This window comes from Pinus tabuliformis, chromosome 1_1 (assembly GCF_031772625.1).
Source record: "Pinus tabuliformis cultivar Carrire ecotype Pingquan chromosome 1_1, CPIR1, whole genome shotgun sequence".
NCBI classification, from domain to species: Eukaryota; Viridiplantae; Streptophyta; class Pinopsida; order Pinales; family Pinaceae; genus Pinus; species Pinus tabuliformis.
The window spans coordinates 341,344,435-341,416,523 of NC_142297.1; positions in this window are offsets into that span (position 1 = coordinate 341,344,435).

Genomic DNA, 72,089 nt, shown 5'->3' on the forward strand with positions numbered 1-72,089 from the left:
GAAACAAGAACTTGACAGCTAAGAAATCGATCAATTTCATAGTATCTCATCAAGTGGAAGAACTTATCCGCTGAAGATTCCACATGGGAGGATGAGAATTTATACAGAAGCATCCAGAACTACTCAAGCATTGGGGAAAACACTTTTTTGAAGGCGAGGGGCATGATAGGTCCCTATAATACTAGTGATTACCCCATTACTATTGTAGTTGTATCCCTTATTAATATTGTTGTGCCCCTATTGTCCCCATATTTTTGTTACTGTGCCCCATAGAATCCCTCTATTGTTATTTTTGTGGCTTTATATTATTATTGTTAGGTCGGTTGGGTTATATTGTGACTCCTTAGACTCCTATATATAGAAAGGAGGTTTTGTCATTTGAATCATCCAAGAATTGTTCATTTATGTAATGTAAAGGAGGTTGCTCCCTTAAAGAGGCTAAATTCTAAGGCGTTGATCTATCTCTTCTATCTTTTTCTTGAGCTAGTTCATAACAGTTTTAGACTAGTCTTGAGCGTACAGGTGTTGCATGCAGTCACATGATCAACCTTAGGAATTGTGCAATCCATTTTGGAAAAAACCTAAATAATAGGAGCCTAATTTCTCAAGGAATTGCATAAGGAAATAGGGGCTCAAGTAGAGGTAGAAATTGACAAAGTTTGGGTTTAAGCTTCTTAGTGAGCAGACGGGTAGGTTATTCACTTACGGGTTTTGCACAATTGAGTAAATAAATTGTAATACATCTATATTCATAAGATTGATGCAAGAAAGCATTGGAGTTATTAGAAGATTTCTTTCCCCACGAAAAATATTGTGTGCATGTATTTTATTTCTTATTGCATGTCTGAGTTTTTTGTTCTAAATTGTGAATTAACTTTTGTAGAGTAGTAGAGTAGGTCTGTGTCTTATGATTTTGAAAAAACTTCATGATGAGTTGCAAATCTACACCATAATTTCTACATTGTACATTGTATCATAGCAGAATTCACATTAGAGCATGAATTTCGAATTTGTTTCTCAGGAGGTTCGAATTTGCAGTTCAGTGTAGCAAGATCTCTTAGGAACTAAAAATATGACCTTCAACGGGCTGAGGCTAGAGTATTCCTTGGAAGGCAACTCTAATTTCATTGACTGCAAGGATCGCATGGAGGAGGTATTCGATGACAATGGATTGCTAGAATACATCAAGAGAGATGTTACAAAACTAGAAGAATTTGATGCCCAAAACCTTGCTCAGTCGAAGAAAGTTGTATCCAAGGTGTGGATAATAATATTGGAGGTAGTACGACACCACATTTTTAGCAATATCCATGGGAAAGAAAATCCTTATGGAATTTGGTAGGCACTCAAAAATATGTTCTAGAATAGTAGTGACCACAAAAATTTGGTGCTCAAAGATAAACTTTGAAATATCAAGATGTAGAAGAATGAATTTACCCTGCAATATTTGAGGAGGTTCACACAAGTTCATGATGAGCTTGCAGGAGTCAGTGTTACTCTTTCAAAGGATGACTTGGTAACAATATCCCTTCTGGGCCTTCCCAAGTGTTGGCATACCTATCAAGATTAAGTGAACGGGAGGGAGAAACTATCGAATTGGGAACACTTATGGTACGATTTGGTACAAGAGGAAATAAGGAAGAATACTAGAGATGGGACCTCATCCAAGGGCAAGGATGAAGAAAAATTTGGATTGGTTGGAAAGGGGAAGAAGGGAAAAGGGGAAGAAATCTCAAACCAAACTAGAATCCAACCAAGGGAGAAAGAAGAAATATTTGTCAAAAATTAAATCCTTCCATTGTCACGAATACGAGCACTATGCCACGAAGTGCCCACAGAAAAAGGCCAGTGAGAAGACCTTAGGAGAAGTAGTTGGTGAAGCCTTGGATTCATAGTTCGACCTTGACTATACCCTTATTGCATTCATGTCCGACATAGTGATGGGGAGCGTGTGGTATTCAGACTCAGGTGCATTGTTCCACATGACAGGGTGTAGAGACTTTTCAGTGACTTGGAGGAGAAATATCTCCATATGTACATCAAGCTAGGGGACAAGGGAAGGTACAACATGACCAGTATTGGTAGAGTCAACTTTCAGAGGGAGTCAGGCTCCCCTCTAAGGCTCAAGGATGTCATGTTTGTTGTAGGCCTAAAGAAAAATCTCATCTCTATTTCCATTTTGGAAGACCGTGGTTATGACATGATCTTCAACAAAGGAAAAACATTCCTGAGACACATAGCCACGAGACAAGTGAAGAAGATCGAGGTTTGTGTGAAGAATCTATATAATTTAGATGTGGATGATTGTGTTGCATTAAATACCAAGGAAGAGAAAGTGCAGGGCCATGATGTAGGTGAACTTTAGCACATAAGCCTTGGCCATTTGCATCATGGCACCTCGAATAGCATACAAAAAATATCCACTAGCCTCCCTAAAGGAGCACTTGAGCAGTGGGATGTATGCAAAGGATGTACCTTGGGGAAGTACATAAAATCTGAATTTCATGATCGGGACAACAAAGCACATGCAGTCCAAGAAAGGATCCACTTTGATGTCTGTGGACCTTTCTTTATAGCCTCCACTGCCCGACACAAATATTTTGTCCTTTTTATTGATGAATTCTCACATAAGTGTTGGATCTCTTCATGCAGAAGAAAGATGGGACATTCTCCAAGTTCATAGAAATCAAGGCACTGTTTGAGAAAGAAACCAACAAGAAGGTGAAGGCTCTCTGGAGCAATAATGGAGGTGAGTATGTGTTGACTGAATTTAAAAATTTATGTGTGAAAGAAGGTGTTCAACGAGAGTTGAAAACACCCAACAACCCACATCAGACTGGGGTGGTTGAGAGAAATATCCATAGCATTTTGGGAGCAACAAGGTTGATGTTGCATGACAAGGCCTACATCTACATTTTTGGGTTGAGGCATGCAATACAACAGTTTGTTTGCAGAAATTAAGTTCTCATCGGATTCTTGGCATGATATTACACCGGAGGAGGCTTTCTCGGGAAGAAAGCCGAATGTCTCGCACTTCAAGATTTTTGGATCCTCTGTTTACTGCCATGTCTCCAAAGAATCAAGGAAGAAGCTTTAGTCAACAACAAAATTCGGGGTATTTGTGGGTTACACTAAAACTCCCCACAACTAACATGTGTACCTGCCATCACTCATAATGATAATTATGTGAAGGGATGTAAATTTTGATGAGGAGAAATCTATGTGGTGCTCTCTTGAGAGGGAGCTTTAGATGCCACCAAAAGATGAGATTTTAGCTCAAAAAGAGGAACCTCAAGAAGTTGTAGAGCAACCACAAATTGTGGAGTAGAGAGTGGAGACATTCACTAAAGCAAAACCTCCAGAGAAGGTAGAAAAAGAACTAAGGAAGTTGATAGACTTGTGCAGGATGTGAGGGAGAATGTGGGATATCCTTCAAATTTGTGTAAGCAAAGGAGGTCACCTGAGAGGTACGATGGCGACATGGCTCTTATGACTGAGCTTATAGAGATTGAGTCATCCTATTTTGAGGAAGAAATAGAGAAACCTATATGGGTTGATGCAATAGTGGAGGAATATGAATCGACTGCAAAGAACCATGTTTGGGAAAAGATCCCAAGAACAACATATAAATCAATAGTGGGTTTGAGATGGATCTTCAAGGTGAAGCAGGAAACAAATGGAAGAATAGGGAAGTATAAGGCCAGATTTGTGGCCAAGGGGTACTCTAACGTTGAGGGAATTGACTATGCGGAGACATTTTCTCTTGTAGTAAGGTACTCTTCCATTAGATCAATTCTTTGTCTCGCTACACAGATGGCATGGAATATCCACCACATGAGTGTAAAAACAACATTTCTAAATGGGGTTATTAAGGAGGAGGTGTACATAGAGTAACAAAAAGGTTTTGAGACATTTTATCAAGAGTCTCATGTGTGCAAACTCAATTGGGCATTGTATGATCTCAAGCAAGCACCTCGTGCTTGGTACACCAAGATCAATAGTTATCTCACCGGTTTGGGCTTCACCATAAGTGAACCAGATGTAAACCTCATCATGTATGGATAGAAGGTAAATTTCTTATTATTGTCTTATATGTTGATAATTTTATTTTAACTAGTGATGAGACGTTGATCATATCTTTCAAGGAGGACCTTGCAAGGGAATTTTAAATGAACGACATGGGTCTCATGCACTACTTTCTTGGGTTGGAAGTATGACAAGGTGATGGGCAATTATTTGTCTCTCAAGGCAAGTATGAAAATGAGATACTGTAGAGATTCTGCATGGAGAGTTGTAAACCCATGGAAACACCTCTAACGAACAACTAGAGGAAGGAGGATGCCACTTCAAGTGAAGTGGATGCTACCATTTATTGATAACTAGTGGGTCCATTCATGTATCTTGTGAACACATGCCCAGATGTGTGATGTGCAATCAACGAGCTAAGACATGCTATGGTTAGGTCAACCAAATATTTTGGAAGGAAACTAAGCATGTTTTACGGTACCTCACAAGCACTACCCAGTTTGGGCTATGGTATAGATGAGCAGAGGGAGTGAAGTTGTGCGGGTTCACAGATGCAGGTTGGGCATAAAGTCCATTAGAACGAAAGAGTACATCAAGTGTAATTTTTAGTGTTGGGTTTGTAGTTCTTTCTTGGTATGACAGGAAGCAAAGATCTATGGTGCTCAGCTAGACAAAAGCATAATACATGGCTGCAAGTCAGGAAACATGTGAGGCGATATGGATGAGAAAGATACTTGTTGGACTATTTGGTCAGATGATGGATCCAATTGTGATAATCAGAGTTGCATCAATCTCTCTGAGAATCTTATGTTTCCTGATCAATACAAGAATATAGATATCCAATATCACCATTTACGAGACTGTGTCTATAGGCTGATGATGTTGCTACACTCCATTCTGATAGAGAAGTAAGATGTTGACATTTTGAAAAAATCTTTGTCAAGAGGGAAGTTCAAATTCCTTAGGTGCAGGATAGGGGTGGTTGATAATCCCTTTCTTGTAGAGAGGGAGTCTTAAAAATTGTAGCAAGAAATTCTCAATTTGTTTTTTCCTTGATTAAATTGAGAAAGATTGAATTTCCACATCAACAGACAACTTGGATGCAGTGAACTTGTGTGACATGGCTTGTGTCACCTGGTTTACACAGTAAATTTGAGTTGGAGGAGTTATATTTCAGTTAAGCATGTATGATTGTTAATTTGTAGCAATCAAAGTCAGTTATCTCAAGTTATTTTCAGTTAAACTAGTTCCAACTGCTTGAGGAACTAGTGGAAGGCCAATTGCGTAGTGGGACTTCAGTCAAACTCAGTGATCATCTAGTTAACTAATCAATAAACCCAAAATAGCTAATGCATGGAGAATTCGAGTTCCCCAGCTATGGTGGAGATTGCAAGGTAGTGTAACATCAACTTTAGACTAGCCTTGAGTGTACAGGTGTTGCATACAGTCAGATGATCAACCTTGGGAATTTCGCAATCCATTTTGTAAAAATTCATAAATAATAGGGGCCTAATTTCTCAAGGAATTGCGCAAGGAAATATGGGCTCAAGCAGAGGTAGAAATTTACTAAGTATGGCTTAGAGCTTCTCAGTGAGTAGAGAGACAAGTTATTCACTTGTAGGTTGTGCTCAGTTGAGAAAATAAATTGCAATACATTTTTGTTGATCATATAAGTGCAAACAGACATTGGGGTTTTTAGCATATTGTTTTCCTTAGGAAAAATTTTGTGTGCATGTGTGTTATTTCTTATTGCATGTATGAAATTTTGGTTCTAAATTGTGAATTAACTTTTGGAGAGCAGTAGAGTAGGCTTGTGTCTTATGATTTTGATTAAAACTTCATGAGTAGTTGCAACTCTACACCATAATTTCTACAAGGATGGTGGAGGCAAATTACAGAATATTCGTTAGTAGACATTATGCCTACTTCAAAATATATATGACAACTTTTGCGAGAAGAAGACGTTGAGAATAAAAGACTGGATTTTCGAAGAATTAGTCACAAAATTCACAAGGGCGGTAGTTTTGGTTGCAGGTGTGGAGGTAGATGGATTAAATGTAATTTTGGCTACATGTGTGTAGGTAGACAAGTCACAGTTACTCCTTTGATTTTTGTCGATGACGTGTTACTATTTTGTAGATTGATCTCTTTTGATCGATCTTTGGACTCCTTATGAATAATATTAAATCTCATATGATTTATTCTTACCCAAATGATGGATTGGTACTGGAGATTTATCATATTTTTGGTGTTATCTCCATTGCATTGGATGCACATTTTAAATATCTTAGATTTATGCTCCAACGCAATTGTTATGGAATTAAGGATTGGAGCTGAATTATAGAGAAAATCCACTGTATACTTTTATCATGGGCACACAAGAGGCTCTCCCTAGGAGGCAAGTTGACTCTAGTTTGAGCAGTCCTTTAGAGCATCTCTGTATATTGGCTTCATATTTTCACTCTGCCTAAGAATATCAGTAAATGTATCTTTCCAGCTTCATCTTGGCCTGGGACAATTTGTGTCGTAAAGGATAGAGTGGGCCTGGTAGTTGTTTACTCTGTATGGAGGCGATGGATGACTAGAATCATATATTTCTTTTATTCTCCATAGTAAAATCAATTTGGAATGGTGTATTTAATATGTTCCATTTACAGGAAAATTAGAACTACTCTTTTGTGGTTTATTGTATTTGGCACTAGATTATTGAATATAAAACATTTGGACCACTTCCAATATACATTGGGGGTTCAACCCAAAGAATGCATTACTGTCCCAAGCTCCTTTGTTGTGATACATCCACCTTTGTCCTGGTCAAAAAAGCTAAAGGCCTCCTTGAACTTAGACATAACCTCCATCCCATATTCCTTTAGTATATAAAACCCTTCTCTCATTTTCTGACCATGCCAATCTACCCTCCATCCCATATTCTCTCATCAGCCCTGTGTAAACCACCATTTCATTCAAGGATGGGGATTTTGATGCCTACTCTAACCATATTTTTTAGATACTTTCCCCCTTCTCTTGCTTATGGTTTCTTAAGTTGGCCTCCTCTAAATATTCCCTACTCTCCTTAAATTATTTGAAAGGTATCCTTTGGCTACTAACACCATTTTACCAAAGATCCTTGACATGTCCCTTGAAATTTTTATTCGGCCTCATGAACTATTTTATGCCAGTGAGTCGAAAGATTTAGATTTCTTTTCCACATATTCATTCATGACCAAACACTATCCCACTAGTTCTAAGAATCTTGTGGTTACTATCACCACAATAAATGTATATTGTATGTTATAGGAGATAAGAATAGTATATTGCCCTTTGGGACACTCCAAAAATATTTTGATGCACCCTATTTGTCTAACAATCTAGTATACTTTCTATATAGTGTAACAATGTCAAAGGAGCGATTGTTCATTCTCTACAAATTTATTAGTTATGAAGGTAGGTATGAAACTATTTTTTTCTACCATGTTAGGATTTTGATGCATTTTCTAAAGGGGAAGGAGATAATTTTAGCCTACTAGTTGATCAGTAGCCCTAAAATAATGGCATTTAATATCTAGAAGAATTCTGGGAATCTTGAAAAAGCCTTATATTAGTTTGGGTTAATCAAAATTCTTGTTGAGGAAAAAAAATTAAGAAGTGACAATTGGGAACCTTGTTTAGTAATAAATTATTTTATTGAGGCATTAGAAGAAAAAAAATATTTGTCCAAAGAGAAAAGGAAGAAAAGGTAGGGTTTTTTCAAACCCTTACCCTCAAGAAGAAAATAAGTAAGCCAAAGAAACTCTAGTAGAGAGAGGACACTGAAATCATAGAGACAAAAGAAATTTTAAGACTAGAGTCTATGACGATATTGGAAGACGAATATGGCACTAAAATAGAAGATACCATAAAATTAATGCTACTTCAGAAAGAATAATTGTTGAAAATAAGATATGAAAGGAAGAAGAATAAAAAGGATCATGCTAAAACCAAAAAGAAAGGTGACAAAAGCAATTACGAAGAACCACGGGAAACTACAAAAAAAACCATTGTGATATCTGAACTGAAGTAAAAGAGCATTAAAAGGAAGATTTTGTAAGGAATGAATACATCAGAAGACAAAACAAATGTATAAGCATCACATGAAGCATGAAAAAAGTAGAAAATGTTGTTTCATTTGAGAATTTGAAAGTTGCAGAGCTAAAAGAATCAGAAAGATTAGCAAAAAATCCTGAAAGAAAAGGTTTAAAGGTCTATGAAACTTAGCATCATATCTATTATTATTATTTTGATAGTCTGGATCAAGAAGCACAAAAAGAAGAGGTAAAGGATCCCTCTCCTAAAGTCTAATGGTTATTGGAATTTAGAAACATATCTATTTTTTTTATTGTTTGGATCAAGAAGCAGAAAAAGAAAAAGTGAAGGATCCCTCTGCTACTCTTGAGTGTACTTCAACAGTGATATTCCAACACCTACCATTCACAATCCTATACATAATAACGATTTAACTTTTTCTAGGGATAAAGATAATATTATAAAATTAAAAGAAGAAATAACTCAATTAGAAATCCTAGAGAAACATGTGAAAGGGGAAAATGAGAATCTCAAAGAAAACAATCATAAGATACTAAAGTGAATGTATTATTGGTATCACAAAAACTCTAGGCTAAAGAAGACAAATAAAGTACTCGAACAAAAAAACAAGGGTTTAAAGACAAAGATGTTAATGAAGAATCCAACATAGTCCATTTCCATGATAAAGAAAGGAGCCATAAGTGACTTGGATATTTTGATCCAAGCTGCTAAAAATATCTTCTGAATTGCAGTATTATCCAAAATTTTTAAAACTTTCTAACTTGCATGTGGGCTTGCAACACCCTAAGAACCCGAAAATGTTGGAAAATGTTGATAGAAAAAAAAATGATCTCAGTAACATCAAGGAGTGATCCAGGTGGCTCAAGAGAGACACATAGGACAAAGAGGGCTGATGAACGCTCGAAAATCAAAGTGCTCAGAATGACTTCGACCCACGACCAGAGCGTAGATCTCGTCGTCCTAATCGCGGAGGTGTGAACAGTTCGTCAATCTGAGCTCGTATGAGGGAGAACGGGCCAGTCAAAGTTTTGGTCAAAGTTGGGGTGTGGGCCATGTTTAAGTGTCCTACAATTTGACCGACCTCGAGGCATAAACCTAGCCCCTGGAATTGGTCAAAATTGTGGCCTCGTTAATTTTCTCAGTGACCCTTATTTTCTACAAATTTAAAAACAACTCCCTCATTATAAATATCAAAAAAAAAAAATCATAAATGAGGTGGTAGGCCACCAATACTGCCACCCCAAAGTTTCATAACAAAAATATTTAAAAAATAACATTAAATTATATATTAATTATCTAAATATAGTCTCAACTATCTTATGTACCCAATTAGTGTTTATATTAATAAAATATATTCTAAAACTAAAATAAAAGGATAAAAATTTATATATTAATAATTTATTTTAATATCAATGTTAAATATAAAAGTGCAATAATTATCATTCTATATAAATCTTCAAATTGATGTATATAAATTTCTAATATTAAAAATCTCGTAGTCTAACAAGGCAGAGGAGTTGCTCGGAAAGTTATGGAAATTCCGATTATATTTAGAGAAAATCTGGCAAGGATTTTTGTAAATCCAAATTATAATTGTTAAACTTCAAAATGTTTTTGATGGTGCTGAATCCATTTCCACCATCAGAAACATGATTCAAACCCTCATATATTTTTTTTGCCCTGTTTACTGATGTAACTACTCAGATTTATTCGCACAGTTGGGCAAACGAGTTATTCGTTTTTATCCTAAGAAAGAGAAAAAAAAGAAAAAAACTATGCCAGGATTTCTGCACGCGCAATGTGACAGAGGAGTTCTTCTTCTTGGATTTCTTCACGCGCAAAGGGGCAGAGTTATTTTTCTTGGGAGGAAAAAAAAATTGAAACCTTTGTTATTATTAGAGTGAAAAATGTAAATATTTTTAAAAACAATCTTTGTTTTGATTAAAGTGAAAAATGTAAATATTTTTAGTTTTTAAAAATAAGGTACATTTTTAACTTTTTGTGATTATTGTTTAGAAAATTATGACTCGGATCATCCAGAGTACTATATTCATTTCATGAATAAAGGTAGCCTTGATGATATCATCCACAAATTAAGGCATTGTGTTATGTAAGCTTATCCATGATTTGTAATTATTAGCACAAGACACCATTAAAATCATGTCAATAGTTGGCATCTTCAATATACAAGTCTCAATAAAATCCATTCACATGTTGGAAGTAAATCCAAGGATTATAGAAACACAAATGTGATGGGATTATCAAATTCGTGTATACTTCGCAAAGAAAAGGTTGCAAGATATTTCAAAGATTAACAATGTGTCACAATCATAACATAACCTTGCACTTGTTGAACCGCACAAGGTATGTTGAAGGAGAATGGTAGTTTTAAAAACCATTGGAAAAGCCTCCATGTACCACTCATAAATTGTTATGCTCTTGACTTGCGAGAAATTCCAGAATACCAAATATGCAAAGAAATGCAACCCATAACATAGAACAAAATGAGAAAAACAACAAGTATTTTATTATTAAGAGATGAAAGTAGTGTTCACTTGCCTCTTCGAGGGGGAAACCTCCAACAGTGCAGAGCTTGATTACAAAATAAGACTCGATATATCTCAATGGGGAGCCTTTATCCTTTATATAGGATTCATACTTATTGTGACCTTCCCAAGCTATTGTCCTCGCATTAAAAATAATGTACATAGACTTTTAAAGAGACAACTAGTCACTGTACTATTTAATAGGAGTTATTCTTCTTAGACACCCATGCATTATGGCCATAACTCCTCTTAAACACCCACTTATTGTGGCCTTGCCAAGCTATTGTCCTCGCATTAAAATTAATGTACATAGACTTTTAAAGAGAAAACTACTCACTGTACTATTTCAGAGGAGTTATTCTTCTCAGACACCCACGCATTGTGGCCATAACTCCTCTTAGACACCACTTATTGTGGCCTTGCCAAGCTATTGTCCAAAATACCATTTTTTAGAATTTATTTATTAGTGTGCTAAACTCAAAAATCTTTCTAAGCAAGCTATGATGTCCTTCTCAATAAGCCATGACGTCTCATGATTGTTTCCCAATTATTTTTACTCTAACTACATCTCTATTTTTATTTTCAAGATGTCAATACTTTCTAAAAATACTTAAAAACAATGAAAATCACTCATCACAATATTTAAAACTTTAATAACAATTCAAGTAAAATACCTATTGTCTCATTTCCTCCTAAAAGCGGTCACTCCTCTTGAAATTGTCTTTCCTTTCGAAGTTTCCGTCTTCTCAAAGCCTTCTAGAGAAGCAATTTTGGTTATTTCTTTCGCACTAGGATATTGTAGATGAAGCTATGTTGGGAATGATGGAATATATTTTTTGGCTAATCCCCCATTAAAAACACATTATGAGAAATATAACTACTACGCTTATATGCATGCATGTTAGCCATTTATTTGGTATATGCATATTTGGATCTATATTTTGAACTTATACAAATTATCCTTAATTATGGAAGTAGTGTTCATTGACTATTTCATTTAAAAAGAATAAATTGCAATGGACCTTAACCCCATTTTTGAATGGTGATAATTTTGTCAAAATATTAGAAAAACCATGAAGAAAGTCTACTTGGCTTATAGGGCTCCACTAACATGCAAATATTGCATGATTGAATCCTGCAATATCCCAACATCAAAATTTTAATGAGATATGGTACACTCTAGGTGTTCTAATGAAATTCTTGCACTAAAAACACCTAACACAATAAAGATCTAAGAATGCAGCCTCTTCTTTATGTAAATAAATAGAAACAAAATTACATGCCCACACAAGACCTACTAAAGCCCGTGCCTTGGCATGTATGGCTACCGATCAACAAAGAAATTAAATATATTGAAGCACAATCATAGATACTAAATGGATCCACTACACAAATTACTCCCATGGGTTTTCATACCTACGATCAACTAGAACTAGACTTGCCAAGTTCACAACAAAAGGCAAATATATAAATAATTCTCCTATCCCATTTTATAGGCTTGATTGACTCTTTAGAGACTTTATTTTATTGTTTTCCCTCAAAAAACAAAGGCAAATACAATGGGCCAATGCCATGGGCAACTGCCACATTAAATACCATGGGAAGATTCCACCCACTTTAACCATATCCAAATATATATATATATATATATATATATATATATTACAAATACTCCCACCCAAAGATTGTTTGCCCTCAGGTAATCCACTTCTATCCACAAAAGAAGCGTTTGTATATTGATACCAAGATCCCATACAACCCAATGTGTTATTCCATGTCTCCATTCTAAATGATCATGAATGGATCCTTCGATACCTTAATCCAAAACAATCCTTTGGTCAATCCTACCCCCAATGGATTCTCCTAGATCCCAATTCCACCTAAGTCCTAGGAGATGTTGGTTATGACACCACCTCAGCCCTCCATCATTGCTTGTGCTTGAGGGCCCAAGTTCCAATATACCCTTGGCTAAGAGTATCCCGTCAATATTGTTTCAACTCATAATCTATTTGTATCCATACACATGGAATAAATCTACCATGCTGATGTTGCCTAATGCTCAACTCATGTTGCTCAACCTGATCACCCATCATGATCCATTTGTATAACTCTTCCTTGCTATCCCCAATGTATAATGGCAGGTTGGTAGAGTTGCAAGCCTTATCTATGTACTCTTGTAGAGGGCTACTCTACAACTCCCAAATGTACTCCTCTTTGTTATGAAACCAGCTCAAGAAAAGATAGAAAAGATAAATCCACGCCTTAGAATTCAGCCTCTTCGAGGGGGCAACCTCCTTTACATTACATAAATGAACAATTCTTGGATGATACAAATGAAAATACCTCCTTTCTATATATAGGAGTCTAAGTGGTCCCAATACAATCAAGCCTACATAACAATAATATTGTAGGGCACAACAATAACAATAGTGGGCTTCTATGTGGCACAATAGTAACAATATGGGCACTACATGGGTTCATCAATATAGAATTCAGCCTCTTCGACGGGGCAACCTCCTTTACATTACATAAATGAACAATTCTTCGATGATACAAATGACAATACCTCGTTTCTATATATAGGAGTCTAAGGAGTCACAATATAATCCAGCAGACCTAACAATAATAATATAAAGTCACAAAAATAACAATAGAGGGATTCTATGGGGCACAGAAATAACAATATGGGGGTAATAGGGGCACAACAATATAAATAAGGGGTATAACTACAATAGTAATGGGGTAATCACTAGTATTATAGGGACCCAACATGCCCCTCTCCTTCAAAAAAGTGTTGTCCTCAACGCTTGAGTAGTTCAGGATACTTCTGCATAAAATTCTCATCCTCCCATGTGGAATCTTCAGCGGATAAGTTCTTCCACTTGATAAGGTACTCTGAAATTGATCGATTTCGTAGCTGTCGAGTTCTTGTTTCTATAACTGCTTCCGGTTCCAATATAATTTTTCCTTCTTCATCAAGTTCTGGCAATATTGTTTGAACTGGGAGCTTTTCGCCTATAACCTTCTTTAAGCATGAAACATGGAAAACTGGGTGCAATCGAGAAGGTGCAGCAAGCTCCAATTTGTATGCCATAGTACCAATCTTTTGCAACACCTTGTATGGACCATAATACTTTGGTGATAATTTATTATCCTTCTTAGCTTGCTTGAGGGACATTTTCTTATATGGTTGTAGCCATAGGAATACCCAATCACCTACATCAAAACTTCTTTCACTGCGATGTTGATGTGCCTGTTGTTTCATTCTATTCTGTGCCAGCACAAGGTTATCCTTTAAGAGTTGGAGGACTTGTTGTTGATGTTCGATGTGATGTTCCACTGCCTGAACCTTAGAATTTTCTCTTCAATATGATTTGATGGATGGTGGTTGATACCCATAAAGTGCCATAAATGGGGTCATTTTTGTTGTTGTATGAAAGGAAGTGTTATACCACCATTCAGCCAGAGGCAACCATTTGACCCATTGTGTCTGTTTATCAGATACAAAGCAACGAAGATATCCTTCCAAACATTTGTTTACTATCTGAGTTTGCCCATCAGATTGAGGATGATAAGATGAGCTATGAGCTAACTGAGTACCAAGACAAGAAAATAATTCTGTCCAAAAATTTCCAGTGAAAATGGGATCTCTGTCACTTACAATAATCTTTGGGTTTCCATGTAGCTTTTGAATTGTTTCCATAAATGCAGTAGAAACTGTAGTGGCTTTAAATGGATGTGATAATGCACAAAAGTGTGCATACTTGGTAAGTCTGTCAACTACCACCATGATGACACTCTTTCCCTCAGACTTGGGTAAACCTGTGATAAAATCCATTGATACCTCCTCCCAACGTTGGCTTGGAATGGGTAAAGGTTGTAATAGACCCGGTGTCTTAATTGTTTCAACTTTATTTTGTTGGCAAACCAAACATTCTGCCACAAACTTTTGAATATCTGATTTAAGGCCATCCCAAAAAAATTCCTTCTTAACCCTGTGGTAAGTTTTTAAAAATCCTGAGTGCCCTCCTAAGGGAGAAGTGTGCAATTCCATAAGAATCTTTTGTTTTAGCTAGGAATTCTTACATAGGTATAAGTGATCTTTGTACCATAACGAATCATTTTTCCAGCTAAATGTATCAGACGTACTGGAATATTGTTGTAGCTTTCGAATAAGTGCCCACACTTCTTCGTCATTCTTCCATTCCTCCCTTGCTTCATTTATCCAATCTGGTTGGATGATAGAAATAGCACACAACAATGTTTCCACATCCTCATCCTTCCTTGAGAGTGCATGTGCCACCACATTTTGCTTCCCTTTTTTGTAGATGATTTCAAATTCATAACCCAACATCTTTGTGACCCACTTTTGTTGCTCTTCAGAGGATAATCTTTGTTCTAAAAAGTATTTAAGGCTATCATGATCTGTTTTTACCTTGAAGTGTCTTCCCATTAGGTAGGGTCGCCATTTCTTAAGTGCATGGAGTATTGCCAACATTTCCTTCTCATAAATAGCTTTGCTTAGAAACTTTCCCTTGATTGGACGACTTTCAAAAGCAATGGGTCTTTCATCTTGCATTAGAACAGCACCAATTCCATTTGCTGAAGCATCACATTCCACAGTAAAGGTTTTTGTGAAGTCCGGTGTAGCTAAGACCGGTGCTTGGCACATTGCCTCTTTAAGATGTTCAAAGGCCTTTGTTGCTTCTGGAGTCCATGAAAATGCATCTTTCTTCAATAATGTCGTTAGAGGTGCTACTATTCTCCCATAATTCTTAACAAACTTGCGATAATACCCTGTCAACCCAAGAAATCCGCGCAAATGCTTTATGGATGTGGGGATTTTCCATTCCTTAATGGCTTTAATTTTGGTAGGGTCTACCTTAACTCCTTCATGAGATACAATATGACCCAAATATTCCACCTCCTGGACTCCAAAGAAACATTTGGATCTTTTGGCATATAATTGTTTCTCTTCCAATAGTTGTAGCACCCTGTCGACATGTTGAACATGATCCTTCCAAGACTTGCTGTAGATAAGTATATCATCAAAAAATACTAACACAAATTTTCTAAGGAATGGTTTGAAAATTGAATTCATCAAACCTTGAAATGTTGAAGGTGCATTGGTAAGGCCAAAAGGCATGACCAAAAATTCATAATGACCCTCATGAGTTCTAAATGCCGTTTTCGGAATGTCTTCAATCTTCATTCTGATTTGATGATGTTTCTGAACGAAGATCCAACTTGGTGAAGTAAATTGATCCATGCAATTCATCCAGTAATTCATCAATGACAAGAATGGGGAACTTATCTTTAATAGTGAGCTTGTTGAGCTCCCTATAATCCGGACACATGCGCCATGATCCATCCTTCTTGTGCACCAATACTACTGGAGCAGAGAAAGAACTTTGACTCGGTTGAATTATACCAGCCTCTAGCATTTCTGCAACCATACGTTCAATTTCACTTTTTTGGACATAGGGATACCTGTACGGCCTGATGTTTGGAGGAACACTTCCTGGAATCAGATGAATAGCATGATCATGATCACGCATAGGTGGGAGACCTTTGGGAGTCTCAAATACCTTGGAATGATTGTCCAGGACTTTTTGGAGATCTGGAGAAATAGATGATTCTAATGTGGAAACATCTAGCGAACATAATTGTGCAATTACACCCCTTTGCTCCTTTTTTAGAAGCTTTGTCATACCATTAGAGTTGATTATCTTTCCTGGTTTCCCTGCAATACCCTTTAATTCAACTTCCTTTCCTTCCATAGAAAATTTCATGAAAAGTTCTTGAAAATTAAAAGCTATTGTACCCAAGGATTGTAGCCATTGGACTCCTAGTACAACATCAGCACCTCCCATTGGAATGGAAAGCATTGGGCTAGTCAACACATATTCTCCCATGGATAGCTTGATATTATGGCACTTTCCAGAGAAATTTATTTTTCCTCCATTTGCAATCATCACTTGACACTCTGGTGCTGGATATAGGAAGCAATTCAATTCTTTTTCTACCCTACAATGAATAAAATTGTGGGTGCTTCCTGAATCAATCAACACTATCACCTTTTTCTTCTTGATTTGTCCTTCTATCTTGATGGTTTGAGGAGTGGTAATTCCCGCCAATGCATTACAAGATATGGTTGGATTTATTTGTTCTTCATCTAGGCTTTGTTCCTGGAGTATATCTTCTTCTTTTGACCTTTCTTGCTCCTTTTCTTCTTCCTCTTCACAATCTATGTAGAATAATTTATTCTCACCACACTTATGACCCTTTGTGTATTTTCTATCACAATTGTAAAAAAGCCCTTTTGCTCTTTTTTCTTCCAATTGTTGTGGTGTCAACCTTGTAGGTTGTGGAAGACTATGGGAAACAACACTTCCATCTTTATAGTTGTGAATGGTATGCTTCCTAGTTACCATAATTTTGCTTTCCATTTTTCTTGCTAACCTGAATGCCTTCTCTAATGAATCAGGTTCCCAAAGGCGAACATCATGTTCGATATTATCCTTTAAAGACCCTATGAACACATCAATCCTATGCTGCTCTGGAATATCTTTTACCCTTATGTTCAATTTTTGGAACTCCTCAATGTGCTCCATTATTGAACCCTTTTGTTTGAGACTTATCAATTGGCTAAAAAAAGTGTTGCTTTTTGTATCCTCATAATGTCCTATCAATTCTTCCGTAAAAATTGCCCAAGTGATAAATTGTTTACGAGAGCAAAGCCATTGATACCATACAAATTGATTTGGTTCCAAATATAAAGTTGCCATACGTACCTTTTGTGTGTTTTGCACATTATTGAGATCAAAGAACTGCTCCATCTGTAATATCCATGTGGCGGGATCCTTCCCATCAAACTTCCTCATATCGATTTTTGGAACATGCTGAGTCTTCGATCCAACATTAGAGTCTATGGAATCATGATTAAAATTTCTTTTGTTCTCATCATGAGTTTCCTTTACTACCTTTTCACCATTAGTAAGTATTTCTTGTAGAAAATTTGTCAAATCTGTCTTCAAATCTGCCATGTCTGTCTTCAAATCTGTCTTCAAATCTGCCATGTTTGTCTTCAAATCTGTCTTTAAATCATCCATCTTAGCTTCCATGCCCTTTATCTTAGATTCCACACCATTTATATTAGATTCCACGCCATTTATCTTAGCTTCTGTTAGCTTTTGTGAGCGTGACATATGTTGCACTTGTTCTTGTAATTTTGATATGTCATGTATCATTTCTTCCTCTTCTTCATGAGTCATGATAGATGTTTTAGGTTCTTTACTAGGTGTTTGCATTTTCTTTCCTCGGGGCATCAGTTACCGATAATAATGCTTTACTATGCCCTTTGAATTCCGTTAAACCAAGCTTACACAAAAATTAAAAAAAAACTACACACCTTTTTTCACTTTATAGAAGCCTGATATTGAATCTGATGTATCTCTGTAATTTCAGACCATCCAATGCTGAAGTTGCAACCTGTAGTAGCCTTCTGCGTCCTCTTTCCAATGCCACAAGTCTTAGCCCAATTGGATTCTCCAAGGAAGAGTTATGTGAAATCTCCCACAGTGACTTGCTTTTAGACTAGTTCCGTAGAGCGAACTTGTACGACGTGCCACGAGTCACTGTTTCAACCTTTGAATCTAAAACACATAGACACGAAAATACAATCCGTCCTCTTTCTGTACCATTTTACGAAATTTCAATCCGATCCTCATAGAGAGAGTTATGAAGATTTTCCCCAGGTCACCTGTTTTGAATGTAATTCAGGAGTCTGCAAAAAGGCAAACTTCCTCAGATTATATCGCCGAACATATCACGCGAAAATATCTGAAATTCGGACCCAAGTTTCAGCACCAATTCTTCTCAAATGGGTTTTTTTTTTGACTTCTGAAACGTCACAGAAAAAACGTAATAGCGAAAATGCCACGATGACCTGTTTGGAGTAGCGAAACCCTAGAATCCAAAGCTCTGATACCAAATGTTATGAAATCAGCTCAAGAAAAGATAGAAAAGATAAATCCACGCCTTAGAATTCAGCCTCTTCGAGGGGGCAACCTCCTTTACATTACATAAATGAACAATTCTTGGATGATACAAATGAAAATACCTCCTTTCTATATATAGGAGTCTAAGTGGTCCCAATACAATCAAGCCTACATAACAATAATATTGTAGGGCACAACAATAACAATAGTGGGCTTCTATGTGGCACAATAGTAACAATATGGGCACTACATGGGTTCATCAATATAAATAAGGGGTATAACTACAATAGTAATGGGGTAATCACTAGTATTATAGGGACCCAACACTCTTCCTACCTTGTGAGGGACTTGAGTCGTTCCTCAACATTAGACAACTGGGTCATTGATCCAACACATACCCCTATGAGGTTCTCAAATTTTCTATTCTCTTATAAGACAGTGTCTCAGGCTGCCCCGACTCTCTACTTCAACTTCGTAAGATTTGTCTTGAAATGCATGATCCTTTCCCAAAAGTCCTTTACTAGAAATTCTTGTGCCCTGCAGAATGTCTCTATATTTGACTGCACAGGATGCCCCATGACCACAACTTTAACTTGAACCTTTGTTTGACCCTCTAGAAATGGCTTATCCTTCATACTATATTTGTCATGATACCCTACATGATCATGCTCATCATGTCGGTCTATTATTATTGGCTCCTCATTTGGTTCTCCTATAATGTCTTCTTCCTGGCCTTTTTCGCATGTGGGGATAAGTTGTCCACCCTCTTTGATTGTCAAACATGGATGTATTGGTGGACTGTTATCTATACCTGATTGCCCATACTCTTTATGGATGTTCTCCTGGATATCTATAGACTCAACTACCTCATCATCAGGAGGAATTCCCTCCTTCCTTTCCTGATTTACTTTGTCAAGTTGATTGATTATAATCGACCTGTCCTGTAAGTTTTTTTGAAAAACATGGTGTTGTTTCTCACCATTTGTACTTGACTACTTGGATCCTTCATAGGTTATCTTCTAAAAACTGGTGAAACAAACTATGGATGAATCTTCATGATCTTCCCTTGTTTCCTCTTATCACCTGGACATGAATGGTTAAGGGCCCAAGGTCCCTTGCAGATAAATCATAGTCCTCTCATCCTTAGTTCATTATTGATGCATATTTTGTTCTTGCTTCCTCCATCAATCCTTATCAACTCCTTCGTAGTGAGCACCCTTTTGAGTAATTTTATGTTTCTCCTGACAAACTTCTAGACTAGAACATAGGATCCCTGTGGTCCTTCCTCCAAATGGTTAACAATTTACATCTTAGTATCTTGCATATGTGAGCATGGCCTTCTAATAATAGAGACACAATATTTTGCATGCTTGTTTTTACATGGTCTAAATGAGCCGATGTAATACTAGTGTAAAAGTTATGGAGCAACTAAAAGATCAACTCATCACATTCCAAATTTAGTATGAATGTGCCAAAGTTGAATTTTGCCATGACTGTTTAAATTTATACATTGGTTCTAAAAGGTAGGAAGCATGATGTTATTCAACCCTTTAAGGCCTTCCACTATCAACTACAATATCTCCCTCATAAGATCATTATTGTAAGACAATACTCGGGATGTTAAAGCTATGATCTTGCTGACACAAGAAGCAATTGTGAGCTTGACCTATTCACAAGGATGCTCCGAGAGTTTGGGTTGTATTAATGCAAGCATAGATGGCTTGAGATTCCAACTCAGTTTCCTCCATTCTGGTTGCCCCACTTCTAAGAGCCATGTGTCTAATTCCTCTAATTTCTGAAGGTCTATGGTTGACTTTGTTCGTTGCAATTAAGATCCAAGTGCGAAGAACTTAGCTCCTCTTCCTTGTCCTTCCTTCACTTCCCATGGGAATTTTTGTTGCATAATGGCATAGACCATTTTTGAGAAATACTTGCTATTCTGTTATAAAGTGGTATTGCTAAGAAAAGGCCCCATGCTTCTTTTATTTTATCTAGAATTTTGTCCAAAATTTTATGAGTGTTTTCTAGGGAAAGTCCCATCTCCCCTCATACCAAAGCATGAATACACTAATTCTTCAATGGATTTTGCCCCAAGATAAGGTAAATACAAACTTGATTGGTAATAGTAAGATGAGTGTACCACCTCCTTCCTTTCCTATTCCCCCTTTTTTTTTAACACAAAATCTCCTTTCTATTGTCAAACTCCAAAATTTGACAAACCCCTTGTCAAATGCTAAAAACAATCAAAATTTTCAAAACTATAAATATGGTTTAGTCCATAACCTGCCATATTTCATGCTTCCACACTAAGATTTTTGAGTGGAAAATCTGTCTAGATGGAAAGAGAATCAGTTTTCAAGTAAAGACTTAGATCTTCATACGCTAATCAAGAGTCTGTGGACCCAATAATTATGCCCTTGCTAGTGATCAATGGATCATGTGCGACATTGAACTTGATGTTAGAGGTTTCCAATGTATAGGCATAAGACTATATTCGACAATGATAAACCTCTACACTAATACAACCAGATAATGCAACATACTATATAACGAAAAAAGGCATAGCATTACTTTATTTAATTATGGTGACCCAACACGAAATCTTTTGATGAAATATAATTTACTCGATTCCGCAAAAACACGGTGTCTTTGCCTCTATGACTAATGTGTGAGTGATCTTGATGTAGTGAGATCAATTTATCTAATGTAATAAAACAAATAATTTGGGGTGCACCTGAAGAGGACCATGACTGGCTCCTTGACCGACGCTACAGTAAAAATAATCTTGTCTCTACTATTACGAGTGATGACAACTTTGGCTCCCGTAATGAATCGATGGTCAACGCCAGAACCGAAGCCTATGAAACTTTCTCAGCTCCTTCCTGCACTTAGAGGGTTGTGGTGATAGTGCAACGCCCAGGCTATGTCCACTTCCTTTCACCTGGAACAAATATGGGGACGCTCAACTCCTTTCTCTACTCAGACAGTTGTTGTGATAGTGTTTTGGCAAAGCGACCAATGCTCAGGCTATATCAACTAATTAGCATGCAACACTCATACTCCCTTTCGCCTTCCATTGAAATGAATCAAAGGCTGAAACCGATCTAACACCTCTACTATTAGATGGCTCGGTGTTAATTTTAACACACAAAATTACCCTCCTCACAACCTCGACTACTACTTAGAAACATCACCCTTCAGATCAGCAATACCACTGTTTGGTTATGAGTGCCTCGAATTCCCTTCTGTCAGTGGTATAGTCCCATGCGATTGATTCGATGGGTCTGCGCGATTTTCAGCCGACCTCCTTGCTCTAGTGATTTGAATACTCCCTTTCGTGGTGAGGTGCCTCCCGGAAGGTGAAACGGTGGATCAGACCATTGTTAACCTGATCCATGGCTCAACAATGTCGGTAGAGTGTTTTGATGCAATCTATGCCTATGGCTATTGGTTCTATCCTCAATGGCCCTCAGATTCACTTACTAAAGAAAAAATATTCCGCCCTCTCTCACAGTTTAACTCGGTCCCCTTTGATGAAAGTGTTATCACCAAAAATTGATCATCTAGCCTAATTTACTATATGGATCAAAGTACACCATGTAAAATCAATTTCACCATAGTAAAATTGCTTTCATTGTGAGAAATTACTTAATAAACCACCTTTGTTAAGTAATTTATAATTAAACCCATGAAGAATAATTAAATAAATCACTATTTATTTTATTTTCTTCTAGGAATAATTAATTAAACCATTGTTCAATTATTATTCCTTGTCGTATTTGACCCAATTATGAAAAATCAAAAGATAAATTATTAATTATCTTATTTTTCTCTAGGAATAATTAATTAATAACTAATTAATTATTATTCCTTGTCAAATTTGACTAAATCCCTTAGGAATAATTAAATAAATCATTATTTATTTATTATTCCTTAACCAATTTCTTGAGATGATAAATAAATCATTTATTTATTTATTATTTCTAAATAAAAGTTTAAATACGTTTTCCCTCCTAACCAAATATAATAAAATATTCCAGAATAGGGTTAATAATATTTTATTATTTCTCATTATTCGAGGATAACTCAATATTTTGTTATAAATAGAGGGGTTTTCCATTCATTATTCACTTTCGATTATTTTCGTTGTTGCACTCATTGTTGTAACTCGTATTATTTTCGTTGTCACACAGTATTTCACTGCCTTTGAGTTGCCATTAAGCTCAAAAATTTTATTTGTTGGGTTTTCACATTATAGAGGAGAGAGACTCTACACAAGTTGAAGACGTTTTAGGATAGACAAGAACCCATCCCATAGTGGGGGACTGGTAAAATTTATTTGTTCCCTTTACAGGTGTTATAATAAAATATATTCTTTGTATATCTGGTTTCCATTGGATGATTGGAGTTATTACTGTTTCTTTTTGTTGTTTAACTATGATTGTGTCATAGGCTAGGACTTTGCTAGGTTTCGCTTCTATCATTTCCTGCAAATCTACAATGTTTAGTAGTCATTTATATTTTTCAAAATGTTTGTCATCCACAGTCATAAGTGGGTTCTTTTCATACATCTTTGAGATGAAAACACTACAACAAAATTGGAAACTCCATTAGTTTTTTACTTCAGATCCAGAAACTTGGGTGACCTTCAGTTTTCAGGTTAGGGTTTCTTATTTGTTCAAACTCTTAATGTTATTTACTAGCTTTCTAACCCTAGATATGTCAAATTTCTAACTTCTGCAAGTTTTCTGGTCTTTTCCGCATGTCACGAGAATGAGCTGCGACAGAGACGATAGTTTTTTATGAGATTTTCTGACCGGGAATCAAGGATCATAAATCACACTTTTTAGCCCAAAAAGTGTGATCTCGAGTCTAGAGTGCATATTTCACTCCAAAAACTGTGATCCCCCCTAAAAATAGGTTAGTACCAGTGATTTTAGGGTTTCCGAGTTTTTATTAGATCTGTTTCTAGGTTTTGTCGAGAGCTGTGCGTTGGGTTGTTTGACCTCTGTCGCATCCTGCTTAGGCCTTGATATACTCTGATTTAATCGTCAAAGTGGAATTTATCCCCTTTGGGCTTCTACTACGCTTCCACCTTTATAGGAGGAGTTTAGCTGAGTAAGAAGTTTGAGTTTCTCCAGCACTTTCAGCCATATTTTCCAAATCTATACCGTTTTCTTTCAGATCTTCAAAGATAGGTTGTTTCCATCCATGGTTTCATATTAAGCCTTGTTTGGTCATTGGCCTTAGGGTCCCATCGGTTGCCCTAGGATTTACACCCATCTCCCTATCTTTTTGTAGCGATCTTCCTCTCTAGTTTTTTGTTGTTGTTGCACCACTTTCTAGTAGGCTAGTGTCATTTCATCCCAGTCACACTGACACTTAGATCCCTTGAACTGTTTAGTGTGTTTTCAGTCGATTTCACCACCAACCAACACGGTGTTTGCAAATTCAGTTTAGGTGGGGTTTAGTTAATGGTTTTACTGTTCATTTACTATTGTTAATTTTAGTTTATTTTCAACAATATTTTTTCTTTTTTACAAACACGATTTGGGCTTAATCAATAAATACACTTGCACACACAAACACACCTTAAGCAAAGGGTAGTTGATTTACACCCCCAAGCCAAGAGTAAACATAATAAATTTATCTCCCCTCATTGAGACAAAGTCATATTGTTGATCTCCCTTCACCATTTTCATGTCACATGTGTCTTACCACCATTGTGCCACCAAGGCATTTGTCACAGAGACTCTTATAGCTTCATCCCCATTTTCCACTCAGGTATATTACTCCTCCCCACTGGGTTCGAGTTCATAGCCCTATGAGTCCCCATATCGACTCTTCTCCTTGTTCATTTTATTCCAACCCTCCTTCACCACATATTGTCACCATGTTTGGAACCACAACTGGTGTAGGAACCCAACCTAGTGTTGGCTCCAGTTCTACCCTAGTGATCACATCTAGAGGAGCAATCTCATGAACCATTCAGTAAACTCCCATACTCCCTTTTATGGCTAGCTTAAGTCTCCTGGATTTTAGCCAGTTGATAAACGACCCAATACACCACGATGCTGGTTGGCATGCTATGCCGACTAAGCTTCCCTGAAATATCCCAAATTTTGAGGGTAATTCTGGAGAGGATCCTACCGATCATGTTCACTCCTTCCACATGTGGTGCTCATCCAACTCCATTACCGATGACTTCATTCGTTTTCGGCTATTCCAACGCACGCTCACTAGAGACGCTACAAAATGGTATGTAGACTAGCCTGCCACATTTCATTCCATTTTCATGATGCTTGATAATTGTTCCTCTCATATTTCTAGCTACCTCTCTGATACGACACTAGTAAAAGGATATTGACCTCATTTTGTCAGTACTTTGCCACTCACCTTTCCGACCATGTTCAAGAGTGGCATAGAAGGAGGATCACATGTCGTGCCCCTCACCTCGAAGACTGTGTCTATCTAGATTGGTTTCTCAGGAGATTTTTAGCACCCATTAGAAAAGATGTCGCTTCCCATTTTCATCAGACTAAGGAATAAGCTCTCCAAACCGCTCTGAGATATGACCTGATTTATGTGCAATCTGGTTCTGCATATACCATCATTCCAAACCTTCCCCATCCTGGACGTTCCAATGCACCGGGGAAATCTCACATTGCCGACGTATCGTTGGAACCCTTTCACATCCTTCCCCATATACTCAACAAAGTTATGGCCATCCACAGGGGGGCACCAGTTCCTCCAACACTTATGCCCCTCCTACTAGCAACATGTTTTCAGGGCCCCAACCTATCTACCAAACCATTGCTCCTCCTTATGAACAGTCGAGCACTCCAGCCCCTCAAGCATTAACACCGTAGCCTCCCATGCATCCTCAACCCCCGCAGCTACTGCCCCCTTACGGTCAGGTGTTTGCACAACAGAGTGCAACCAATCGCCAAAATTTGAAGAAAAAATAAGAAGGGGAAGGGTAACAAGGGTAACCAGGGTAATCAAGGTAATCAACCCAGTGAATCCCAGGGGAACCAGCCTAACACCAACAACCAGCAACAGGGAAGCCAACCCAAGCAAAACAAGGCTATTCACATGAACAAGCCTTGTGCATGTTGTGGTGTACATGGCCATTATACACATGAGTGTGCTATCTTACCCCATATGCGCCAAATGTGGGAAGCTCAAGCAACTTCTAGAGGCCAACAATTACCTTAGAATCCTACACCATCTCAACCGACAGTGCTTACAAATCCTTTCCCTCAACAAGGATTTGTTTCTTCTCAACCTCACCCAGGTCAAGCAGCCCCCCCTCCCCAACCTTCTGGTTCTGGTGACTACCAGATCCTCATGATGAGCTTTGATGAGGTTAATCCCTTTGATATCAACTTGCAAACTCGATCACGTCAATATGATAAGCCATCAACTTCGTCCGCCACTGAGTCCAAAGCCAAAGCTTCTACTGAGCCTCTTACGACATCAAATTTTCCATTACATATCCCTCAACCTAAATCTGAGGCAATTCCCAAGATCCCAAAGGGACCATTATGCCATAACACGACTTATAACCGAGTTGCCCATATATACAGTATAGTAGATGACTTGGCGCAATCACCTACCACCATATCGACGCTGGATGTCCTCCAGTCATGCCCTTCTCAAAAGAAAGCTCCAATAACTTCTTTAGGGATAGTAGATCCTTTTGACAATCGTTTGATTGTCTTCCCAGTTGATACATCAGAACATGCCCCATTTCCTTGCTCCGTTGCTTTCTAGGTACTAGTCCGAGTCCGTAATGTCATCATCTCCCGATGCATTACTGACGATGGTGCATCCACCTATGTGATGTCTGCTACCATTTGGAAAAAAATTCAGTCATCTGAGTTGTCCCCCTCCACCATCACTTTGCATGCTTAGGACAGACACTCCTCCTAATCTCTTAGCATGTACCACAACTATCCAGTGACCCTTGCGGGCAAGACTGTCCATGTAGATATTGAGGTTATTGATGCCCCTTTAGATTACGACATTATCTTGGGTCGTAGTTACACATATGCCATGTCAGCTGTCGCATCTACAGTTTTCTGCAAGATGTGCTTCCCCCATGAAGGGAAGATCATTACCATAGATCAGTTGACTTACTACGAGCCAAAATCCGTGACATTCCTCGAGTCCATTATCTCATCAGTGTTAGATAAGAAGTCTTAAACTCCTCTCACTAGTGTTTCATCGAGAGTCTATAAAGATTCCTCATTGTTGGGTTCTTTCCGTGGTCCTCCCCCTCTCATCTTAGAGCCTAAATCTTTTAGCGTCACGAGTTGTCCTCAAGCAGTTTAGTACATTTCATCCACAATGAGCTCCTCTGCACCGTGCGGTTACCATCCCACCCAAGCCATCCAGATCCACCCCCTAGGACCTCCTCCATTTGTGGGTGCCTCTCCTATCTTCCCCAAGGAACTGTTCCTCCAAGTCTCAACCATCCAGGAGTTGTTCCGCTGGGACATTACCTTGCAGGCCAAATATCTTTCTTATTTCCCCCTCCCTCAATATTTTATGTCCCTGTCATGGCTTCATTGGTCCTTCCTAACATTACTTTAGGGATCCTCGTATGGTGCATTGATCCCCCTGCAAGCATTCTTCTTGGTCAGCTAAGACCTTATCGTGCTCTGACCCTATTTCAAATGGTCCCTATCGCCCCTACCACTACTTTAGTTCCATCACAACCTTAAAAGAAACTCACTCCTGTTGTCAAAGCATCTGGACAGGGGGAAAAGCTAAGAGGAAAGAACTTAAGGACAAGGCTCCCCAACCTCCTCCAGTCCCCAAGACCCCAAAGTCGTCACCTCTGTGCACTTTGTGTAAAGTTATGGGGCACGGAACCAATAATTGTCCTGAGCTTCCTCATCTCAAACTTTTGGTTCATGAAACCTTCCCTGAGTCAAATATCCTAAAGTCCATGTTAAATTATAGGGTCCACCCAAGAAACTCACAATGTTACGCAAAATTCACCCTTGTACCCTGTGTGATCATCATGGTGACTACTCCCATTCTTGCCCTCATCTCAACGAATTTTATGATTTCCTTAAGGCACTTTGCATATACGAGACCACTCATAATGGATCACCTTCTCCTCTTCCTGTGGATTTTTGTACCAATAGTAAACCGAAATAGGGGGAATCTAGTCCCACCATCGTGATCCCTTACCCAGCTGTCAAGATAACGGACACCACGGGCCATATCCTTTACCTGTCATCATCCTTGAGTTCCTCGTAGGCAATCCTTTCTGAGGTTTTTGAGCACGCTTCTATTCAACCTCTTTCAATAGAATCCCAGGTCTCAACATACATAGATCCTTCATCTACTATCTCGTCATCTACCATTCCATATGATGCATATGTGAACCTTCTTTCTTAGGTTGACGCACTAGGTACCGCGCCACATGATGTAGTCAATATTCCTCTCGTCCGCACATCTTCAATTTTGATGAGGACATCATGGAAGCTATGTATACCCTTAATTACCCTTGCACATAGGCAAGGGGGAATATTTTTTAGAGGATTCTAAAGGCCATTTCCCTCCTAATAATCCCAATGCAATCTACCTAAAGAAATTTTTCTCATAGCTTATCTCTTTGATTTGCATGTCTTTATTTCTGTCATGAAGTTAGGTAGGATGCATCATCTCATCTGTCATCTTTTGAAACCATTACTTTTAGTCAAGTTCCTAGAGCCGAAAATAACTATGTAGATACCATTGCAAATAATATTCTAGATTGGCATTTATCACATGTATACCACAGAAGACAACCATAAACAAAACACATGGCGAACCATCATCGTCATATAAAAATGCATAATCATATTATGCATCATATAAGTGTTCGGAGCCCATAGCTCTAAATACATCTGACATGCCCATAACATGTTACAAAATCAAAATCAAAGGGACCCACATGTCCCCATTTCTAGTCACTATCCGAAGGATCACGTACCAAATGCTCTGCCCCACCTGCACGTAGATCATGTGCTGCATGACCAGCCATCGTCATGCACCGCATGATACGTCGCCACTCTAAGGGAAGGTCGTTACACTCATATACATATCGATCATCTACCACATGCCATCCATGCTCAAAAAATCTGGTCAAGAGTACCCCACATCTACGGTGTAGATAAACGAGTAGCACACTATCCTCTGGACCTTGATAAGATGACAATGTTCCCTAATCTGTGGCCACAGGCGCTGCGGCTCGTTCTGCATTTCTTGCCAGTTTTACTGATGATATGTCTGCATACCACATATTTTACACTTAGTACCATATACATGTGATAAAAGTATGAAATGTACCATAAAAATAGCAACTTAACAATTACCGTTTGGTCCCCATGCTTGCCTGAGCAAAAGTGGCAAGTCAGGATCTCCCTGATAGTTCATCTTGCTATAAGGATAATCATCAATCTAGAGGGGCGTTTGATCCCAATGTGAAAAAAACACAGGTTGGAATACCTGTCCGACTCCCCATCCTCCTCTCTGCAGTAGCTACCCCCAATGGTGGATCCTGGGCTCCTATGGGCCCCCATATCATATCTATACATGAGGAAGGATGGTGGGTATCTTCTCAAAGAAGAATGCGCACAGTATTGTACTAGAAACATAGTCATGGCTCACCTACATAGACTTAACTATCATTTCACTGATGACAACATCATCTCCGCCCACCTATAGTAGGTCCTAGCCAAAACACTCTCAACTAGTATCATCTGCCCACCAGTGATGTGGTGGAAGACATGGTTGCCCAAGATCCGTAGCATAGCTGTGGAAACAACCTATGTCTCTAGCCGGTCTAAATCACCAATCAGGATAGTCGTGCCCTTCACATGCACATCCTGTGGAAAATGGCGCTCCACAAACTTTGTAATGTTCCTCCCACAAAGAAACACCAGATGTATATTCCCCACCACTCTGAGGGGAGGGAGTCCGGTGAAGAAATAAATATACTGTAATGTGATCTCAATATTGTGCCCTTGCATGACAAATACCTCATGGTCTGGATCCCAATAGCTCACAATTCTCAATAGCAAGGGCTCACCTACCCTCATCAATGGGTTCTCTACCAACTTGAGAAGCCCATAGCGAGCCAATGCCCCTCGAACCCCCTGACCCATTAGAATCTTGGATTAGAGGGTTTCCAAGTCTCACTCACACCAGTTGATTTTTAGCTCTGCCATGCCTGCAAAACACCACATGTCTTGCTTGATGAGAGAAGAAAACACTGGTCCACACTAATCAACCTACAACCCCCACCAAGCTAGCAAACCACCCCTCTTTTCAACCCCAAATCACATTTTTATGCCCAGAAAGTGTGAGCTCACAGGTTTTCACCTATTTCCTGTGATCCAAATTGCACTTCTAGGCACAAAAGGTGTGATTAGACTGTGAAGAGGAGCAAGGTTCTCCCAGGGAACTGTCAAGAGCCAAAAATCATGAAATAAATAATTGAAATTGAAGAGATGAGTAAGGCCACTACCTGAAAGTCATAGATCCTGATTCTGATGGCCAGTTTGTCCACTATGATCTCCATAAGATTTAGGGTCTTTTCCTCCTCTCCAAATTTACCACAACTCACATAAAAAATGAATTCCAATTGGAGGGAAAATGTCCTTTCATAGAAAAATCCACAATGATTTTGTCACCTGCTTTGACCAAATGGTAGCTCAGCTCGACGAACCATCAACATCATTGGAAATCTCTCATCGAGTTCTATAATGAGTCTTTATCAATTTTGGATGATTTGAAACTTCACTAGGAAGCCATTTTTCCAAGAAGGGTCACTTCGTCGCCTGTCAAAATCGGATTTCTTCATATGCAACGCTTGTAATTTGGGGACCACCTTCCCTTGGAACTTGTCATCTCACGTGTCAATTTTTATCATGTGTAACCATCATTTCCTCATTTTTTCATGGTCCCCACTGGGCCTATTCTGTGTGGCAACATCATCGTGTCACCCTTGTTCAGAGCATCTGCGATGAGTCACCCTTGAATCCATGGAGTCTGTTTCGTATCCCATTATATCATATCACAGTATTCCATCCATATTTTGATACCGTTCATCCCTTCTTTCCCATTTTAGCCTCAAGTCAAACTATCTGCATCCCATCCGGAGTTGAGTCAATTGCTACTAGGTCAACCATGCACTTTATCTATGACAAGGGAAGTTGTCTATTTCTCCCTCAGTCCCTCATTTTCCATTATACCTAGTGTCAGTCCATCAGTCACATTACTATTTTCCCTCATACCTTAGTTGAGGATCCTCATTGCCTCACCTATCATGGGACCTATTATATCGACATCAACTCATTTATTCCATAAGAATGACCTAGAGGGCGGTGTATCTTAGTTCCAGCTTCCATTCTTATTTGGTACTTTGGATCGAGTAGAGGGACTCATTATTGCCCTTTGACATGGTTGTTTCATGTTCGTGATCCATACACTTGATGGTCGAGTGATGCAGCAGATTGTACCAGTGGTTCCTAGGTGTGCATGAGATGTTTGAGACCTCATGAGGGGGTGGCCCTTCAGGTTGCCCCCCACATGCTTGGATGCATTCCTATTATGCTATAGCCTTAGATGCAGTTCCGTAAATATAATGGGTTCGGTTCCTACGAATCACAATGTTCATAGCATGCACATCTCTTTTAGATGATCCATTTAGTTTTGCAGATCCCTTCCTTGTTCAACAAGGCTTCTTCGGTTGTTCTACCCTCCCTCCAACCCATTTTTTGAGGGAAGGGCCATTATATCTCATGTAATCAGTTCATATTATATTCAATCCTGGATGATGTTTTTCCAGGTGCATTATATATATGGGACACATTGTATTAGTTTCTGACTCAGTTATGCCAACATGTCATGTACCATTCAGCATGTACTTCATTGCACAGTTCGATGTTTCTCAGCACACCATTATTTTTGTACTAAGTTATCTCAGCGGATATATGTATGCTTCCCATGCCTCATTGAGGTCTGGTACCACAACATAAAAGGTGACTTGCATTGGTCTTGCCCCCTCTGTCCCTATCCTCCTGCTTCAGTTGTATCTCTCTCTCTCTCTCTCCACTTTGTTGTGTAGTGATTATGTCTTTAAAACACAGTTCGGTCATATGTTTTCCTCCTAACACTTGTACATTGGGGGGAAATCTGTTATCACCAAAATATTGATCATCTAGCCTAATTTACTAGATGGATCGAACTACACCATGTAAAGTGAATTTTACAATAGTAAAATTTCTTTCACTATGAAAAATTACTTAATAAACCACCTTTGTTAAGTAATTTATAATTAAACTCATGCAAAATAATTAAATAAATCACTCTTTATTTGATTTCCTTCTAGGTATAATTAATTAAACCATTGTTCAATTATTATTCTGTGTCATATTTGATCCAATTATGAAAAATCGACAGATAAATTATTAATTATCTTATTTTTCTCTAGGAATAATTAATTATTATTCCTTGTCAAATTTTAAAAATCCCTTGGGAATAATTAAATAAATCATTATTTCCTTATTATTCCTTAACCAATTTGTTGAGATGATAAATAAATCATTTATTTATTTATTATTTCTAAATAAAAGTCTAAATATTTTTTCCCTCCTAAACAAATACAATAAAATATTCCAAGTGGTTATTCCAAGAATGGGGTTAATAATATTTTATTAATGCTCATTATTTGAGGATAACTCAATATTTTGCTATAAATAGAAGGGTTTTCCATTCATTATTCACTTTTGACTATTTTCATTGTCACACTCACCACTGTAGCTTTGATTATTTTCATTGATGCACTCCATTTCTCTGCCATTTGAGTTCCCATTAAGCTCAAACATTTTATTTGTTGGGTTTTCACATTATAGAGGAGAGAGACTCTAAAGAAGATGAAGACATTTGAGGATAGCCAAGAACCCATCCCATAGAGGGGGACAGGTAACATTTATTTGTTCCCTTCACAAGTGTTATAATAAAATCTATTCTTTGTATATATAGTTTCCATTGGATTATTTGAGTTATTATTGTTTCTTTTTGTTGTTTAACTATGATTGTGGCATAGATTAGGACTTTCGTAGATTTTGTTTCTATCATTTGTTGCAAATCTACAATTTTTAGCAGCCATTTATATTATTCATACTATTTGTCATCCACAGTCTTAAGTGGGTTCTTTTCGTACATCTTTGAGAAGAAAACACTACAACAGAAAGAATTCTGGAAAATGCGTGGAGCAAGGACCCTTGAAACCCTTAGTGTTTGGAAGAGAAATGTGGCCTCCAAGTGATCAATCTCTAAGTTTGGCTATGGGTTCAACCTCAATTGTAGGATGAGCTTGATTAAACAATTTATATTCTTCCTTTGGATCAAGTTTAGAAACTCGACCTTCCAACCTTTCCAATTTGACCTCTTTTACCTCCAATGAAATCAATCCACAATTATTTCAAGGAGACACTTTAGATCTATGAGCAAGTTAAAAATGGCATCGAAAGGTAGGGTCTCCTCCTTAGATTTAAATGATCCAACCTCTTTCCAATATAGATTACAAAAATATATTCATACCATTGATCTTGAAATGAAACGAACATAATTTGATATGATACATGTGCTTAGAATTTAGCCTTTGAACCCTTGGTGTTTGACCCACTAGAAGGAGATGAACTCTTCTGTTGCGTTTCTATAGACCTGTAATCAAATAATAGTGAAGATGGTAGTACTTCCTACAACAAATCTCACAGCCCTGCAATACAATTGAAAAGAGACCCTTAAATCTGATAGGGGTTCGATCTTGACCTCGTAAACTTGAACGGATAAATATGGTAAATCAAACCCAGGTCCAATCTAAAAATTTGGCAAAGTAATGTTTTCTCTTTTGTTTCCAATAAAATAATAACTCTCAAAATAATGCAGAAAATTATCCTTCCAATCAACCAAAAAATAGAGCCAACTAGAATGATACGAAATACCATCGAAGATGGAAATATTGGCTAGGGTGAGCATAAATTCCACCAAATTTCCCTGCATGAAACCTCCAAATAACCCTGCAAATAATTTAAAATTTTCCAATAAAACCCTCAGGTTGGCGGGATGCATAACTCTGATACCACTGTAATTTCCCAATCATCGAAATTTTAATCAATTATGGTACATTGTAGGTGTACTAATAAAATTCTTGCAGGAAAAACACTGAACACAATAAAGATCTGAGAATGCAGCATCTTATTTATGTAAAAAAATATAAACAAAATTACATGCCCACAGAAGCACTACTAAAGCTCGTGCCTTGGCATGTATGGCTTCCCATCAACAGAGAAATTAAAGATGCTGAAGCACTACCTTAGATCCTTGATGGATCCACCAGAGAAATTACTCCCATGGGATTTCCGTATTTGGGATCAACTATAACTTGCATTGACAAGCTCTCAACAAAAGAAAAATAGATAAATAACTCTCGATGATTACATTGTTAGGTTCCTATCCTCTTTTATATGCTTCATTGAATCTCTAGAGACTTATTTTATTGTTTTCACTCGAAAAACGAAGGCAAATACCATGGGCCAATGCCATGAGCAACTACCACGGTAAATACCATGGGTAGATTCTGTCCACTTTAACCATATCCACAAAAAAAGGAATATTACAAATCGATCGCTTCTTATTTAGTCTAAGAAGTTTATGTTTAGGAATTCCCCAAGATCCATAAAAGCAGAAACTTAATAGAAATTACTCATCAACACCACAAAGTATGTTATTTTTATTGATAATATTGAGCACATGGAAAGATGCTTGTTAAAGTGGATGTTAGAGAAATCCCTAATGCATAGGTCTAACAATAACAAGAATTGTGTTACCTTTAGGGTAATTTTCTTAAGAATCCTAACTATGTCTTAAAAATGTAGCTCAGGGCATTAAATTTAAACGATATTCCTTATTGGTTTTGGGATTGGGATGAGAGAGAGATAGGAGATATTGTCTATTCTAAAAATAAACATCTTTTCACTTGTATCTTTTCCATACATAATGTCTCTTTTTCATAAATTAAATGGACAACCTTATTTCCATAATTCTTCATGACAAACCATCCTTCCCAGAGGCATTAAGGCCATTTCTAGATAAGCAAGGCCACCTACTAAGTCATAGATTCGAAATCCAACAACTCTGCTATGAGCTCACCAAGATTTAGTACCTCTTACTCTTCTCTAAGTTCTCCAACAAATCAATATACAAATGAATTGGAATTGGGGGCAAGAAGCCCTTTTATAGGAAAAACTCTAGTTTTTTTTGGCCATTAGGAGTAAATGGTAGCTCGTTTTGACAAACCGTCAGCACTGTTGGAATTCTCTCACCGATCTCTACAATGGGTCTCCATGTTTCTCGTAATTTGAAACTTCACCACAAAGCCATTTTTTCCATGAGGTCTCACTTTAGCGCATTAAATCAAATCTCTTAATATGAGTCACATGTACTCTCGCACCACTTTTCCTTTGAACTTTTAGAATAATGAGTCAAGTTCTGGCATGAGTAATCACTATTTACTCATTCTATTATGGCGCGTCGTGTGCCTTTCCCATGTGGAAGCATCATATAGCCACCTTTCTTCAAAGCATTAGAGATGAGTCACCCCTACATCTATGGAGTCTGTTCAAAGTCCCATTGAGTCCTCTTACAATATATTATCCATCTTTGTGTCGCATTTATCCCATGTTTCTTATATTTGACTTCCATCTACCCTCATGTGCCTTTGAAAATCCTCCATCTGAGTAATTGACCATCCCTTATGGAATTGTGTCAGTCACTACGAGGTCAACCTTGCATGTTATGCTCTGACAAGGTAAATCATAACTCCATGAGTCCCCATATCTTCCAATTATCATCCCCAGTGTTAGTCGTTATTAGCCATAATACTATGATCCTTGCGCCTTTGTTGAGGATTCATAATTACCTAAACTCTGGTGGGCCTACTTTTGTTAACATCAACACATTTATTCCAGGAGAGTAGTCTAGAGGATGGTGTACCTTGGTTTCATCTTTCATCCTTTCTTGGTGCCTCTAATCAAGCAAAGTGAATCATTATTTCCCTTTTACTTGGTTTTTTCTCACATGCTCAAATTCAACTCATTATCACACGATCAAGAAACATACACTTGGTGGTTTAGTGATCTAGCATATTTTCCTAGATTTTCTGAGGTGTGTGTGAGATGTTCTAGACCTCATCAGGAGATGTCCCTTCAGGTAGCCCATCAAATACCTAGATGTCAGAAAATTATGATTTAGCCTCAGAAGAAGTTATTTTTATTTGAATGGCTTTGTTTCTGCCGATTGCATAACTCACAACATGAACCTCTATTTAAAATGGTCCATTGAGATATTTAAATACCTCTCCTATTCATCAGGGCTTCTTTGGTTGTGATCTCCCCCCCTGTAGCCTTCACCACACCAATGTGGGGGAATTATGATTCATTTCCTCAAATCAACAAACATAATTGTATCAATCCTGGCCACTGTATTCGAGGAAATTATGTATATGGGGATCATTATCTCATTGTATCATTGTTTGCCCCATTGATGCCAGCATATCATGTATCATGTACTATTTACATCAGACCTAGATTGTTAGGCACGCCATTACCATTTGTACTCGGTTATCTTGTAGGTATGGGTATATCTCCCCCACCTTATTGAGATCTTGTACTCATCAATAAAGGAAACTTTTATATCACAGGTAGGTTTCACCCCGTCCAACTTCACTCCTTCCTATTACTTGAGTGATCTTTGTCTCTCCCTATGACTTCCCTTCAGTGTTTTGCGAAAGTGAAGCTACAACATATTTCCAGCATACGATGTGCTCCTCAAACTCTTATGTTGGGAAACAATCTGTTATCACCCAAAAAATGATCACCTAGTCATGTATTACTAGGTTGATAAAAATGCACCATGTAGGATAGGTTTTTACATATTAAAACCTTGTTTTACCTTAGGCAATAATTTAGTGAACCAATTTCCTAAAGTATGTCGTTGCATTCTAGACTACTACATGGAGGGGAATTTTAAGACAAAATAAATCTTTTGTCTTAAAATTCTCAATATGATGCGCTAGTAAAAATGGTAAAGGATTAGGGGTTCATCTTTACGCTATTGATGGTTTCTTCGGGAAGTAGAGTGATGGAAGTTGACAACAACTAATGTGATTTAGGCCTATCGCGGCTGAAAATAGAGGTGTGGGTCATGAGAGGAGTGATGGAGGCACTTTTGAAGAACATGAATGGGTGGTAACATAGTTGGAGTACTTTTCGGGGTCTCCATCAATTGTGTTTTAATATGTTTTTTTTTATTGTTTTATTTATTTTGAACACTACCTATATACATTGGTTGTTGTTATTAGCAAATTGTTGTGCTAGATTGGCAACATGGATTAGATTCACTTGAAGGATTGTTGAAAAATGTGGCAAGAAATTCTCAATTTGATTTTGCCTTGATTAAATTGAGAAAATTTGAATTTCCACATCAGCAGACAACTTGGATGCAATTAGCTTGTACGACATGGTTTGTGTCACCCATTTTACTCAATCAATTTGAGTTGGAGTTAGACTTCAGTTAAGCATGTGTGATTTCTAATTTGTAGCAGTCAAAGTCAGTTATCTCAAGTTGTTTTCAGTTAAACTAGGTCTAACTGTTGGAGGAACTAATGGAAGGCTAGTTGTGCAGTGAGACTTTAGTCAAATGCAATGATCATCTAGTTAAGTGATCAATCATCCCAAAATTGCTAGTGCATGTAAACAATTCGAGTTCCCTAGCTATGGTGGAGATTCCAAGGTAGTTTAATATTAGTTGTAGACTAGTCTTGAGTGTACAGGTGTTGCATGCAGTCACATGATCAACCTTAGGAATTGTGCAATCCATTTTGGAAAAAACCTAAATAATAGGGGCCTAATTTCTCAAGGAATTGCACAAGGAAATAGGGGCTCAAGCAGAGGTAGAAATTGACAAAGTTTGGGTTTAAGTTTCTTAGTGAGCAGACGGATAGGTTATTCACTTACGGGTTGTGCATAATTGAGTAAATCAATTGTAATACATCTATATTCATAAGATTGATGCAAGAAGGCATTGGAGTTATTAGAAGATTGCTTTCCCCAAGAAAAATATTGTGTGCATGTATTTTATTTCTTATTGCATGTCTGAATTTTTTGTTCTAAATTGTGAATTAACTTTTGTAGAGTAGTAGAGTAGGTATGTGTCTTATGATTTTGAAAAACGTTCATGATGAGTTGCAAATCTACACCATAATTTCTACATCGTATCATAGCAAGATTCACATTAGAGCATGAATTTCGAATTTGTTTCTCAAGAGGTTCGAATTTGCAGTTCAGTGTAGCAAGAGCTCTTAGGAACTGAAAATATGACCTTCAACGGGCTAAGGCTAGAGTTTTCCTTGGAAGGAAACTCTAATTTCATTGACTACAAGGATCGCATGGAGGAGGTATTCAACGACAATTGATTGCCAGAATAAATCAAGAGAGATGTTACAAAACCAGCAGAATCTGATGCCCAAAACCTTGCTCAGTCGAAGAAAGTGGTAGCCAAGGTGTGGATAATAATATTGGAGGGAGTACGAGACCACATTGTTAGCAATCTCCATGGGAAAGAAAATCCCTATGGAATGTGGTAGGCACTCACAAATTTGTTCTAGAATAGTAGTGACCACAAAAAGTTGGTGCTCAAGGATAAACTTTGAAATATCAAGATGTAGAAGAATGAGTTTACCCTACAATATCTGAGGAAGTTCACACAAGTTCATGATGAGCTTGCAGGAGTTGGTGTTACTCTTTCAAAGGATGACTTGGTAAGAATATCCCTTCTGTACCTTCCCAATAGTTGGCATACCTATCAAGATTAAGTGAACAGGAGGGAGAAACTACCGAATTGGGAACACTTATGGTACGATTTGGTACAAGAAGAAATAAGGTAGAATACTAGAGATGGGACCTCATCCAAGGGCAATGATGAAGAAAAAATTGCATTGGTTGGAAAGGGAAAGAAGGGAAGAGGGGAAGAAATCTCAAACCAAACCAGAATCCAACCAAGGGAGAAATAAGAAATATTTGTCAAAAATTAAATCCTTCCATTGTCACGAATACGAGCACTATGCCATGAAGTGCCCACAGAAAGAGGCAAGTGAGAAGACCTTAGGAGGAGCAGTGGGTGAAGCCTTGGATTCATAGTTTGACCTTGACGTTACCCTTATTGCATGAATGTCCAACATGGTGATGGGGAGCGTGTGGTACTAGGACTGAGGTGCATTGTTCCACATGACAGGGTGTAGAGACTTTTCAGTGACTTGGAGGAGAAATATCTCCATATGTACATCAATCTAGGGGATTACGGAATGTACAACATGACCAATATTGGTACAGTCAACTTTCAGAGGGAGTCAGGCTCCCCTCTCAGGCTCAAGGATGTCATGTTTGTTGTAGGCGTAAAGAAAAATCTCATCTCTGTTGCAACTTTGGAAGACCATGGTTATGACGTGATCTTCAACAAAGGAAAAACATTCTTGAGACACATAGCCATGAGACAGTTGAAGAAGATCAAGGTTTGTGTGAAGAATATATATAAGTTAGATGTGGAAGATTGTGTTGCATTAAAAACTAAGGAAGAGAAAGTGAAGGGCCATGATGTAGGTGAACTTTAGCACATAAGCCTTGGCCATTTGCATCATGGCACGTCGAATAGTATACAACAAATATCCACTAGCCTCCCTAAAGGAGCACTTGAGCAACATGATGTATGCAAAGGATGTACCTTGGGGAAGTACATAAAATATGAATTTCAAGATCGGGACAACAAAGCGCATGCAATCCAAGAAAGGATCCACTTTGATGTCTGTGGACCTTTCTTTATAGCCTCCACTGCCTGACACAAATATTTTGTCCTTTTATTGATGAATTCTCACATAAGTGTTGGATCTCTTCATGCGGAAGAAAGATGGGACATTCTCTAAGTTCATAGAATTCAAGGCACTATTTGAGAAAGAATCCAACAAGAAGGTGAAGGCTCTCTAGAGCAATAATGGAGGTGAGAGTGTGTTGAATGAATTTAAAAATTTATGTGCAAAAGAAGGCATTCGATGAGACTTGACAATACCGCACAACCCACATCAGACTTGGGTGGTTGAGAGAAATATCCATAGCATTTTGGGAGCAACAAGGGTGATGTTGCATGACCAAGACCTACCTCTGCATTTGTGGGTTGAGGCATGCAATACAACAATTTGTTTGCAGAACTGAAGTTCTCATCGAATTCTTGGCATGCTATTACACTGGAGGAGGCTTTCTCAAGAAGAAAGCCAGATGTGTCTCACTTCAAGATTTTTGGAGCCTTCGTTTACTGCCATGTCTCCAAAGGATCAAGATAGAAGCTTTAGTCAACAACAAAATTAGGGGTATTTGTGGCTTATAAAAAAATTCCCCACAACTAACATGTGTACCTGCCATCACTCATAATGATAGTTATGTGAAGGGATGTAAATTTTGATGAAGATAAATCTATGTGGTGCTCTCTTGAGAGGGAGCTTTAGATGCCAGCAAAAGATGAGATTTTAGCTCAAAAAGAGGAACCTCAAGAAGGTGTAGAGCAACCACAAATTATGGAGCAAAGAGTGGAGACATTCACTAAAGCAAAACCTCTAGAGAAGGCAGAAAAATAACTAAGGAAGTTGATAGACTTGTGCAGGATGTGAGGGAGAATGTGGGATATCCTTCAAATTTGCGTAAGCAAAGGAGGTCACCTGAAAGGTACACTGGCGACATGGCTCTTATGACTGAGCTTATAGAGATTGAGCCATCCTATTTTGAGGAAGAAATAGAGAAACTTGTATGGGTTGATGCAATGGTGGAGGAACATGAATCCATTCCAAAGAACCGTGTTTGGGAAAAGATCCCAAGAACAACATATAAATCAATAGTGGATTTGATATGGATCTTCAAGGTGAAGCAAGCAACAAACGGAAGAATAGGGACGTATAAGGCCAAATTTGTGGCCAAGGGGTACTCTCAAGTTGAGGGAAATGACTATGAGGAGACATTTTCTCTTGTAGTAAGGTACTCATCCATTAGGTCAATTCTTCGTCTCGCTACACAGATGTGGTGAAATATCCAATAGATGGGTGTAAAAACAACATTTCTGAATGGGGTTATTAAGGGGGAGGTGTACATAGAGTAACAAAAAGAGACATTTGATCAAGAGTCTCATGTTTGCAAACTCAAGTGAGCATTGTATGATCTCGAGCAAGCACCTCGTTCTTGGTACACCAAGATCAATAGTTATCTCACTGGTTTGGGCTTCACCATAAGTGAACCAGATGTAAACCTCATCATGTATGGATAGAAGGTCAATTTCTCGTTATTGTCTTACATGTTGATAATTTTATTTTAACTAATGATGAGACGTTGATCATATATTGCAAGGAGGACCTTGCAAGGGAATTTTAAATGAAGGACATGGGTCTCATGCACTACTTTCTCGGGTTGGAAGTATGACAAGGTGATGGGTAGTTATTTGTATCTCAAGGCAAGTATGAAAATGCGATACTGCAAAGCTTCTGCATGGAGAGTTGTAAACCTGTTATCACCCTAAAATTTTCTAAAACTTGGACAGTTTACATTTGTTCCTAACTCATAATGTTAAATGGTGGTTAAGTCACTTTTATGGTTTTTAGAGTCCAATTCATAGGGTTAGAATCTCATTTCCATCATAAAATAAAGTTCAACAACCTTGTTTGACACTTTATGGGTCCCATATCATGTTTTGAAAGTCATATGTTTAGCCATTTAAAAAAAAAAATTGAAACTAGCTACGAATCCACATTTTCATAATGCAGACAATGTAAAAAACCAGTTTGGCACTATGAAATCACTGAAGCAGCCTTTTTTTCAGCAGAAAAAAATTGTTTCAGGTAGTCAACTTCCAGGAGGTTGTTTGAGCAGCTGAAAGCATATTTTGGAAAATTGAAAGAGGTTTTTATTCCTAACATAATGAACTACTAAAAACTATTTCAGTTTCTTCAAATTCATTATGATATGGGAGAAATGGATGAACTAACTTGCGCTACGAAACTGTTGTAGGTGCAATTTTTCACAAATCAGAATTTCCAGTTTACACCTGATATTCAAAGGCAGTTTCTGATCACAGGAAAAGGTATTTTGGAATTCTGAAGGAGATTTGTCTTCATCAACTCTCCAGCTACAATAACCTATCTAACATTCTTCATAATTGTTATCAGTTGGGAGATACTAAGATTTCTTTGAAAACCCTAATTTTAGAGAACAATTTTTTCCTATTTTACATGTGTTTTTCAAGGACAGATTCTGGACAACTGTAGAAGTCTTTTAAAAAACCAAGAGAGGTTTTTGTTCTAGACAACATGGAATAAAAAAACCTCCTTCCATTTCATAAAATATGTCATGGATGAGAAGATAAAGGCTTTTTCCCACGTGCTAATGTTCAAAGATCCTAAACCTAAAAACAGGGGAAAATGTTCCCTAATTTCTAGGGTTTATCATCAGCAGTAAGGTGACAACGTGGGAGGCTTCATAAAATTCGACCTCATGAGGTTGAAACTATCAAAGAATGCATTCAATGTTTAGTTAAGTTGGTTTAGTCATAACAAGGAGTTGTACTCCTAATTGTATTAGGACTCTAGGACTGTTAGTTAGCTGCCAAATGCATTTAAAGGTTTGTTTTATGGTTAGAATAGGTGTCACTTATAACAAATTCGAATTCTCTTGATGAGGGATGATGGAATCCTTACTGTAAAAGCTATATATGAAGCAAGACAGGAAATGAGAAAGGGTTGGAAAATGAGATAGAAAAAGAGTACTTTTGTAAACGCTGTGGAGGGACTGATATATACAGAAGCAGTTTGACTTTTCTGAAGCTGAGATTCTTAGTGTACTTCAGTGAGCTTTATATTTTATCTTTTATATGTTTTACTTCCATAGTCTTAATGCTTATTACTTAAAATTCATGGAGGAACATGCTCTAACTTCCTTTAAGTGTTAAACTATGGTGAATTGAGTTCTTGGGTCCTATCTTTGGATGTTTTTATTCAATGTTTTAATACTTATCACTTAGAATTCATGGTTAATCATGCTCTAACTTCCTTTGAGTATTAAAACTTTGATGAATCACTTTAAATACTTTCCTTTTGAATACCTTGATGTGTCATTACTCAGAATTCATGCCCAAATGCTTTGACTCCTATGAACTTCAAGCTATTGAAACTTTCCTGAATGTGTTACTCTTTCATTGAAGTATATACAAGCCTTAGTTTTATAAGAAGAGCTATTTGTTATCTTTATCTCTATCACTGACTCCATAGCCCAATGGTAGCAAGTCTCCATCTTTCAACCTATAAACATATGAAATCACAAACCATAGAGTTAGCCATCTATCTATATCTTTAATCAATATCATTAACCCTTTGAGAGAGCCCTCTCAAGCTGAGGAGGCAAGGCATTAGCTAAAAGATTTGTTTAAAATAGTTACACTGAGATATTTTGATCAGCAGCCTATCAGGGTCCTATTTTGGTCATAAAATTTTGGTGCATCTACCAGGAGTCTAAAGATTACTCATTCCTGAAATCAAGAAGCTGAACTTCTGAAGGTAGCAGGAGCTCAGGAATCTTTTCGAGGCTGCAAAACTACCTTGGCGACTCCATTGTTGAAGAATTCGAAATTCATAGATTCATGGTGATTCCATTGGAGTTATGAAGAACTGAGATGCTACCATTCTTATTTCAAGGTATGCATGCATAAATTTTTCAGGAATTCATGTTTTCCAAAATCATTTTCCCAAGGATACATATTTTCTAAGGAATGGTCCAAAATTCAATGGAGAAGATTTGAGTTTAACTTTGAAGCATATATCAGATTTCTGTGATTTTACCGAGCTTCTTAGAGTCAAACATGAGGATGTTTGCATTATGTTGTTCTATGATTCATTTCAAGGGAAATGTAAACAGTGGATTGAAAGCTTTCCTGCCAAATCTATTAAGTCATTTGCATACTTTTGGCTTATGTTTTTGGAGGAATGGATAGATAGAACAGAGTTGGTGGCAAACTCTCCTTCAATTCAAGGTTTCAAACAATGGAATGATGATCATATTAATGAAGAAATAGATGAAAATTTTTCTTTGTCCTTGTCTTCTTATCTAAAATCATTTGAGTGCAAGACAGAAGATAAGATGAAATTTTTGGATGAAGTTGCTAAGAACATTCAGAAAGAAATTGAAGGTTTACAAGTTCAAATTCAATCATATAGTCTTCATGATCATGATCATACTTTTCAAAAGCTTTCTATGGCAGAATACAAAGAGAGGGTGTTGCTTCCTTTCTCTTTTGAGATTGAGGAAGAATACATTATTTTTGAAAATCAATTTGAGGAGCAGTTTGAGAGCACACAGTTGAAGCCTTATGCAGATGATCAAAGTATTGGTGAGTTGTCCAAAGCTGCAAAATATCACAAGAAACATCAAAATCACCATGTGTTTTTTGACCCTATAGCTGACTACATGGAAAAGATTTAATGTTCAGGCTTCCAGTTATATTTTCATCTTGAAGAGCAGTTACACCTCATGCTCCCTTGGTTATTTCAGTATCTAGTTTATTTTTGCTTCAAGCAAAATCAAGAGATTCAAGTGTCAGATCAAATTGATGACTGGATTCATCGGAAGTTTCATGTTCCTTGAGCTACAAGTGGAGATTGCAGCTGATAGGGTAGGTAGTAATGTGCAAATAAGCTCAGGGTAGGTTGACTGAGCATCTGTTTCAGTAGGTGCAACTTGAATTCCTCTTATAGAAATCATTAAAGGCTTGAGGAGCAGATTGGGCAGAACTTTAGAGTTTTATTCTAGAGGATGGATAGCAGCATTGGAGTTACAGTTTCTTAGTGTACCACAAGGGCACACTATCCCTAGTGGAGCCACTGTTATCACCCTAAAATTTTCTAAAACTTGGACAGTTTACATTTGTTCCTAATTCATAATGTTAGATGGTGGTTAAGTCACTTTTGTGGTTTTTAGAGTCCAAGTCATAGGGTTAGAGTCTCATTTCCATCATCAAATAAATTTCAACAACCTTGTTTTACACTTTATGGGTCCCATATCATGTTTTGAAAGTCATATGTTTATCCATTTAAAAAAAAAAAAACTAGCTACGAATCCACGTTTTCGTAGTGCAGACAGTGTACAAAACCAGTTTTGCGCTACGAAATCACTGAAGCAGTGTTTTTTCAACAGAAAAAAAAAAAAAAAAAAAAAAAAAAAAAAAAAAAAAAAAAAACTGTTTTAGGTAGTCAACTTCCAAGAGGTTTTTTGAGCAGCTGAAAGCATATTTTGGAAACCTGAAAGAGCTTTTTATTTCTAACATACTAAACTAGAAAACCCTCTTTCAGTTTCTTCAAATTAATTATGATCTGGGAGATATGGATGACCCCACTTGCGCTACGAAACTGTTGTAGAAGTCTTTTAAAAACCAAGAGAGGTTTTTGTTCTAGACAACATGGACTACAAAAACCTCCTTCAATTTCATAAAATATGTCATGGATTAGAGGATAAGGGCTCTGTCGCACATGACAATGTTCGAAGATCCTAAACCTAAAAATAGGGAAACATGTTCCCTAATTTCTTGGGTTTATCATCAGCAACAAAGTGACAACGTGGGAAGCTTCATCAAATTCGACCTCATGAGGTTGCAACTGTCAAAGAATGCATTCAATGTTTAGTTAAGGTTGTTTAGTCATAACAAGGAGTTGTACTCCTAATTGTATTAGGACTCTAGGACTGTTAGTTAGCTTTCAAATGCATTTAAAGGTTTGTTTTATGGTTAGAATAGGTGTCACTCATAGAAAATTCTAATTCTCTTGATGAGGGATGATGGAATCCTTATTGTAAAAGATATATATGAAGCAAGACAGGAAATGAGAAAGGGTTGGAAAATGATATAGAAAAAGACTACTTTTGTAAATGTTGTGCAGGGACTGATATATACAGAAGCAGTTTGACTTTTCTGAAGCTGAGATTCTTAGTGTACTTCAGTGAGCTTTATATTTTATCTTTCATATGTTTTACTTCAATAGTCTTAATGCTTATTACTCATAATTCATGGAGGAACATGCTCTGACTTCATTTAAGTGTTAAACTATGGTGAATTGAGTTATTGGGTCCTATCTTTGGATGTTTTTCTTCAATGTTTTAATACTTATCACTCAGAATTCATGGTTACTCATGCTTTGACTTCCTTTGAGTATTAAACTTTGATGAATCACTTTAAATACTTTCCTTTTGAATACCCTGATGTGTCATTACTCAGAATTCATGCCCACATGCTTTGACTCCTATGAAATTCAAGCTATTGAAACTTTCCTGAATGTGTTACTCTTTCATTGAAGTATATACAAGCCTCAGTTTTATAAGAAGAGTTATTTGTTATCTTTATCTCTATCACTAATTCCATAGCTCAATGGCAGCAAGTCTCCATCTTTCAACCTATAAACATATAAAATAAAAAACCGTAGAGTTAGCCATCTATCTATATCTTTAATCAATATCATTAACCCTTTGAGAGAGCCTTCTCAGGCTAAGGAGGCTAAGCCTTACCTAAAAGATTGGTTTGAAATAGTTACACTGATATAGTCTGATCAGCATCCTATCAGGGCCCTATTTTGGTGATAACAAAACCCATGGAGACACCTCTAACGAACAACTAGAGGAAAGAGGATGCCACTTCAGGTGAAGTGGATGCTACCATTTATCGACAGCTAGTGGGTCCACTCATGTATCTTGTGAACACATCACCAGATATGTGATGTGCAGTCAACGAGCTAAGACATGCTATGGTTAGGTCAACCAAACTATTTTGGAAGGCAGCTAAGCATGTTTTACGGTACCTCACAGGCACTGCCCAGTTTGGGCTATGGTATAGACGAGCAGAGGGAGTGAAGTTGTGCGGCTTCACAGATGCAAGTTGGGCACGAAGTCCATTAGAATGAAAGAGTACATCAAGTGTAATTTTTAGTGTTGGATTTGTAGTTTTTTCTTGGTATGACAGGAAGCAAAGATCTGTGGTGCTCAGCTAGATAGAAGCATAATACATGGCTGCAAGTCAAGAAACATGTGATGCGATATGGATGAGAAAGATACTTGTTGGACTATTTGGTCAGATGATGGATGCAATTGTGATAATCAGAGTTTCATCAATCTCTCCGAGAATATTATATTTCATGATCAATCCAAGCATATAGATATCCAATACCAACATTTACGAGACTGTGTCTAGAGGCAGATGATGTTGCTACACTCCATTCTGATAGAGGAGTAAGATGTTGACATTTTGACAAAATCTTTGTAAAGAGGAAAGTTTAAATTCCTTAGGTGCAGGATAGGGGTGGTTGATAATCCCTTTCTTACAGAGAGGGAGTCTTAAAAAATGTAGCAAGAAATTCTCAATTTGATTTTCCCTTGATTAAATTGAGAAAACTTGAATTTCCACATCAACAGACAGCTTGGATGCAGTTAACTTGTGTGACATGGTTTGTGTCACCTGGTTTACACAGTCAATTCGAGTTGGAGGAGTTATAGTTCAGTTAAGCATGTATGATTTTAATTTGTAGCAATCAAAGTCAGTTATCTCAAGTTATTTTTAGTTAAACTAGTTCCAACTGCTTAAGGAACTAGTGGAAGGCCAATTGTGCAGTGGGACTTCAGTCAAACTCAGTGATCATCCAGTTAACTAATCAATCTAATGCATGGAGAATTTGAGTTCCCTAGCTGTGGTGGAGATTCCAAGGCAGTGTAACATCAACTGTAGACTAGCCTTGAGTGTATAGCTGTTGCATATAGTCAGATGATCAACCTTGGGAATTTTGCAATCCATTTTGTAAAAATTCCTAAATAATAGGGGCCGAATTTCTCAAGGAATTGCACAAGGAAATATGGGCTCAAGTAGAGGTATAAATTTACTAAGTCTGGCTTAGAGCTTCTCAGTGAGCAGAGAGATAGGTTATTCACTTGTAGGTTGTGCTCAATTGAGAAAATAAATTGCAATACATTTCTATTGATCATATTAGTGCAAACATACATTGGGGTTTTTAGCATATTGTTTTCCTTAGGAAAAAATTTGTGTACATGTGTGTTATTTCTTATTGCATGTATGAAATTTTGGTTCTAAATTGTGAATCAACTTCCGGAGAGCAGTAGAGTAGGCTTGTATCTTATGATTTAGATTAAAACTTCATGAGTAGTTGCAACTCTACACCATAATTTCTACAAGGATGGTGGAGGTAAATTACAGAATATTCCTTAGTAGACAATATGACTACTTCAAAATATCTATGACAACTTTTGTGAGAAGAAGACGTTGAGGATAAAAGATTGGATTTTCGAAGAATTAGTCACAAAATTCACAAGGGTGGTAATTTTGGTTGCAGGTGTGGAGGTAGATGGATTAAATGTAATTTTGGATGCATGTGTGTAGGTAGACAAGTTACAATTACTCCTTTGATTTTTGTTGATGATGTGTTACTATTTGGTAGATTGACATCTTTTTATCGGTATTTGGACTCCTTATGAATAATATTAAATTTCATATGATTTATTCTTACCCAGATGATACATTGGTACTAGAGATTTATCATATTTTTGGTGTTATCTCCACTGCATTGGATGTAGATTTTAAATATCTTAGATTTATGATCCAACCTAATTGTTATGGAATTTAGGATTGGAGCTGAATTATAGAGAAAATCCACTGTATACTTTTATCATGGGCACACAAGAGGCTCTCCCTAGGAGGCAAGTTGAATCTAGTTCGAGCAATCCTTCAGAGCGTCTCTGTATATTGGCTTCATATTTTTGCTCTGCCTAAGAATATCAGTAAATGTATCTTTCCGGCTTCATCTTGGCATGGGACAATTTGTGTCGTAAAGGATAGAGTGGGCCTGGCTGTTGTTTACTCTGTATGGAGGCGATGGATGACCAGAATCATCTATTTCTTTGATTCTCCAAAGTAAAATCAATTTTGAATGGTGTATTTAATATGTTCCACTTACAGGAAGATTAGAACTAATCTTTTGTGGTTTATTGTATTTGGCACTAGATTATTGAATATAAAACATTTGGACCACTTCCAATATACATTGGGGGTTCGACACAAAGGATGCATTACTGTCCCAAGCTCCTATGTTGTGATACATCCACCTCCATCCTTGTCAAAAAATCTAAATGCCTCCCTGAACTTAGACATAACCTCCATCCCATATTCCTTTAGTAGATAAAACCCTTCTCTCATTTTCTGACCATGCCAATCTACCGTCCATCACATATTCTCTCATGAGCCCTGTGTAAACAACCATTTCATTCAAGGATGCGGATTTTGATGCCTACTCTAACCAAATTTGTTAGATACTTTCCCCCTTTTCTTGCTTATGGTTTCTTGAGTTGGCCTCCTCTAAATATTCCCTCCTCTCCTTAAATTATTTGAAAGGTATCCTTTGGCTACTAACCCCATTTTACCAGAGATACTTGACATGTCCCTTGAAATTTTGATTCGGCCCCATGAACAATTTTATTGCAGTGAGTCGAAAGCTTTAGATTTATTTTCCACATATTCATTGATGAGAAAACACTATACCACTACATCTAATAATCTTGTGGTTACTATCACCACAATAAATGTATATTATATTTTAGAGGAGATAAGAATTGTATATTGCCCTTTGGGACACTCCAAAAATATTTTGATGCACCCTATTTGTCTAACACTCTAGTATACTTTATAACCTTAATTCCCATTCCATGTTCATCCATGTGGATGCACTTTATGATGTTCTAGGACAACCTAATGTCCTTGTCAACTCCCTCTCATCTTCCTCGTCATGTTTTCTAGGACTTGTGTATCCAACAAGAAATTTGGGAGATGAATGACATCAAGGTAGAAAATCAAGGGGTTTTCAAGTCATTTATTTAGGGTTCCCACTAGCATAGTCCCACCATAAGATTCACCCAATCCCTAAATTTGGTTTTAGTGGTATTTCAATTAATTATTAGATGATCATGGTGGGCCATAATTCGAGGTTAAATGTTATGACTCTTCATAGGATATTATTGGAGATACTTTAGGAGACACCTCTTTGGCTAAAGGGTCAACGAAGGATTTTGACTTCAATATCAAACCATCAACCATATCCTCAACATTTGTCCCATCAACCATATCCTCAACATATCGAAGCAACAATCAAGAAGACAACTGAGGTGAAGCATGGGAATCCTCTCTCGCCCATGTTGTTCAGGATATATATAAATCTATGAATGCCTCTACACTCCACAAACTGTGCATCAATAAAAACTCTGTTTGCCCCATTGTCCACCAAGACGGATACACATTGTCCCAACATTGTGCCTTTGATTGCCAAAATTGTAAAATTGGGATTTTCCATGTCAAAATTTTAATTCAAGACTGACCATGCATTGGAAGGCCATTAACACAATATTAGGACATAAAAATTGAATAATTGACACAATACCAAATACAATACATACATTGAGTTTTGTCTCACAAGGTATCTAGATGCTAATTGAGCAAGTTCACACAAAGAGAGAAAGGCAATGTCATGATCAATTGTTCAATTTGTAATCAAGAGCATTATCTTAGATAAGGGAGAAGTAACATTTAGTTTCTTTCTCATATACAAAGGCAAAGTTATGAATCAATGTCAAATTCCTTTTGTGAAGCAATGTTGTTGTAAAGGGTGTTAGAAAGCTTGCATTGTAGGCAAGGCCCTCACACGATACTAGATTGTGTTAACCAAAGCATGTTAACCATGTCCAATGATCTCAAATTTCATGAGAATGTTCAATGAGTGACCATAAATGAGGGGTGTCAGAGTGGCTAATAATCATAGCTTATAGTGGATGATTGTCATCGTACATAACATCTATGGTCGAAGTCATTTGTTTGGTGCCCAATATTGGTGAATCATTGTATTACATCATGGTAGCATATCTTGCCTTTTTTAAAGCAAAAATATATTGAAAATAAATTAAGTTATGTCTCATGCAAATGTTCAATATTGTTTTTTTGTGAGTGGTTTTCATATTATATGTATCATATATCTATAATCACTTATTTCAAGCCTACCTTAAGAAATAAATGAAGAGGTGCAGGGCCTTTTCATAATAAGGACTCCCACCAACTCCTCTCCTCATAGCAATATTTTAAACGTTAGCCCATAAATCAAACACATGCCCTTGTTTCTCTAGTTTGGAAACCCTTGGATGGATATGACAGTGAACTCCTCCCAACCACTTCTTTAACCATCTATTGTAAACGCCTTTGATTGGTATGTGTAAATGATTTTGATTGATTCCTGCAGAGGTGTGAAATCTAATTTTTCATTGACATAATACAAACACCAAACTTAACCCGTGGTAGCCAAAATTTCAGCCTTACAATTCTCTCATCCAATATTAAATACTTTACTAATTAGTCAAGGGGTAATCTCCTTAACAATATATTAAATATTAGAAGCATTCATATTAATTGAAAAAATAAGAGTATTATTTAATATTAAGTTATAATGCAGGTAGCTGCCAAGTTGACATATGAGACCCCCTTGTTTGTGAGACAACGGATGCCCTCCATTCAATTCTTTAACTATTTAATCTATGGATGTGTACATACTTTAATTTCCATTGGATCGAATCCTATGACCTTTAAAGAGGAAACACTTTAACACAAATCGAACATGTAAATACAAACTTAATTTGTATATGTATCAAAGTTACTTTGAGAGTTGCATGGAATGCTTAATTCTGTATAGAAGCAAGGGAAAACTTGAAGGGTTGATCACAACAAACATGTATGGTCAATTATGATTATCATAGGTATATTAGTTTGTTTTTCCCAATCCGGAACTTGCACACTTTGTTACTACTATTAAAGGCATGTCATGATGGTTTATTGGTGTAACATCATGTACATTTAGTTGTGTATATTAAAGGCATGTTAGTTCAATGACAAAACTAATGGTTTGTCAACTTGGTTAGCTTAGTGAGCTATGTGTTAATCATCTCAATGAACAACATATAAGGTCAATTAGCTTAGCCATTGACATGCACATTCCATTGTCACTATTAGTGACATGTTAGGTTGGATATTAATATGTATTTTTGATTAACATTATCTAGGATGTTAACCGAATCAACATGCATGTTTGACTATAATTGTGGGAGATATGTTAGATAGGTCAACCCCATCAACAACATTTATGTTTAATTGCACATGTTATAGGCATGACAAAATGGTCAATTGATTAGTAACATGTACATTTTGGTTATCACTATTAAAGTTGTGTTAGGTCGGTTAGCTTGTTCAACGACTTGTATGTTTGGTTACAATTATTAAAGCCTCACTTAATTGTTTAATGCAGTAAATGGAGTGTAAGTCTAGTTACCATTGTCGAAGGAATGTTTTTTTTGTTAAATGAGTTAACATCACATACATTCAACTATGATTGTTAGAGCCATCCAAGGCTATTAAACCCATTTAAAGTAGTGCATAACATCGATGGGGGCTTGCTTATTGCATTGTGTGTGAGTATAGTGTGTTATTTTTTTCTATGTCGAAGATTTTTCATTAATCAAAAAAAATGTACAAGGGCGCCAAAATGCATGGCTTTAATTATTTATATATTTAATGTAATATGCCTTTCATTAAGAAGAGGAAACAGACTTTGGGGGATAGGGGAAATGGCATTGTCTAGGGGAAACGTCAATATCATCTATCTCATCTTCACTCTCCCTTCCCTATCATTAGCATCCCTCTCCTTTTTTTGTTTATCCACCAACACGAATAATAGACTTTTGGTGAAGAAATAGCATTGGATGACTCAGGACGAGGGTTAGAGCTCATATGTTTATCTTGAGTTTCTCCTTGGGGTTTCTGAGCTTACGTATCTTGCTTTAAATTCTTCTTAAACGTCCCAACAATATCCTTTCCCATCTCTTGTTCATGAAACTTTAGCTTGCGAGCACAATATTCATCCTAAATTTCCTTTGAAGATTCATGTAGCCATTTTGCACCGAGGCCTATTCCTGGGGGGGAGATTGGGAGGATCTACATTTGTCAACATACCTTTTTATTGTTGTCCCATGCCACCCCAAAATTTATAGCCCATGTTTGTAGCCAAGATATACCCTCTTCCATATGTAAACTATTTATCAGATTGATGAAAAGAGAAGATTGAGCTCTTCCATGAGCTTTTATTTGAACATGAGAATGATAGTGAAATGTTCATTTTTAACTGTACACCTAAAAAAGCTTAGAGACCCTTCCACCTCACTTGATTAAAATCTGGACTCAAACCATGGCAGAATGTGACATTTTGAAGCGTGACACTCTAGTCCCTTTGACAAGGAGTGACATGACACCTTTTGTGAAATAGCAACAAGAGACTGTCGCCTCTTGCCCCTTTGAAAGTGGTGAAACTTTTTAGAAAAAGGGTAAATCTCTAAAAAAATCATGAAAAAAGGTTTCCAAAAAATTAAGAATGATTCCATTTTATTGAATCACTACTACAAGAGACTATCGCCTCTTCCCCCTTTGAAAAAGGTGAAACTGTCTAGAAAAAAATATATCTGAAAACATCGTGAAAAAAAGTTTCCAAAGCATTTAAAAATGATTCCATTCCATTGAATCACTACTACATGAATTCATCTTAAAATTTCATTTTATTTATTAAATTTATCATAATCAAAATTCCCCATGGAAGACATTGAGAGGCATTAGAAGAGATATTTTTTTTTTCATAAGAGCTTATTAAAACATACCATGGAAATTTAACAACTTTATTTAAGACATTATGTCTCCGGTGTACCAGTCACCAAATAAAATTTTGAGGTGGGCGATGCCATTTTTGTTCAAACCCTCAAGGAGCACCCTCGAGGAGCTTTCAATAATGGAAGAAGAACAATGGGAAATGCAATTTTGTTCATACCCTGGATTTTTTAATTCTGGAGAAGGTTTCAGCAATTTTGTTGAAACCATGAATTTTTTAATTTTGGAGGAGGTTTCAGAAATGGAGACCAACGTTTTGCTACGAGTATCCTATTTTTCCCTTCTAGTTTGATAGAGGTATGGGATTGTTGGGGTTTTGTGCAGGGAACATGACACCTAATTGGAACTTGTGCAGCTGCTTGGTTTCGCTATGGAACCCCAGACCCACATAAGGTTATGTTGTGGCCACCAACAATCCCCCTTCTTTATCTAGTATTAGCAATAACACTAGGTAAGAGAGGGGACCGTTAGTAAAAAATTCAAAAAATCAATTAAGACTCATGTATTTTACTCCTTAAGAAAAATCGCATCGCGCAAACAATGATAGAACAATTCCTTATGAGTAAAAATGATAAACCGCGAGATTGCGATGCGAACTCCATCGCATCGCATACATTAATAATGCTCACAATTGAAAACCTTAAAAAATCACCGATATGCGACATGCGATATCGCATATCGTAAAATTGCATAAAAAACACATTACGATTTAACGATCTCAGCTATCCGCGATACTGTGATCCGTGATGAAGCGATTTTGCGATACTATGATTTTGCGATCCATGATCTTGTGATCCGCGATCTTGCGAAATCGCGATAAACCAACCTTGCGATAGCACAACACGATGAAATTGCGGTAATGCGATACTACGAAATGCGATACTGCGATACAGATCGTAGAAACATTCCATCTCAAATTTCCTGGCTCAATATTCAAGAAAATTTTCCATAAACCAAGAACTGGGTACGCACGTTAATGATAATTAATGAATTATATGCCAGTTGTTAGGAAATATGGTCTTGTGTTGTTCAAAGAGTCAGTTCACGTCAGGTGGCATGTTTTTTTTGTACATCCATAGAGTTTAAAGCTTTCCTGTCAGTTTTTATTGTCATTACGCTCTTCATTTGTGAACTGCAGGAACAAAAAATAGAAGCTACACAAAGCAATGTGTAGGAAGCTATGAGGAAAAAGGGTAAAACTCCAAGGTTCAAAGACAGAGAAAAGACGCCCGCATGCAACAGAGCTGCAGATTCACAGAACGATGCTGATATCAAAGACACTTTAACGCTCAAGGTCAAAAGCTCATGAAAGCAGCATTTTTACAAATTCTGAAGCTTTATACCCGGTGAAGAAAAGGCGTTAAAGGTGAAAAACACATCAGATAAGCCCGGATCAGAGAACGGAGGTAGTTTCTGATGTGCGATTAGCGCCTAGTGCTAATCTCGCATCGCTGAGAAAATTGTTCAAGAAGCAAAGCACCTGACCGCTCAGTCACTGGTGAGCCCGAAAGAAAGGCGAGAAAGCAATGATAAGAAGCAAACTGAAAACAGAAAGCTAAAAAGGCAGAAGCGATTTAAACCAAGTTGAACTTGGATTATCACTGGGTCTATGCAGTAAAATCACATAGTCAAAAGATGACTCTCGAGTATATCATCGATTTTGCTGGAAATAAGGTGCCAACTCTTGCCATTTCTGTTTGCTTAGCTCAACCAAAAGCGGAAGACAGACAACCGACTCTGCCCAAGCAAATACTGAATGCTTGCAACATTAAGGAGCAAATGCATAAATAGTTAGATATTAGATTCAATTTTTAGAAATAGTTTTGCTTAGAAACAGGGCAGTCATTTAAACCGTATCCTGAATCTGTGTAATTAAGTTATTTAGTTAGTAGTATTTAAACCCTTTTCATGCATTTAGAGAAGAGTCCAAAAATTTATCAAAAACTTGTCCTTGGAACATGCACTTTTGCACCCTCAGAGGAGGTTTTGGTGAATGAATGGATGAAGATTTGTTGATGTTTGCATTTGATATCTACTACTGATGTTGCACTTCTGTACTCTTAGTGGATGTTAGAGCAAGGAGAGATAAATCATTGTCGCTTGAAGCTTATGAGTAGGACTAGTCATAAAGGGTTCTTTTATCTCTTGACCATTTCTACTTATATGTTAAAGTGATATACAATTTTTAGTTGTTTATGTATTACTGCATGAATGCTTGAGTTATCATTTGGCACTTTTGTACGGTGGTAACTATTTATTTATGCTTAATATATGAATAGCTCATTATGCGATATGCTTTTCACAACTGTTTTGTATAACGTTTTATGCGAAGTGGTTCATCTCTACTGATTTCCTTTCTTATAATCGTTGAATGATCTTTATTACCAGTTGTTATTTGAAATCTCTTTAGATCGCATAATAGAAGAATTACATCCCGAGTTAGTATAGACTTAGATGTTATTGTTTCTTAGATTACAATAGCATAGAATTAGATTAAAGATTGAATTAGAATATCTTAGATAGGAACTGTTAGACCAGCAACATCAAATTCTACACACACACACTCATAGATTGGGAAACTGGTCCCATTATCCCCGGTCGGACCCTCTATACCAAACGGATAAGGAGCTGCCAACCAAGGTCTGGACCGGGCGGGTATCCCCCTTGTTGTCGACCCGATTTTCGGGGCTTCAATAGGTTCAAACAGGTATTTTCCTTTCCACCGTCACCCAAAAAATGCCCCTCTCTCTCTATAGGTTGTCACCTTCTCCTCCAAGGCAATGAAAGAAGTTGATATACCTATTCTAGAAATTCTGGACTCGACTAACTGATGAAAAAGCTTCGGTTGTTGGACATCCCCTTCAGAATCATACATTTTCCCTAGCACAGGCAAAAAAAACCCCTCTGAGGTTGCTACAGCAAAGGTCGTTGATAAATCTGGGGAAGAGGGAAAAAAAATAAATGGAGCCCGTCGACCCGCCAAGCCTTGGGAAAGAACTTTCGACTGTATCCATTTCTCGCAGCGGTAAGTCTCTATCCGACTCCAGTTCTATTATCGAATTTATGTCTTTGGAAGATTTGATGGTTATTGAAACCAGAGTAAATTAAAGGAAAGGAAAAACCATAGTAAATTAAATTCAGTTTGAATCCATCAAATAAAATAGACTTCTTTGACTAAGACTGATTCTATCCTAGCTTTAACTGATGGAATGCAAATTTGGCAGCTATGAAAAATAATGTGCAGCATGCACCGAGCATGGGTACTAGAAATTACTAATTAGAGTATATAAAGGTTTTTTAAACCCAAGATGTAAAAATCATATAAAAAGTGATGGCTCTAGGCTAAACCCACATGTCTGTCCTGATTGCCTCAATGAGTTGATATGAGAAGAAATGTTGAGATGCATTTAGCTTAGACACCAATAAAAGTCATACCTATTTAAATGAGATTTTAGAACATTGTGTTTCGTATTTCAAGATCCTTCAAATGACCTTTATTTGTCATGAACCCCCTTTCCTTTCATACCAGAATCTCAGAGACGCAAAAAGGTTGATCCTTTACCTTCAATAAGCATCTACCCAATGGAAAACCATGAACACTATTTTTCAAACCCTCTTGATTGATGTCCAAGGGCCGAGGATACTTCACCTTTTGTAGCCTTTTATACTTCTCTGTGAGATAGACAAAGCCCTAATACAAGGCCGAAGGCATGTCAATGAGCTCAAGAATAATATTATATATATCAGCTTAGATGCTATGAACTTTATAGCTTTAGATATGATTTTATATAAACCTGCAACAGAGAAGGAATTCCAAGTGAGACACTATCTCCAAACCAAATTCAATTCAAGGGTGATTTCATAATAGAAGATTTGACCCTAAACTAACCAAAGCTTCTTGGTTGTAGTCATGACAAAAGACATTAGATATAGACCATTTGACCAACAATTTGACAGAGAGCTCTATCCTAGAGATGCTTGATTGATGAGACCTTGATCTCATTTCCTTTCTAGGATCTGCAACCTAGAATTTTGCAGTAGGAGTTTCAGTGCTTCATGATGACTGATCTTTGAAGAGGAAGGAGGTCAGGGTTGTCAGAAAACTTCTTGTGATTTCTTTCTACCTTTCTTGGGCTTGCCCTCACCTTAGCTCTGATACCTTGCCCTCACCTTAACTTTGATACCATTCTGGCGGGGAAAGCTAAACATGACAACAATAGAGGTAATAAGTTGTAAATTCCTGTGTTTTCTGTCTTTTATCTTCTAGAACATCATATGTTTTATTGCCAATTTCTGCTAAATTTAAAATTGACATACTGATCTGAGAAGATGATTTTCAATGCTAATAATCTATTTTGTAGTCCATGTTGGCACACTCGAGTCTTGTTAAAGGACCAACTATTTCTTGTGCAAAATTCGAAGCAGACGACAACATATAACATGTTTTCTAAGAATCAAAACAACTTCTAGAAGTGCTATGACATTAATCCAACACTATATTTATAAACCGGTTCATACTAATGGACACAGTATGTGTAAAACGTATTCTTTAACAAAAATTTTCTCTGTCGGCTGGTTTAAACCTTATAGCCTTACTCATATCTTGAAGAAAGGGTACCTGCTTCCCTTTCACTTCATAGGTATATGAAAACCCAGTTTTGTAAGCACCCATAACCATGAATATTATACCAACTCCCTATGGTTAGTGCATCAATAATGTAAGTGTAACACTCATCCATGAGGTAGTCATAAGGCATTTAGGTAATGTTTTACTAACACTAGCATCCCAGACCATTAAGATCTATCCATGGCCTCAAATGATGTATTCCCTTTACTCAATAGAACACTCATCATTTCTCTCCCCTAATAATCAATTTTTTTCTCTTCATTCTGAATGAGAAATCAATCAACAAGTCACCATTTTAAATGTTAGATCACAATATGTTTAGCTTCTCTCTTGTGCTTACACTCTAGCATTCTCGCAGCTTCAGAATCACGAATATTAAACACAGTCACATGATGTGCATTCAGGGAGGCATAATTCACCCTTGCTTTTCATCAAATTACCCCCCTAGCATTCCCTTTACCTTTACATGCCTCAATGCAAGGCATGCGAAGTCGGTACCTACTCAATTAAATTAGTAAGTTGAGGGGCGTCATATATACCCAATGCTACCTACCTGTTCTTCCTCTTCCTATGTCGTAGTGTATGAACAGTCAGCCAGACTGGTGAGGATCCCCATTAATAATAAAATCTATGTTGGCATCTGAATCAGAATGACGTGTTTCCCTTAATCATATGTTTTGGTTTTTTAACCAAAAAGGCTAACAGAGATAGAGACCCTCAAATTTGTCTACTTCCAGCCCCTATGCCCATTTTCATCTATGTTTTTACCATGTCAGTGTCCCTTTCTTTCTCAAAACTGCATGAAATCAGTTGATCTATCCATTTTGTAAAGCCTTTGGTAATTTTTTCTATCAAATGCTCTAAAGTATATATGAGATCTACGTTTTGTTTTGGTTGTTGCTGACTTCATATATTTCTGCTAACCATGATATGGGTTTGATGTAGAGGATTATGATTGTGTAAGGGTTGCATTGCTCGATATCTATTTAGGAGGAGAAGGAGAAAAGTGGTGTTAGGGTTGAGAGCTAAAGATTCCTGTGAAAAGAGGAGGTGTGTGGAATGGAGGGTGGCAGGGCTACCAGCCTGGTAGAAATGGAGGATGGGGAGGTCGAGGTTTTCATCATCGAATAGCTGTGGTGGGCTTCCTTGTTATCTTTGTGGTCATGCCATTGGTTTTTTTTGCAGCTAGGTTTCGTCACTTTACATCTACATCTACAACTGGTAAGCTTCTTCCTTCCCTCCTCCCTCGCTGGTAAGCTTCTTCCTGCCCTCCTCCCTCGCTGGTAAGCTTCTTCCTGCCCTCCTCCCTTGTTAGGTTGCTTCTGTCTCTTTTTTTGGGGTGGTTCATTATTTAATTTATCTTTATTGGCAAGCATGCCCTTTCTTAATCTAGTAGTATTACAATGAAGTGTAGACTTCTTACAACATTCAAGTAAGATCTCCCTTGCAATGAAGTGTAGTCGTCTTATACTATTTTAGAAATATCCCTTTCATTGAGAACCCATTGAACAATGTATTTATGTGATTTGAGCCTTGGTGAGGAATTATCATCACTCCCGGTTAACCATTGAACCAAGACCCCATGGACCTGCTTTGAAATTTGATTTGCCTTCACCACCCCTAGTTAACCATTGAACCAAAACCCCATGGACCTACTTTGGAATTTGATTTTCCTTTTAGCGTTTGTGTAGGATCTGAAAGCGTAGATGTTATCAAACTTACTTTCCTTGCTTATTGTCAAAAGTTTAGCATCTCTAGCATTTTTCCTGACATTTTGTGAGTTTTCTTTATAGTTTTCCTTTCATTTGATCTGTGTGAAGCTGTGAACTCCATCTCTGCATTAACACAGTACAATACCTACCAGGAGAAAGATTCAAAGTTTGTACCTCTCTCATGCAAGAGCAAAGGTTTTACCAACTGCCCCTAGGGTAATTTCCCTTGCCAAAGATAATGAAACCATTCATCCCAATAGCAAGAAATAACAATGCTCTTTCCACTTTTTAACAAAGGGAAATGCATATGACTGGTAAATTCGCAGGGCAACTGCTCGGTGAATTTGCTAGGCACTCCTCATTCTGAGTAGGATGGTACTAAGTGTGCGCTGGATTCTGCATAAGCTGGATGGGTATTATAAAAATATATTTGTTAAGAGTTCAGTTCAACATCTTATTCATGGGAATTGAATCTAGGTGGGAAGGGTAACAATCATTTTTCTCCTCCACTCATTATCCAAGCCAGACCCACTTTCCATCCATAAAGCTAAATCCACTTCTCATCAGTCAAGCTAAAACCAGTTCTGATCCACCCAACCTAAACCCAATTCACAACGACAATCTTGTTCACCAGCTACTTTCTGCTATACATATCATTTTCACAATGTTCCCACAGTGTTCAGAGCACATTGGCCAACACAAACGATAGATATTATACACACCATTTTATTATTGATGTGTAACGAAATCTCGATCTTAGCATATGCATGATAGCAAAGCAACCCCCTTTTTAGCGTTTCAGTATTTTTATAGATATTCTTCTCCATCAACTATTTCTACCTGACATGTTATGCATTTTTTATCATTTAAAATAGGAGGGCACAACTTCTCAGGAGATGGATCTGTTAGAATGGTATTCTCTTTCCACATCTCGAAAATCAATTCTACGTTTCTATGGCCATTTTGTTCTTGGACTTACGTTAGTTTAATCCTAGAAAATAAATAATGTCCCTTAACTGAAATTTAATCGACCTAAGTGGATTGAAATAGAGAGGAATTATTGAGGATACTGGAGCTCTGCCATATGTTTAAAATCACTCTTATCTATTTATCTGTGGGTTCACAGGAACAGGCAGATGACTGGAGAAAGCAGAGTTTAACGGAGAGCGTTGACTCTCTCTTCCCAAAGGAGGCAAGTATAAGAAACCTGCTGCATTTGGATATCTTAAATTTGATTTCTCCCCTATTGAGCAGAGAATTGAAAATAAATTTTATTTACTAGGTAGGTGATTGATGTCATAACAGCTATCATAGAGGACTCAGGAAAGCTAAACTTAAATATTGTTGGACGGAATGACTTTTTGGATGGAATGACTTATCTTCCTCATGGGTATTAGAAAAGCCCTCTGAAGTAAACCAAAGGGATATTACTAACTCTGAGGTACGATTGGTGAAGATTTTGGTTATTTTCTCTATTAAACATGTAAGGAAACCTATGTGATGATGATCTATGTAGTTGAGTAGGGTTGTATTAAGCAGGAAGTGAAAACTGACATTGGCAGGGGTGCTTCTCTATTTCTAACGGTGTACATCAAGCAAAGGCAAACGACTTTTGGAGATAGCTCAGAAAAGTTACATTCACAACAAGATGGTGTGATCTTCAATGAAGAAGGCAAGGAAAATCCTGAGGGGGGTAAAATGAATGACAAGGTGTAGAAAAAAAAAACTTCCAATGATGAAGAACTTCTTACGAGGTTTCAAGAGGATGACACAGGAAGTGAACATCGAGACATCAAAGAGAATGCTCTTGATGGTAAATTTTGATTTTCCCTGGTTAACTGATCTATGATGTTGGTAGCCTACTGTAAGGTAAGTTTAGTCAAACTCCTAGGACAATGGTTGTTGTAATGAAACCATTTGCAGCTTGAAGAAAGTCCAACAAAAGTTTCACGGAGGGTAAAATTCTTTGCTGCACTAGATCGCTACTTTTTGTTCTCATGGAAAAGAAAATTGTTATATTATTTTCCAAAATCCTTTTTGAATGTTACTTCTCCAATAGAAAAATTTTATATTTCTTAGATTTTAGCATAGTATGCTTTAATTTATAGTAGTTTAATGCTTACAACAATTGAGACAAAAGAGGAGGGAGAAAATGTCAACAGAGCTGATTCAACAGGATGAAGAAAAATGAGTTGAGCTTGAAAACGCAGCAATTAAACATTCCAAGGAGGTATATTCTATTGTCCTAGAAAAATACTGCGTTTGGAGGCTTGAGAATGAGAACGAGAATTCTGACTCCACTGTTAGATGGATGCGAGACCAACTGATCATGGCTAGGGTGTATTCAAGCACTTCCCAAGCTAGGAATAATCTTGATTTATACCATGAATTGATGCTTCGTGTTAAAGAATGTCAACATACATTGGGTGAGGCTAATGCAGATTCTGATCTACCTCAAAGGTAATAGTTTTCACATTGGTTGCTTCTAAATCAAGAGTAGTAAGTGCTTCCATTTCCATTTGGTGTTCATATCCTTTGTTTCTTTTAAAGTTGCAATCTGTGTGTCAATCTTTCTGCTTTTCATTCTCTTTTTCATGGCCGATAATTGATATGAATGTTTCAGTTCACCTAAGAAGATCAAGGCTATGGGTCATGTCCTATCCAGGGCTAGAGAACAATTTTATGAATGTGGGATAGTAACAAAGAAGTTGTGAGCCATGCTTTAGTCTACAAACGAGCAAGTAAGGACCTTGAAAAAGAAAAGTACATTTTTAAGTCAGCTGGCAGCAAAGACTGTTCCCAAGGGCCTGCACTGTCTATCCATGCAATTGACCATGGATTATTACTTGCTTGCCCTTGAAAAGTGAAATTTCCTAAAAAGGACAAGTTGGAGGATCCAACACTTTATCACTATGCATTATTTTCTGACAATGTATTGGCTGCATCTGTGGTTGTGAATTCAACTATCATGAATGCTAAGGTGACGTGTTATGAATTTAAAATACTCTAAAGTTTGGAAGTCCAACAGTTTTGCTGCATTTTACATTTAATATTTGGATCTCATTGTAGGTGATTTACTTGTTTTTGTAGGAATCTCAAAAACATGTATTTCATCTTGTCACAGACAAGTTAAATTTTGGGGCCATGAAAATGTGGTTTTTACTTAATCCCCAAGGAAAGCTGTGATACATGTAGAAAATGTTGATGGTTTTAAATGGCTCAATTCCTCCTATTGCCCTGTGCTTCGCCAACTTGAATCTGCAGCTATGAAAGAGTATTATTTCAACGCAGATCACTCGAAGACACTCTCAGCACATTCCTCCAATTTGAAATAAATAAATCCAAAATATTTATCCATGCTAAATCATCTTCGTTTCTATCTTCCACAAGTTTATCCCAAACTGGACAAGATCCTTTTCTGGGATGATGATATTTTGGTGCAGAAAGATTTGACGCCCTTGTGGTTAGTAGATATTCATGGAAAGGTTAATGGTTGAGTGGAAACTTGTGGAAAAAGCTTTCGCTATTTTGACAAATACCTTAAATTTTCCAATCTGCACATAGCCAAGCACTTTGATCCTAATGCTTGTGGTTGGGCATATGGGATAAATGTATTTGATCTCAAAGAATGGAAGAAACAAGATATAACTGGAATATATCACAAGTGGCAGAACATGGTAAGTGTGTAGTGTGGTTTATTTATGTTAATTCTTGTGATGCTTACTTTAAAGTATTTGAAGTAAATCTGAAGTAATTAGCTAGAAAACTTAATGGGTTTTTCTTTGTTCGATTTCTAAGTTTTTCTTTTATTGTATGTTAGAATGAGGATAGAGTGTTGTGGAAGCTTGGAACACTACCCCCTGGATTTGCACATTGGCTGCTTCTAAATCAAGAGTAGTAAGTGCTTCCATTTGAATTTGGTGTTCATATCCTTTGTTTCTTTTAAAGTTGCAGTCTGTGTGTCAATCTTTCTGCTTTTCATTCTCTTTTTCATGACTGGTAATTGACATGATTGTTTCAGTGCACCTGAGAAGATCAAGGCTATGGGTCATGTCCTATCCAAGGCTAGAGAACAATTTTATGGTTGTGCGAAAGTAACAAAGAAGTTGCAAGCCATGCTTCAGTCTGCAGACGAGCAAGTAAGGACCTTGGAAAAGCAAAGTAAATTTTTAAGTTAGGTGGCAACAAAGTCTATTCCCAAGGGCCTGCACTGTCTGTCCATGTGATTGACCATAGATTATTACTTTCTTCCTCTTGGAAAGTGATAATTTCCTAAAAAGGACAAGTTGGAGGATCCGACTCTTTATCACTATGCATTATTTTCTGACAATGTATTGGCTGCATCTATGGTTGTGAATTCAACTGTCATGAATGCTAAGGTGAAGTGTTATTAATTTAAATTACTCTAAAGTTTGGAAGTCCAACATTTTTGCTGCATTTTACATTTAATATTTGGATCTCATTGTAGGTGATTTACATGTGTTTGTAGGAATCTGAGAAACATGTATTTTGTCCCATCATAGACAAGTTAAATTTTGGGGCCATGAAAATGTGGTTTTTACTTAATCCCCCAGGGAAAGCTGCGATACATGTAGAAAATGTAGATGATTTTAAATGGCTCAATTCCTCCTATTGCCCTGTGCTTCGCCAACTTGAATCCACAGCTATGAAAGAGTATTATTTCAAGGCAGATCACTCGACTACACTCTCAACACATTCCTCCAATTTGAAATATATAAATCCAAAATATTTATCCATGCTAAATCATCTTCGTTTCTATCTTCCACAAGTTTATCCCAAAATGGAAAAGATCCTTTTCTTGGATGATGATATTTTGGTGCAGAAAGATTTGACGCCCTTGTGGTCAGTAGATCTTCATGGAAAGGCTAATGGTTTAGTGGAAACTTGTGGAGAAATCTTTCACCGGTTTGACAAATACCTTAATTTTTCCAATCCGCACATAGCCGGGCACTTTGATCCTAATGCTTGTGGTTGGACATATGGGATGAATGTATTTGATCTCAAAGAATGGGAGAAACAAGATATAACTGGAATATATCACAAGTGGCAGAACATGGTAAGTGTGTAGTGTGGTTTATTTATGTTAATTCCTGTGATGCTTACTTTAAAGTATTTGAAGTAAATCTGAAGTAATTAGCTAGAAAACTTAATGGGTTTTTCTTTTTCAATTTCTAAGTTTTTCTTTTATTGTATGTCAGAATGAGGATAGAGTGTTGTGGAAGCTTGGAACACTACCCCCTGGATTGAACGTTTTATGGCCTGACCCATCCTTTGGACAAGTCTTGGTATGTGCTGGGTTTAGGATATAATCCTAGTGTGGACTGTTGAGAGATTGACAATGCAACTGTTGTTCATTACAATGGGAACATGAAACCTTGGTTAGAGCTGGCAATGACGAAGTGCAAGCCTTACTAGACAAAAATATAAAATATGATCATCCTTTCTTACACAGTGCAATATAAAAGAATAGTTGTGACCTCAATATTCATAATGCAATAGATTGTCAAATGTAAAGTGTAAAGGCCCTTGATTCTAGTTTCTAATTCATTCCAATTCATTTGTTTTTGGAGTTCCATAGAAGGTTTCTATTTTATGGCTTAATGAGTCAGATTTTTGGAGGTGCAGTGGCCTAACCAAGTTTAAGATTTACAAATTTATGTCCTCATTGTATTCCTTCATAGTTGGAAGTAAACTCCTATATAAGTATTTTTTTCTTTGTTAGTTAATATTTCTCTTTCATCAAGTAATTACACAAATTGTTCTTCCAAGAACACAAAGAAGTACGAGACACAAAGATTTAGGCTTTCAAGGAAAGGTAAAACCTCTCAATAGGGGAAAACCCAACAATCCTCCTCTTATTGAATTTATTCAAAATGAGATATCCAACACAAGACCAAAGATTCCCTCCAAGTCAGCCCTCCTATTTAAGTCAAGGTCAATAGTTGAGTCTCTACCTAGTCAAAGTCAGAAGCAGCTTCTGAATTTCTGTCCTTATTGCAGGTTTGATCTCTTATTATAATACAATGACTTCCAATTACAGACTCTTTGCCTTCTATTACTGATCTTTGGCGACTATAGCAAACCCTTGACTCTTTACCACAGATATTCAGATCCTGCTGCAAATAGATAGCTTTAGATTAAGATTCGGCTTAGTCACAGACTTCGGTTTCTTCAAGTGATGTAGACTTCTTTTTATCCTCAGTTTTTCTTCTCCTGTTGGATTACAAACTTCGAGCTTTTTCACTTTCTTGGTTGCTACCCAAAAGAGGTCGAATATGGGCTAAAATGCCTGGATATCATTCTAACGATGTAAACTTTGAAACGGGAACTCATACTGTTACCCGTTTTGCAAAAAAGTGACTTGATTTTGAAAAGGAGTGATGCAGAACACACGTGTTTTTTAGAGCATAGTTTTTGGCACTATAAATTTTTTTATGTACATTGTGTTTTAGAATGGTAGTGTTTTTTATGCTGATTTAAAAACTTGGTAATTCTACACTAGACCCTTTTTTTAAAAGGTTTTTTTTTTTTTTTCTAATGTATGAAATGTAAATAATTATTTTGTAAATTTAATCATTTTTGAAGTGGTCTTTTTCTTCATATTTTCTTGTTTTTATTTTAATTTTAATTTTTTTGTAGTGAGGTTTTTATTGTTTTGCATATTTAAAGAAGAAGGTCAATATTTTGAATTTTCGATATTCTACATATTTATACATCGTTAATTAATTTTTCAATCCACAAGAAATAATTGTTTCTAAAAAACAATATTTTTTAACAATGGACATAAAAATAGCCATTTTTAACATAAATATAACTAAAAAACTACACGTTTTGATAATTTTTTGCTACAATTGACATGAGAAAATCACAATTTTTATACAAATTTTTTAACTAAAAATGGTTAAATAATAGCTTTTTTTATGAATTTCATGTCAAAAAAATAATAATAATCACTTTTTTTTCAAAAAATAATGATTAACTTAAAAATTAATGCGAAAATCACATATTACAAATATTGAATGCATAACAACCTTAATTGAGTGTATATTCTTCTCATAAAATGTCAAAGTCAAAACATTACAAGTATAACTACTTAATAGTTACAAAAAATGAGCTTGATTTCCAAGCATAACTTAAATTTAATCAACAATGTCACGTAATCCAAACTCTTCGTCCTCTAGAGTTTCATCATTGTCTTCTTCTACAATATTTTCTGCTTCCTTTTGCTCATTTTCGTCTTCTAATGGATCTTTGATGTCTGCGAATCTCCCAATGTATGTCTTTCCAAACATCCCATGTAATGGTGCTTGGGGTTCCTTTGCCTTTTTTGCCACACGTGATTCACTAAAGTCCCCTTTCTTCAACCCAATTTCTTGCACTGCATCTGGAAGAAATTGAAGAGAATTAATTCTTTGCTAAATGAAATTGCACTGTATTGGATCTTTTTCAATTGCAATGCAATTTCTTCCTTTTTGAAGGCAACATGCTAGTGTTGTACCTAATTATCAAGCACAAAAGAAATAATGAAGTAAATTAGTACAATGACATATTAATTAAAAAATAACATATTGAAATTCAATTCCATATAATAAAACTTCTCTAAGCTAGAAAATAAATCCAGAACCCAATCTCCTTCATTTGAACATATGTCTATAAGATAGTTAATCAATAATTGTGGTTTTTGATAAATGTTAACTATCTCTCCTTTTGCTTCTTTGTCTTCATATGTTAGTTTTCTCACAGCAGCATCATAAGTCAGTATTTGGCTATGACTCTTTCCAACTACCCAATTAAAAATCATAGACATATAGCTATCATCTTTTGCCCAATTATCAATATGAATGAACTCACAATCATTTATAAATAGTTGATCTTCACGGTTAAGAAGATTTGACTTTTGCCTGTAACATGAAATAGTAAAAGTTCAATTAACTTGTACATAAATTAATTTTTCGACATTAATAAAATATACATTTTAAACATCTTACCATGTAAGCTGCATCCTTGAATTTGTTTTCCCTTTAAAGCTTGACAATATCATTGCCAATTGTGTGTCTAAATGAAATGTCACAAATCTCCATAATGGTGATGACGTGATTCTACAAATCCTGCAACCACTTTACTAAGAGCTTGATAAGTATAAGGGTCACTATCATAGTCAATGTTTGGAATGTTGAACCACGGGGAATATCTGCAATAACTATGGCATAATCCCTTTTAGGTATGAGTTTAGCAATGTCTTCATAGTCGCTTTGTATTACTTGATATTGAATAGTGTCTAGCCCATTCCAAATGAAATGAGTAAGAGTTGGATCAAGTTCAACATTCTTAATACATTGCTTCCTCAGTCTTTCGATCTTTATTTTTTCAATAAAGGTTCTGAAGCTATCTGGTGCTCCATTATCATCCTTCTTCATCTTTTATAAAATAAACAAATATATGTGTAAGTTATAAATTAAAAATAGTACATAGATGAATAAAAATGAATGTATAAATCAAGATACCTTTTTAAATGCAAGATAAAAAGCTTTTAATGTTGATGTAGAACTTGAATCTGGATAGTTTCATACAACATCATCCCAACTATCTTCATTCAACAATTTAACCATTTGTTCTTGAATTTTCATGTAAACTTTGTGACTACATAGATAAAGTAACAAAAAGTTAATATAATGATATGTATAACAAATACTACCAAGAACAACATGTTTTATTTAAAAGAAAATTATAATCTAGAAATAAATAAAAATAATTCAACAAACTTAATTTTGAAATTCCTCAGACATTTCCTCCAATGATAATTCCCCTGACCTCACACGAGATAATATTGTTTTGACAATTTTTTCATCTTTCACTCCTTGCATTGCTCTCCAAGGTGTGATAGTCATATCTTCTGGAAGTTGTTTCATTTCAGGAGCTGATTTACTACTGCTACATATCAATGGCTTAGTCTTTTTGACCTTCTGGTTTTTAATGCCAATGTTTTCCCACATGCTAAAAATCTCATCAATCAACTTCCAAACATCTCCAGTTCTAAATGCCAATTGGAAAATGTTATCAACACCTCTAAATAAATCACTAATTTTGTTGCCTTTTCCACCTTTTGAATTGGTTTTCTCTTCAATTTGATAGCCTATTTCCATACAACATTCCTTTCAGAAATCTGCAGTAACATTTATCCTATCCCCACCACATTTTTCTTGAAATTCACTATGAATAAATCTAACCCTTTGGATGAAAGTCATAGACATCCTATATTCATTATCTGAATTATGATCCCATGCCACTAACTTTGCTTCTGTATCTGATAAACCAACATAAATGATACATTTCATTGTTTCAAAACGTGGGTTATTAGGATATTCCTCCATCAATTGTCTTTGAGCTTCTACAGAATGGTTCCCCCCAAGCACATAATAATTGTATTCAAAACATTTTGACTTATCAAATGCTTCTTTGTTGGGAACTTGAACTGGATCAATAAGAAGCACATAACTAACCACATGAGCATATGGATTGTACCTCATCAATGTCTTCAAGTTGTGAACATGCAGATGATGTGGCTTTCTTACTTGATATTGACATTGTCCTTCACTTGCCTTATAGGTTTGTCTGACATTAAGCTGAAATGTACGACCACCATCAATTAAGTTTCTCTTTGTCAAATTCTGTCAAATGGCATTTTGTTTTGTTTTGATAATGCCATCCTCTAAATCAGCTCCTGGTGTAACCATTTCTCTGCTCCATTTTGAAGTTTCACTAGGTTCTTGACTGCTAGTAATGACTACTTCAAAATATTCAACTTTACTTTTCTTCATCATAACATTCTCAACAGATTTATTCTTGGGCATTGTTACTTTTGGTCTTTTACGGCTCTTCTCAGTTCCAATGTCATCTTCAGTAACGACAATAGATGCTTCACTGTCAGTTTCAACTTCATCGTCCTCAAAAGTAACTTGTCTGCCCTTGCTAGATTTATCCACTAGAGACCTTTTTTTCTTATCCTTTGGATGTAGTTTTGTAGCATCATCAATTACTACATTTTGCTTGTTTTCCATATCTTCTTCTGGCACTGAGTAAAAACTGCTGACAACTTTCGTGATATCATGCTCTATGAAATGAATGTCTCCCAACCTAATTGAACAACTTTTAACAAAATTCTGCCAAACAAAATATCATATGTCAATAAAAACAAAGTTAAAAAAATATAGCAAGACACTTTCAAGAATGCAAAATACAAATATAAAGAACAATACTTACGATGTTTTGTTTCATCTCATTTATGATTTGTTTACACAACTTTGTAGATACCTCTCTCATGTCATACAATGAATATGATAGTCAGTATTTAATCCTTTCATGTGACTTGGGAGCTTTTGTAAGTATGTAAAAAATTCAGTGTCCGGTACCAAACACATATCTATGACTCTTCCCATCACCTCATAAATTCCATTATCATTCAGCATATCAATATATAGATATATATTCACATTTTGGCTTTGTCTCTTTCACATACCAGATTCTTGATGGAAATTTCACCTCTTTTGAATTCTTCCAGTATAAAATCATCTTCTTATCATTTGAGGCACTTGAAATATTGGTAGCCATGAGCTCAGGTGGAGTTCGTTCACCAATGTTTTTTGAAGATGCACCTTTAAGAGTCTTTGGCCCAGAAAGATTCACATATATCTTCTTTGATTCCATTTTCTTGAAAAATAAAAACACATAAATTAGTAAATAACGAAAACATATTAACTTAAATCCACAACGAAAATATATCATAAATTTTTAATTTGTGTAATCAGATAATTGAAATTAAAAAAATATTAACACTAAGAAATTCGCCCACCACCGTGAAAGCATGTGGGCCGTCGGGGTGCGTGGGCAGGCGGGCGAGCAGGTGCGGGCAGGTGGGTTGGCGCCGGGTGGGCGGGTGGGTGGCGTCGGGTGGGTGGGCGGGCAGGTGGCCACCGTGTCGGCGGGCAGGCGAGCAGGCGCCGGGTGCGCAAGCGGGCAGGTGGTTGCCAGGTGGGTGGTGGGTGGGCGGGCGGGCGGGTGGGCAGGCGGGCACCCGGTGGGCAGGTGTTGAGTGGGCGGGCAGGCGGGCAAGTGGGCGCGGGCACTGGGTTGGCGGGGGGCAGGTGGGCAGGCCGGGAGGTGGGCGTCGGGTGTGCGGGTCGACACTGAGTGGGCAGGCGGGCGGGGCGGGCGGGAGAGAGGGGCAAGCGGGCGGGTAGGGGGGCGGGAGGGCGCTGGGTGGGCGGGTGGGCGGGGGGGTGGGCGCGGGGTGGGCAAGTGGGCGGGTGGGCAGGCTGGTGGGCATCGAGTGGGCAGGCGGGAGGGCGGGTGGGTGGGGGTTTCGCTGGGAGGGCAGGCGAGTGCTAGGTGGGCGCCGGGAGGGTGGGTGGGTGGGCATGGGGTAGCCGGGTGGGCAAGCAGGTCGGCGCCCGCGCGTCGGGTGCGCGGGTGGGTGGGTCGGCGGGTGGGCACCGGGTCAGCAAGCAGGCGGGTGGACGCCAAGTGGTCGAGGGGGTGGGCAGGCGAGCAGGTGGCACGGGCCGCCAGGGTGGCACAGGGTGGGGTGCCGCCCCTCACCCCGTGCCACCCCGGCGGCCTGCTCGCCCGCACGGGGTGGTCGGGCTGGCCGCCAAGTTGGCACGGAGTGGGGCGTCGCCGCCCACCCCACGCCACCCTGGCAGCCCGCCGGCCCGCTCGGGGTGGCCAGTCGATTCCAGGAATCACCAGGCCACCCCGAGCGGGCGGGCGAGCCACCAGGGTGGTGCGGGGTGGGGTGCCGCCCCTCACCCCATGCCACCCCAGCGGCCTGCTCGCCCGCCTGGGGTGGCTGGGCAATTCTCAAAATCGACTGGCCACCTCGGGCGGGCGGGCAGGCCGCCGGGGTGGCACAGGGTGCAGCGCTGCTACCCACCCCGTGCCACCCCGGCGGCCCGCAAGCCTGTTCGGGGTGGCCGGGCGATTCCAAGATTCGCCCGACCACCCCGGGCTAGCGAGTGCGCTGCCGGGGTGGCGCGGGGTGGGGGTGCCTAGCTTTACTGGGCCCACCATGCTCACGACGGACATATTGGTTAATTTGGCTCACAAAACGTATTAATTAAAAAAAAAAACTACTTCATTAAACTAA